General features: G+C 37.1%; 2 protein-coding genes across 2 annotated transcripts; one reads left to right on the forward strand and one right to left on the reverse strand.

The window, feature by feature from the left end:
- The first annotated feature begins 9,355 nt into the window (after positions 1–9,355).
- On the forward strand, positions 9,356–30,415 carry LOC140232099 (cytochrome P450 3A6-like). Its single transcript, XM_072312251.1, has 11 exons — positions 9,356–9,404; positions 11,210–11,306; positions 13,423–13,539; positions 14,404–14,492; positions 16,287–16,435; positions 23,203–23,333; positions 24,490–24,669; positions 25,986–26,206; positions 26,989–27,126; positions 28,036–28,198; positions 30,310–30,415. Exons 1-11 carry the CDS (start codon positions 9,367–9,369, stop codon positions 30,382–30,384), a joined length of 1,398 nt encoding a protein of 465 aa, XP_072168352.1. The 5' UTR covers positions 9,356–9,366; the 3' UTR covers positions 30,385–30,415.
- Positions 30,416–37,817: 7,402 nt separating this feature from the next.
- On the reverse strand, positions 37,818–55,420 carry LOC140232110 (cytochrome P450 3A24-like). The gene is made up of 13 exons (XM_072312261.1): positions 55,350–55,420; positions 51,313–51,406; positions 51,001–51,053; positions 50,197–50,293; positions 48,616–48,732; positions 47,959–48,047; positions 47,516–47,664; positions 45,112–45,242; positions 43,106–43,285; positions 40,699–40,919; positions 39,274–39,411; positions 38,435–38,597; positions 37,818–37,892 (listed from the first exon to the last, which is right to left on the reverse strand). Exons 1-13 carry the CDS (start codon positions 55,418–55,420, stop codon positions 37,818–37,820), a joined length of 1,578 nt encoding a protein of 525 aa, XP_072168362.1.
- Positions 55,421–71,084: the final 15,664 nt, after the last annotated feature.

The raw sequence follows: 71,084 nt of genomic DNA on the forward strand, positions 1-71,084 counted from the left end.
ACTGCATGGTTCCACGAAGTTCCTCAAAATGGACCTGCTTTATCACACATTATACTAATTAAGAGGTTGAAGAAAAAGGAATGCCACTCCGCAAGCGTGTAACTTGCTACCGGGGAAGTTGCCAGAAATTCTCTCCTGTATTTAAACTTTGCGATGAGTGTGTGTATGTGTGTGCATTTTTTAGTTCTTCAGCGTATATATATGCTGCACTACAGCAAACTTGTAGAATTAACAACAAAAATCATGTCCGGAGATTTGGAAAAAGAAATGAAAATTTTGAAAATAGCCACCATTTCTATTCGACAGAACTGCATACTATCGTACTTAATACATACGAGAAGCTCATGTTGCAGCAATACGTGGAAATCGCAATACTGCCCTCACAGCTGTGTTTTCTGATAGTAGGAGAACAAAGGGCTCAAAAATTGAAGGAAAAAGTATTGCAGAACAAAGAGCTCAAAAGATTAACGGGGAAGGATACCTGCATGTATAATTACTATGTGGCTTGAGCTAACGCAGGAAATCAGTATAAAGTTATGAATTTTTGAAGTTTCGGTGCCGTCATCGTTGTTGCAATTTTCGTTAGCGGGACAACGATAAGTAGAAAATATAATGATTAATAATTCCCCTGCTTTCTGAAAGAGGTAAGTCAAATGCTCTTTATTATGTTCGGAAACCGAAAATGTTTAATTCTCTATAAATTTTCTTTATACTGTTGTCGTGCAATGGCGTCTGTAGTCTTCTCGTCCAGTAATGGCGGCACCGAAACTCTTTTCAACAAAATTGCCCGATTTTCCTCAAACTTCAATGATGTGTTTTATAAATTTTGCATGCAGTCAATCGTCAATCAATCCACATATTTGTGTATTATTCCTGTATTACTGATCAAACTTCAGTTTTGTTATGTGTTTTGATACAAGATAATCACCACATTAAGTTCCTTATATTTTAGTAAATATTATGATGGTGGTAGGTACTTTCGGCACCAGGTTTGTGGTATACCTGACAAGGACTAATAGGTTGCTTTTTTTTCTGCTTATTCGTTTTGTTTAGTGCATAATATCATTACCATTCTTACTGAAAATATTTCAAGCATTGGAATTAGGTTAATTCTTAGGTGTTAGTAACATCACCACCACCACTACGCTCACTATTTACCTATCCAGAAATCTTTGCATACATAGCTCAGTGTTGACCGATCCCACTTAGCTCTAAAACATCATTATTCTGCAAAGATCTAACAAAATCTTAAGCTGAAGTGCAACGGATATAATGATTGTAACAGTAGGTGCACTTCTTTCATAGTATTTTCCAATATTTTCTCTAACTTACTAAACATGCATAACTCAATATTTTGTATAGTGTTTGTGTATAGATGTGTAATTTATATCTATACTGATCGTTCTAGTCAAGTTTTGAATTGCTCATGACGCGATCCATTCATAAATATATGGCATTTCAATGATAATTGCATCTGGTCTGCGAAATGAGCTGTACGTAATATATAATGTATTTGTAGGCTATGTATACAGTATAGGCCTATAATTTATGCATTTTGTGAGTTTCAAAATCCAATCCAATCCAACTGAATTAAATCAGATCAAATAAGTATTGTGCGCACTCCTATAATGGAAGGGATTATACATCATCACACATTCTATACTTCGAGTATTTTTCTGTTGTATGTGGCATTCGCTGTTCTGTCTTAACACACAGTCGTGTCAAACCGTTTTGTTATATTTCATTTGTGTTGTCATCTTGGCTAAATGATATTGAAAATACTTGTAGGTTTAATTTGGTTGTTTTCTATCTGTATGTGCTTTGTTCCTTACGGCCTTTTCAGTTCAGGATATACGGGAGAGCTATAGAATACTGCCGTAGCCAAGACCGGTTTAATATCCAAATCAAGCAAATATGTTTATCGATAACGGTCTCCTCCACCTGAATACCTTCAAGACACTATTTGCCATTTGCAAATGAAACAAAAACCCAGCTTTAGTGCTCCATGTTAGTTCTAAAATGTGAGTCAGGGATAGAAACAACCAGTGAAGAAAACTTAATCAGGGTAAAATGTGAATAGCTATAATGCGGTTATTTTAGACTAAACCGTCTACCACGGTTATGGTTTATTGAGAAAAATATTGATATCTCCCTACATTTCAGGTTTTATTGCAATTTTTTTCTATGAAAGGATGTTGAATTGTGCTAAAACTGACCGACACATATGTATCAAAATAATGTGATAACATGAACATTTTTAAAATCACTGCTCTCAATGGTAAACTGTACCTTTAAGATATAGTATTACGATGAAAATGTATACTGTACATGCACGTATGATATTACACACGATGTCTATTTCTTGTAAGCAGTCTTGTTTGTATTTTGGTGCGAAAATTGTTGATTTTGTCATACAGATTTCACTTGTACAGGTGGAGAAGTGAAGTATACTGAAATTGAAAACTTCATAGGCCTATATTCAAAGAAGTTGTCGAATTTCAGAAAACGTCAGAAAATATGAGACGCAATGTGGTATACATTATAATCGCTATGCGCTACGAAGCCCCTTACTTAATATAGGCCTATAACTGCTGCAGTATATCTAAAAAGGAATCTTACATTCCGTTTTCATTTCATCCGATTCATTATATAGAAAACTTGATACAGGGCGGAATTTACTTGTTGTGTATTCATTTTCTGCAGAGGTCATAGCCACGCATATCTAGATTTTATGATTTTATGATATTATTACTACATACAAACACAATAAAACACTTCATAGTTTCCACGCTCGTCTTGATAAGGTGATTATCATCATTCCTTCCTTATTTTTTTTTTCCTGTTTCAATCTTTCCTTTACATTATATGCTGGCATATGTCGCAACCTTACACGTGTATTGTAAGAAAAAAAAAGACCGGGAGACGATGTGTAATGAGGTATCTATTGCTAGATTCGTTCTGTTGGCTGAGAACCGAAATACATCACTACGTCATTGCACGACGATGACGATGACTTCATGAGGATCAAAGGTCGACCAACGCATTTCCAGCGTGGAAGAATTGACGTTGTCGCGATGCGTGGCAAAAGAATAGGAGAGACTGTCAGGGACTGGATTCCTCAACATTGTATCATATTCAATATGAACACATAGGCATATATACATATATACATATATATATATATATATATATATATATATATATATATATATATATATATATATATATATATATATATATATATATATATATATATATATACACACATATATATATATATATATATGTATATATATATATATGTATATATATATATATATATATATTATTATTATTATTATTATTATTATTATTATATATTATTATTTTATATTATTATTTTGTTATTGTTCTCTTAGTATCAACATTTTAGAAAGGGCGGCGAGACGCTCGAAAATTTGTGTGCAAAAATAAACCGTTGGTGAATACAGCATGATCTTTGTTCCAGTTTTGTTACTCTTCTATATAATTATTATATATATATATATATATAAATATGTATAATATATATATATATATATATATATATATATATATATATATATATATATATATATATATGTATATATAAATATATATATACAAAATATATTTCCCCGTATCCTGTCATATTTGTGACAAGGGAATGTTACTGTCACTACTGTCCTTCATTTTAGGGCTGCGGAATATGTAGGGAGGGGGGGGGGGATGCGTCCCCAAGTCCCCATATTATCACTTTTCGAGGGTTCCGCGGAAGGTGTGTGTGTGTGTGTGTGTGTGTGTGTGTGTGTAGGATGGGGGGGGGGGGAAGGGGGGTGGTGGAAGCATTTGACCTTTGATTGCACCATGGACCCTAAAGTAGGTCCATGATCGAACCAACCAGAAGCACTCCCCCCCCCCCCCCCACACACACACACACACATACATTATACACAAAAGACGTTCCGCTGCCCTGGCTACAGCCAGGACGGTGACTCAAGATATTATGTCACTCCAAAACCGACGGGATTTATCACACCTCGAGCATGAGGCGAATTTTCGATTCATTTCGGGATAGACCGGTTTAGAGGTTGTTCCTGATTACAAGAATTTCTGCCTCGCTGCATAGTTAGCAGCCAATGCAGTAACAGATCGATGTAGAAATATTTGAATGTTATTAGTAGGAAACGGTTTCTCGAAAAAAAAAATCATCAAGACGATAAGTAAATTGCATATCATCGGTGAGGAAGAGAATAATAAGTTAGTTTGATACCGACTAATGCATCATCCGCCAATTATCATACAAACTATATTTTCGACTGCAATGACTTAATTCACATCTCTGCTTGAACACAGATAACCGTATGCAATATGACTTGAATCTTAGCAGAACTGGTGACAACAACATTCATTTTTAGCGTTTTATTGATTGGAAAAAAAATGATCGCACCTATTAATGAATATAATGACCTAGATTTCGAAAATGGGGTCTTCATACGCTAAACTGCATGGCAACATTTTCAACAATGTAATGGAATATGGATATTGAATACTAGTACACTCAGAATCAGCTCGCCTTGGTCCTTTACTTTATAGCAGAGAAATATACCTCCTTGGCAATGTATGCCATTGCTATAATAGCTTGACACAATGACGTGTCCGACTTGAAATAGAAACCAACAACAACCTATATACATGCCCCGCCCCCTTCCATGGCTTAACTCCTCCTCCGTGATACCCCACCTCTCTCCTCTCCTCCCCGCCCTCCCAGTTTCCGTATACACTATTATATACGCCGTGTTTGCTTTGCTTTGTCTCTTGCGAACTGTGTTACACACTAGCATGCTAGTGACCCGTGTGATGCAGTTCAGTTATACCGGCGCGGCACCAGGTTTGAATGATCGATAAATTGCCCAGTTCGAAACTTTTCAGACAGTACGTGCAGAAAAACTGCAGACGTTTGCGACGATCCGTTTGCGGCCACTTGTTAGGTCTATCGAGCTCAGCTATATAGTAAAGTCGAATTCAACATGGCGTTTTCCGTCTTTGGTTTCACCGTATCTTGGCCTCTGATTGGTGCATTGGTTGCTCTTTTACTCGGGTAAGTTTCAAGGCTTTTGTTTGGAATATGTTTAAGCTATCTTTCAATTTGTTTGTGAGGGGGTAGATGCGAAGTGGATTCTTGTTATGTGCAGCCAATTCTCACCAAGGAGTTACCTCCTTTTAAGCTTGCTTTGTGCAACGCAGCGTTCGGCTTGTATGGTGGGAACGTTGAAATGCAAATGTGTGATCAGCATTGGACATTGCCTATAAAATAAGAGTTTTGGATTTAACAGTTTTAAGTGTTTTCATTAGCGATATATCACTGTAACTGTGAGTGTATATACAAGTGTAACCACATCATAATTGTTATGCTAATTAATGAGATGAAGATATGATCAGTTCATTCTACCATGGACCCTAGGCTAGGGTCCATGATTCTACATTGTATATTCTACATCCACGTACTATGCATTCAGTAAATACAGTTTTGTACCAGGGAGGTGGGGCATGGATCTCATCCCATACCTCCTAATTGACCGATGGACAAGTATGTCTAATTCCAGGAAAAACTTCTCATTTATGGTAATGACATTTGCTGGGTCAGTTTTTAAGCAATTAAATGTCATTACTATAAATGAGAAGTTTTTCGCAGAATTAGACATACATGTCGGTCAAATACCTCCCTAGTGGAGTTGTATACTATCCTGTAACTGCTTCTTATCAATGTATACTTTAATATTGTATATATTCTGTCTTGGCTATATGAGATGTACTTGCATACATTTGTATGCATTCCTATTTTGTGAACACGCATGAAATCTTGAATAAATAAATAAATAAAATACCTCCCTAGCTCTAGCTGCACCAGGGACCCCAACATGCATGGTTACAGTGCCCTGGGATTACGCACCTCCCTGGTTATACACACTGAGTATATAAAGCAGAATGTGTATCAGCAGGGAGGTGATTTCCCCACTTCCCTGGTATCAGCATACTAGTGAGTGGGCAGGTGTGGTGCAGGCACAGAATATTACAGTGCCATTCCAGGGGTTGCAGAACTGGGGGGACTGTATAGCCTCCCCCCACCCCACTATAGTTATGGCTGTTTAAACAAGAAAGTGGGAAGAGAGAGAGAGAGAAAAAAAAAAGGTTTAACACAAAACCAGAGCCTTTCCTACAGTTCCACCTGGAGATTGTTTTCATCAAGGGGGGGGGGGGGGGGGGGGTGGGGGGTGGGGGGGCAATTGGGGAGGGTGGAAGGGATCAAGGAGAAAATTGCCTCTCCAACCCCACCTTCCATCAGCCTGTCCCCCCCCCCCCTGCACACACACATCATGTACCTTGTACATTTATAGTTTTTGAACATGGAGTTAAATTGTGTGATATATTTTTGTTATGCACTTTCTCTCATTTCATAACCACTCTATAGATAGATCTCTATTAAAACATTCATGTTGGGGAAAATTTTAAGAAGAATGACACATTTTATGTAATTATTTATTTCAACAGAGCAGAAGATTGACAAAAGATAGGGGCCTAAAAGGAAATCACATTGTACTAAGACATTGAGCAAACTTCAGGGAGTCTTCCTGAAGTCGTGATTGCAGTAGGTTTATTTTGAAGATACTGAACAGGAAAGAGAGTGCCTCAGCATCCAGCCCACTTCCTGTAAACAAAAGAAGTTAATAGAGGGATCGAGAGATTTTAGTTGAGAGGCCAGGCTTGTTTCCGTTATAAAGTGCATATTATTGACAATGATTTTACCCAAATAACATTATATTTATATGCAGATGCAAGAGTTGAAAAGTTGTATAATGCTACACCAGTTCCATGGTAGTTGCAGATCTTGTGAGAATTTTTGTTTAATATGGTTGAGATATATCGACATAGGTCCCTCTAATCGTTAATCCAAATTAACAAGTTAATGAGCAAGTATATTCCTGCAGCTGCTTTAGTGTTGACACTGTCAATCAAGTCTAGTCTAGTCTAGTCTCACATGCCTGAACCTGTGTGCCATCAGATCTTACATTTTACATATTATAAGCTTCTAGCTCTTGTAAGTTGTGCCCTGTATGTTATGATGATGCAGTTTATACATGTATAATTATGTAATGTACTTCAAAGCATTCCAAATGTAGGGCTTGATTTTACATTGAATGGTACAAAAACACATACTTTGTCGTCAAAGTGAGTATGATTTAACAGAACGACCAGTCCTCTTATATAAAGGCTAAGTTGAGACTTAATATTTTCAGGGGTCTTTCTCATGCTCACATGCCTGACAAGCTTTGACATACCCTTCACACACACAAAAAAAGACTCCAAAACTTAAAAAAAAAAAAGTGAATTTCCAACCACCAAAATATGTGTAGTCACAATTTTTTGAAAATATGTTATTAGAATAGGCCAAAATATTGTATTCAGTGTGCACCAGATCACACAGTTCACAGCTTAAAGATGCTGAAACTCGTTACTGTGTGTGTGTGTGGGGGGGGGGGGAATAACACCCCCTTCCACATCCTTTCCCCCTCCCCTTTGGACCCTCGCTCCCTTGGGCATCGCAGACAATTACTTTTATGCCTAGATGCTCTCTGATCGTGGAATCTGGGATTTACAGCTGTTTGAAAAGTGGTTGATCCCTTTCTGAACAGTGGGAATCAGTGGGAATGCTGGAGGATGATTGTTCCAATCCTTGTGGGATTCATTTAAGAGTACATTATTTATATCTATTGTTGTGTGGAAGTTATTTGCTTTAGAATGGTCTCATATTCAAGTAATATGCAGTTTAATGTTTCCAGGGTAGCTTGCCTGGTCAGTGACGGGGCATTAATCTACACATTACTTGAATATGAGACCGTTCTGAAGCAAATAATTTTCACACAACAGTAGATATAATGTACTCTTAAATGAATCCCACAAGGAATGGAACAATCATCCCTCAGCATTCCTACTGATTCCCACTGATCGGTTACTAGCCATCCCCTTTAAATTACCGTATATATTGCTTGGGCAAATATATATATATATTTTTAATTATCCTGTACTGATTTGAGGGACCTTGGGAAAAAGAAATACTGACTTTGAAATACATATGTGCAATATTGGTTTGTGGGACATTGTACTGTGAAGTACATTATAGAGTGTAAATAACAAGTCATTTACCTAGGATTTATAAAATCTCAGTTTTACAAGCAATCTGGCAGAAACATTGACATCAGATGGTCATATTGTGACTTAATGAATTTCAATCTGTAGTGGTATGAAAGAGAAATTAGGCTGTACTGCGTGGTGAGTTTTGTCATTTTTTAAAAAGATGCATTATTTTTACAATAATTGCATTGTTAATGCTGACGTGTTCTCATTTCACATGTACACGTATACCTCTTTTCTTTTCCCAGACGAGAGTTATGGAATATGACATACTTCAAGAGAATGGGAATACCCAACCCAACGCCTCTGCCTTTCTTCGGAAATGTATTTGCTTTTTCAAAGGTAAGGTGTCTTAAAATTGTACATGTATTAAAAAAAAAAATCCCTATTTACTTTTCTTTTTTTTTGAATATTCCCCTCCTGCACATTGCATATTTTATCCTTCTTTTTTTTCTTTTGTCACACTGATGTTGCATAAATCATAGATTAAAGAAGAAATCCACCCCCCAAAAAAAAAAAAAAAAAAAAAAAGAACTTCAAAAGAAAGAGATATAATGTTCCATGCAGAATGATGAAAAAATGACAAAAATTAAATAAGATATAGGAAGATATGACATTTTAAGTGTCACATTTTTCAGAAAACATTTCTGAATTGACCAGTCCTCATAAATATTCAGATGGGAAAGTTGATGATGTCATACCCTCATAATTTTTTATTTTTTATGCTACTGTTTATGAAATTTGGATTTTTTTTTTTAGCTAATACAAGTAAAAGCAGGTTCCCATACCAAGATTGTTAACAATTGTTCTGTCGTATTTTGGGTGGTTTTGAGACAAATTGTATATTTATACGGGTGAAATGTGATATTTTTGTCATTTCTGTATATGAAATGAATAAGAAATTTTGAGGGCATGACATTGTCAACTTTGCTGATTTGAATATTCATGAGGACTACATGTATATATAATAAATGAAAGAATAAGAGCTTGGCTTGTTTATCTTGTTACAAAATAGAGTTCAGAGTGAGATACTGGTGTCCCTAAGTTTTCCATGGGGTTGAAAATCTCAATTGATAATGATTTCTTTCTTCTGCTTGTCTTTGTTTATTTTTTGCCATAGTTTTGTTTTACATCCATTTTTCCTTCCCCATTCTTGTACAGGGTGCAAATGCCGCCATGCAGGAATGTTTCAGCAAGTATGGCAAGGTGTTTGGGTATGTTTGCATCATAGACCTTTTGTTGTACCTCACATAATTGGATGTAATTGTACTGTCCCATTTAGGAATCATAAACATGCATTGAAGAATAGCCTTTAGCTTTTGATCTTGTACCTTTCAATTGATAATATTCCTGCTAAATTTCCAACCAGTCCATAAGAGCTAATTCTCAATAACAGATTCATCTACAAACATCAGATTAAGAATAGTTCTTGACTGTAGCAAAAAACAAAACAAAAACAAAAACAAAAACATGTAAAGGAATTAATACCGGTACCTGATCACTGGGATGATCAAAACAGTGAAATCAGTTTTGCATGTCAGGGGCAGATCCAGGAATTCTGTGAAGGGGAGGGTGTCTTTGCAAAATTAAAAGGGGGCACACACACCCCTCCTCCACATAATACAATTTGCATAGATTGATAGGCATAGGTAATGACTGTATGCTGATTTTGAGAAGAGATGAAGATATAGTGCCCTCTGCCATTTGCTTGTCGAATGTAACTGTATAAGTAGCACTCTTTGGCTGAAAGTGTATGATTTATGTAGCAGGCTGTATTGTATCTATTGTTTATTCTAACAAATAAAGACAGAATAAACTGACCAGAAAGAATATAAATTATTAGTGGAAAAGTGAGCAAAGAAAATGGGATTCCATCGGGATTCGAACCCGAGACCTCCGGATTGCTAGACCGGTGCTCTACCGACTGAGCTATAGAAAGCCCTAGTGCAGTGTTCGTCCCAGAAACCCTTAATTCTCAATGCTCGGGTGGTCAGAAGCTATAGCAGTGTGTTTGTGTGTGACACACACGCACACACTTGAACCTGGCATAAACCCGAAGGATAATTCAACTTGGGGATAAATGCGAGGGATCACCGAAGTGATGCAGCTTTTTGAGTTTGTAACAAATAAAGACAGAATAAACTGACCAGAAAGAATATAAATTATTAGTGGAAAAGTGAGCAAAGAAAATGGGATTCCATCGGGATTCGAACCCGAGACCTCCGGATTGCTAGACCGGTGCTCTACCGACTGAGCTATAGAAAGCCCTAGTGCAGTGTTCGTCCCAGAAACCCTTAATTCTCAATGCTCGGGTGGTCAGAAGCTATAGCAGTGTGTTTGTGTGTGACACACACGCACACACTTGAACCTGGCATAAACCCGAAGGATAATTCAACTTGGGGATAAATGCGAGGGATCACCGAAGTGATGCAGCTTTTTGAGTTTGTAACAAATAAAGACAGAATAAACTGACCAGAAAGAATATAAATTATTAGTGGAAAAGTGAGCAAAGAAAATGGGATTCCATCGGGATTCGAACCCGAGACCTCCGGATTGCTAGACCGGTGCTCTACCGACTGAGCTATAGAAAGCCCTAGTGCAGTGTTCGTCCCAGAAACCCTTAATTCTCAATGCTCGGGTGGTCTTGTTTAAAACTAGTGATAAAAGAACCCACACAAACTGTATATTCATTCCAATGAATGCTGCAACTTGCAGCTGCCTCCTAATTAATGTGGAGTTGTTACAAAAGGAACCTTACAATTTTCTAAGCAGTTCCCTCACATTTTTTTTTTCAATATTACTAGTAAGTAAAAACATTAGTCACTGCTGTCATAAATGAAGGCTTTCTTTTTACTTGATATCTTCCATAAATGGAAAATGAATAAGTATATGTGAATATTATGTCTTTGTTCAATACAGAAAAAAAAAATAACAGCAAAGAATCAAAAGTATTTTGTAAGCTAAGATAGTGTACATGTAACTCTTTATGTTTTCCATAATATTTTTTTCTCATATGTAGATTGTACGTATTCCGTCAACCAGTCATTGCTCTCAGTGACCCAGATATGGTTCGAGAAATAGCTGTGAAGAGCTTCAACAACTTCCCCAATCATTTGGTAAATGAGTAGAATTGTTGTTGGCTTTCTATTTTACATGGTATTACGTTGGCTTACACTCTCCATTTAGAATCCCCTGCTGCAGTGACAAGCAACTCTGTTAAATTCATCAGTCATGGTTATACAGAATGGTAAAAAGAGCATCATTTGTGATGTAAAAAGTCATGTAATATTCCCAAAGAGCAACTAATTCAAGATAATATTGCAGAATGTCAGGTGTTAGTAGGGAAAGTCATATGGTGTAGAAATTATGTATGATGTCATCATCAATGTTGCAGTTTGAAGTACAAAGTTACAGTAAATTTTGAATTCTCTGTAGCATTAGAGGCTCTAGTGAGTTAATATAATGGTGCAGGTTTGTCTTAGATCTGTCTAGGAGAAGATGTGGAAAGAGATGAAGTGGACGCACCTCAAAAAAGTAACTGTTTATATATATTGTTATTGTCCTCAGAATAGAGAGACTCAATATGTTAAATCAATATTTAGCAACTAATGACGATCATGTGAGCAGTAGATCTACTTGGTATTTTGTTGATATCACAAACCCAGCAGGCTGATAAGTTATCACCACTGGGCCAGACATTGCCCCATCTGCATACTTGCCAACTAGTAAGATTTTATCAGATTCAGTAAGATTTTTTACGTTAAAAATAGCAAAATCAGATTTTCTGTCAGAGAAATCAGATTTTAAAAAAATATTTAGATATACCTTTCATGTGTATTTTCTGAAGATTTGACCGAAAGTAAGATTTTTAACTTCAGTTTGCATATAAAATAAGATTTTTTGCAATCCATGAGTAAGATATTTCATCTTGAAATGTTAGCAGGTATGCATCTGGTATGAATTTATGATACATTTTTGACTTGGCATCAGGTTAGTTCACATCATCTTCAATTCTGGTAGTATTATTCATATTTGAGTCAACTGTATTACATAATCAAGGGTAAAAAAAACAAATCTAACTTTCATTCTGGCTTGCATCAAATAAAGTGATTTTGGGATTTTCACATTTATGATAATACAGTACAGTTTGCCAATATGAGCTGTATCTCTTTTTAAAGGGAAGATAAACCCCAAGAACAATGTGGATTGAGTGAAAGCAGCAACATTAGTAGAACACATCAGTGAAAGTTTGAAGAAAATCGGACAATCGATGCAAAAGTTATGAATTTTTAAAGTTTTGATGTTGGAACCGCTGGATGAGGAGACTACTAGAGGTTATGACGTATGAGTGGACTACAATATCAAGAAAATACAAAGAAAATACTAAAAAAATCCATTTTTCATGAAAATTACAAATTCCATCAACTTGATATTGACATATGTTAAGGGAAGCAATTATTCCCCCTGCTTTCTGAAAGCGGTTGGTCCACTGCTCTTTCATAATTCTAGAAAAGTGAATTTTTGTAGAATATCCTTTATATTTTCTTTGTATTGTTGTCCACTCATACGTCATATCCTCTAGTAGTCTCCTCATCCAGCGGTTCCAACACCAAAACTTTAAAAATTCATAACTTTTGCATCGATTGTCCGATTTTTCTCAAACTTTCACTGATGTGTTCTACTAATGTTGCTGCTTTCACTCAATCCACATTGCTCTTTGGGTTTACCTTCCCTTTAAGCCTCACCTTTGTAGTTGTTAAACATACATCTGGTAGCATGTAGCAGGTGGTCACTATGTAGCAGTGCCCTTTACAAAATAATTGCTTTGTTGAAGACTAATTGGAAATCACACTTTTCTGCATATTTCCACCAAGTGTTTGTATTTGTTGGAAACAAGCCTTAAGATTAAACTGCAGAAATGGGAGGGAGGAGGGGGGGGGGGGTTCAGGAACAAGATGAAATAGAAAAACAAAGACACATCATTTGCATACACTGAAAACTCTGTTTCACACACACACACACTAATGGAGTGGGCAGATGACAATCAGTTTTTTGACTCTAAAGGGGTGACCACAGAGGCTCCAGGTGTTACAGGGTAAATGTCAAGAGGACCATAGTCTTCACACTTTTACTTTTTCTCTTGATTTGAGGACTTTGTAGCTTTTAATTTCTGGAGGTTTGACAAACGAATTAAGCTTAAATGGCTATTATCCTTTTTTTGGCATTGCACAGAGCTTCGTTCTGAAGAGTCGTCCTTTTGACAAGGGTCTAACAGGCTTGAAAGACCAGCATTGGAAAGATGTGAGGAACGTCATCACTCCAACTTTCAGTGCCGCCAAAATGAAGAAGGTAAATCATCTTTTTTATACTGTTCATTCAATCAAACTTTTGTTGATTATTTCTAAATCATTTTGTATTGTCAGTTGTTATATATGTTTTGTGACCTGAGCAACTGAAATACACCAAATTCACATTATTTTGATTTCCTTTAAACAAAGAAATTGGTATGATATAACCTTCACCCCCATTTTCTATATGATGTGAAAATCTTGCCTTTGTGAGTATGAGTCATTCCCTTGAGATTCTTTCAAGCATTCGTAGCAAACACCTATGAAGTAAATAAATGTATAAATATAGATGATGATTTTCAACAGACCTGAATTTTTTCTTCATTGTAGTAAGAATTGCATCATAACTGTGCTCATTATAATGGGAGTGCACTGTAGCTGTAAGGTACCTACACTCTCATGGCAGATGTCTTTTCACTATCACTAAATGGAGCTTATGTTGTGGTATCCAATGTTTTTCATGACTATTAATATGGTGCTTGAGCATATAATTTTTACATAAGTAATGAAATATTCTTCTGACCAACTATAGTTCATGAGTAGTTCATCTTCATTTTCTCCTTGCCTGTCCTGTCTGTAGTTTATTGTCAGTTTTGGCAATAGTTATTTTGTTAGGGAAAAAAGAGATATGTACAGGGCCACTTTGAATAAGCCCGCAAGCTTTCAGTAGCTATGCCATTCATTATAATGTTTGTACACTGATTGTAATTCTAATAGAGAGTTTTCAAGATTAATTTCTTACCTCATCTGATGTTATACATTGTGAATGTTTCTCAATCTGCCTTCTCTTTGTAAATTGCTGAATATACTTTGATGTCACGCCATGAACTAGTCCAATGAGGAAGTATTGTGATTCTCTGCACAGATGGCTGGTCTGATAAATGAGTGCTGTGACTATCTGGTGAAGAACATAGGAGCCAGGCAGCAGAAAGACGATGAAGTTGATGTCAACAGGTGTGTGCTCAAACATATTAAAGGGACCGTATAGTTTTGGTTGAGAGCCCACTTCAGGTTTTTTACATTTTGGAGTGAAATAGTGGGAAACCTCTTATGAAATATGAAAAAGGCATGTAATTCCAATAGAGATTGAAACGTTTATTTGATGAAAATTAGTTTGTAAATGGCTGAGATAAGCAAAACAGAGCGATCCAAATAAAAGTTGGGACTGGCCACCTTTTATTATGATCGCTTTGTTTTGCATTATTTTTGGATGTCTCGGCCATTCCCAAACCGAATTTTATCAAATAAACTTCGAATTCCTCTTCTAAAGAATGGTATGCTCTTTACAAATGGTTTCTTGGTATCCCTCGAAAAGTTAAAAGCCCAATCCTCATCTCCACTAATACTATACCATCCCATTAAGCCTTCTTACCGGTACTTGAAGAAATGTATTTCAGGACTTCATTAACTCTAAATTAAAAATGAGTTTAGCACTGTTGATATCTCTTTGCCTTCTACAATTTACACGTAAAGGACATTGAGAATTGTATAGCCTGTGCTATTTTTTGGTTTAGTTTTTAGATGTTTTCCTTTCTTACTTCTTAGTCACAGTACATTGTATTTTAAGCACTTTATCATGTCTGCCAATCTTCACATTATCATAAAGGTTTATTGTGTTATTTTAGTTCCTTAAGAACTGATTCAGTTTTTTTAATGTTTTTCTTTATTTCTATTTTTTTAATGTCTTTGTTGGGCCACCTTTGTCCCTGTGTTCACACTTGACCCTGTGTCATGGGGACAGTTAGGAGAGATCACATCTTTTTTACGACTGTAATCCAAATTTCTACAGTATCTTGACTTTCCACAATTAAGTTACAGGAGCAATCGCGGCGTGAGGCAAGCCCCATCACTTGACACGAAACCTTGTGCATGCACATATTTGGTGAATACACCTGGGTGCAATCAGGGCCCCGTTAATTTAAAAAATTGTTATCAGTGACAAGTTGTGATACTCGTTAGAAGCTACTGAAATGATACTAAAAACTTTCACCGGCTGGGGATGACGATAAATTTAAATGTGTGAGCTTCAACCAACCTTTAATTGTAGAGGGCAAGCTTTCGTCCTACTCCTGAGGACTTTCTCAAGCCTTATGCAGTGAGGTGTTGTCTTGCTGCCGTCGCCTGTCTTTGTTGATCACTGGACCATAGATGAAATCTTTGCATCTGATTGGCCAAGAGTAGATTTGTCATAGAAATGTGGCAGAGTTTGTACACGTCACTGATAACAAGTTTTATGAAACGGGGCCCAGGTCACTCTCCCCTCCAAAGTTTGTCCCCGGTCCTGACTATCTTCGCGGGTATGGGGGACAAGTCTCAGTGAGCATCCATACTATAGTTTGGGAGGTGAAAGCTCTGCAGCAGGAGACTTTCCCCTCGATGCGGCGACTAATGTGAATGCCAGGTGTACGAAATTTGATGATTTTAGTGCCCTTAATACAATTGTATGTCACCATAAAAAGAGAGGTTGGTGCAGATCCTTGATGCATGAATGTATACACACATACATATTCTGTATTAATGGAATGAATTAAGTCTATTGTAGCAGGTCTACATTTAGAACAAATAGTTTGACATACTCCCTGTACAGTTGTGAATAGTGCATTCTTGTTATTGTATCACAAGTCAGTAATAGACATATAAGTTGCGATGTTAAGACTTAATGGCAGGTCAAACATAGCATGATGTATAAACAACAAGAAGTTCAGATTAACTATATGTGTATATCAAAATTTTGTCTTTTTATTTCAGTGTATTTGAAGCCTTCACCATGGACGGTATTGCTCGGTGTGCATTTGGTCTGCAGGTGGATTCCCAGAGTAACCCCAATGATCCGTTTGTGACCAATGCCAAAACACTGATGAAGGGAAGTATCTTCAACCCAAGAATAATGTTGGCAGGTAATGTGGAGAATGCCAGTAATTCATGTTTGAAATTGATAATGCGCAGGGCCGACATTGCATTTTGAAAAGTGGATTGGGGGCCCAGTTTATATTATTTGTGCCAATTCTGGGCTTGATCAGTTGACAAGCAAAACAAAACAAAATAAAACAAAACAAAACAAAAGAAAGACAGCCTTCAGTGCAATTCTATTACGTAATACTCGTATAAGTCTTCAGAGGTTAGCATTTCCCAGGTGTTTAAGGCAGTGAAGTCACATAATGAAATTCAAAGTAGGTAAAAATTCCAGGCAGTCCCAGTTGGCTATAAATACCCGTGTCAGTGAGCAGTAAGCATCTTTTTCAAGTGTGACGGCAGTGAATTATACCAGGGAGGTGAGACACCTCCGTGATTATACATCTCAAACTCCAATGTCTAGTGATCAGGAAGACGACGCTACCTCTCAGCCCCCATCCCCGCGGGGAGATCAGGGCATGGAAGGCCGCCTTGAAGCTCAGCTAGAGAGACCGAGATACTCTCCCGCTTCATGGATAGGGCGGCGGCACACCGTGGTAATGACAAACGGCATGCGAGCCATGCCAGCTGGTGCAGGAGAGCTTCTCCTCCCGGCGATTAGTCCGGACATGCGAGCCATGTCCGCGGGGACAGGGGCGCTGCCCCGCCCATCGAAGACTTCAGCGAGCTAGCCATCCCCATCGGCAGCTCAACAGACGACGATATTCTCATGTCAGCCTCCTTCCTGGCAAAACTGATTGCGTTGCCCTGTATGGGTGGCCTTGACTCTGCCCTTGTGGTTATGGTCATTTTGACAACCGAATTGATCCGGATGCCATGTCCCTACAGCCAAACTCTTTCAAAGCCTGGTACCAAATTTGATTTTAACTTAAATTCTGATCTCATTTGGGCCAAATTTAAAAATTGGCTGATTTGCTAATGAAGGCAGTCACACTGCCCATATCAGAAGGTAAGTGCTCTATAAAATCGCGAAGCAAATGCTCAATTGCCATCGAATGCCCAAGCAGTTCTCACACCAAAAATCGAGAGCAAAATTTGGGCGATCCTCCTTCACGAGGCCTTGGGTCTTGTGAGCTCCCAACTTCTACAACAAAATGTAGTGAAGGGACTTCTACCACATAGATAAATCCTTTCTGAAATTCACATATCATGCACGGATAATCATCCATGCAATTGACACAACGAGAATTGTAACAACTCATGTCACCATCGATGGCCTGACACTCCCGGGCTTTGCTTATCGTATGATCCGAGCATGCACCATCGAGGTATCTTAAAACCCCTTCTCAACCCTTCTCAGCAACACTTGCGCAGCAAGTCGATTCCACTTGGTAGAAAGTTGTTCAGAAAGACATCTGAGAGAAATTGACAAGTGTCACATAAGCATACATCGTGTGTCATGAATGTCTCTACGCAAGCCAGCAAAAAAAAAAAAAGAGAAAAAAAAAAAAGGATGAGTACTGTCCAAGACCGCTCAGTGCTGGAAATCTCAAGCTTTCCAAAGATGACTGGTCAAAATAATTCCCGAGCCTTGGATATTGGCCACAATATTTGGCTATGAAGCCAATAATTTCATTTCAACCCCATACCAATAAATTTTTCCTCTACAAAGTGTACATTCTACCGAGGAGGAAAAGGCAACCCATGAAGAATTGTCTCCGAACATTCTCGCAAAGCAAGCTATTAGAGAGATTCCTCACATGGAGTATCAACTCTATTCTAGCGCTACCAAAGACCGGCGGTCTAAGTCCAATCATAAATTTGAAAAACTTGAACAAATTTGTAAGATACGAACACTTCAGAGTGGAACAGTTTCGCTTGATTACGGCCTTAATTTTGCCCCTCCAAAGGGTGCATATTTATCCGTATCCGTTCACCTTGTTCATCAAGCATAGTCTTTCGAATGGAAATACTAAGTAGTATTTTCACTGCATTCCTTCAGTGCCTTCCATCTGGCCTTAATTTGACCCCACAGAATTCCCTTAAAGTTATGAAACCTGTCTTTGCCTCGGTGAGTAGTGGCATTACAACAATCACCTATTCGATGATATCCATATTCTTTCTCACACCAGAGAAGAGTGTCTTGACAAAGCCAATGATCAACTTGTCACCCTTAAAGAGTTTCAGTAAGGATTTCGACAAATCCAGTTTCAACCCAAAGCACGTCGAGACCTTCCTTGGTTCTCATATTAATTCCCAGCAAATGATTTTCAGTTTTTTCCTCAGAACAAACTTGACAAGGTTACTGCCCTTGGAAATTCAATCTTGTATGGCAACGAAACCAAATTTCGGGATTCTAATGCCTTCCACAAAGAAATTTACATTCTCGTCAATTAGGACTAGAAAAAATAAATCAACTAATGCTCTGCGTAAAGCAGAAGATGACATCGACACGAAGTTTGGTGTCGTTATCTAGTCATGCGATACAAAACATTCTTTGGTGGTGGCTGTCTCGCAAGACAAAGAATTACTTTCCACCTTCATTAGCATGATAATTTCAAGCGATGCTTGCATCCCAGTATGGAGAGTAGTTAATTCTGAACAATGACAATTCCTTTGCTCAGAGAGTCTGGAGTGCCAAACAGAATTCCCCGCATAGCAATGTGTGTGAACCTCTTGCAATTCAGAACGATCTTGAAGCCCTGTGTGGCTCGTGTACAAAAAATGTGCTTATTCATAATTCGGTCAGACATTTCTACAGCTAGTAGCATACCTGACCCGAACGAATTCACGGCCAACATTGGAATTGGTGTCTAGCAATTGGATATCAGCTTCACATTCAACAGATGTAGATAATTCTTAAGTTTTCTGCTTGTCTCGCAGAGACATGAACAACTAATTACTATTTTACATGTGTTTCACCACACAATCCACAAACTCTACATATGGATTAGCAACTTTCCTCATGTCAAATGGAAGCTAAGTTTTATTGCCCTGAATTTTGATGCCTTTTTCCTTACCCTAGAACGTTTTCAGTCCTCCACAAGCTTCAACTGAACAAGGTGACCTGAGCAATCCTCACTGCCCCAATGGCGGCGGCAGCCATGGGCCTCATTATCGCTCAAAATGCGAATAGCCCCACCTCTATTACTCCTAGAGAAAATTCTTGCCCCACACCCTCACCCACCGACGAGCCTCCAGCTCACACTAGCCGCCTGCATGGGTGCTCTCTGCTAGCGATGACAAGTGGCAGACACATCGCAGCACATTGCAAAGCTCCTCTCATCGTCATGGCGAGACAATACCAATAAACAAAACAAATGAGGGTGCTTGAAGACAGTAGCAATGTCTGTATTCTGAACAATCTTGTGATCCTTTTTAACCCGTCTACAGAACACGTTGTCAACATCTAAGCCTATAGCATAGCTTTTCAACAAAGCCCACCCCACGATTAACTCATAGACCTGCTCGGTCTTCCATACTACCTGAAACCGAGAGCTATGACATAGGCAAACAGCCCCTATAGTCAGACTTATGAAGGGTGTATCTAACTCCGACCCTCGCAAGCCTAAATACAACAACATTGGGGATGTTTCAATTGTTTTGAATCACTTTTTATCGTTTCAAGATACCTATGAACTATAGACTCCTTCAGTGCCTTGAGCCAAAAACAATTTTCCTAGCTCGTTTCGGCAAAACGTACACAAATGCTGAGACATCTAGTTCTTATGACATTACCGGAAGATGATGCCACGTTTGCACATTAGAGATATGGAAGGTATATCTCTAACCAGGTAATTAAAGTGCCTTCTTTTACCTCCAACCCTAAACTCTGTGTTCCGATCAACTCTTCATGAGTATATTAAATGCACAGAACATCTCCAACGAGCAAGTTCAGAAAGCAAACTCATAATTCCTCCGAAACATCCCAACAAATCGGTGACGACAAGCATCTTGGAGCGGAGGCTGAAAGCCAGTCCCTCGCAGCTGCTTGTATAAACACTTAAAATATAACTAATATACTGTCAATAGCTGTACGTGTACATCCCTGTACACTGTACTGACTGTTGCATACAATTAGGTATGAATGTATTGTTGCTATGGGAACATGTACCGAGTTTGATCTGTCTTCGAGATCAGTATGAAAGGGTACCACAGGACGTATATACCTCGTGCTCATATACATAAGGATTTGGGAGCACAGTCATCCCGCGTTCATCCCAGACTCTGGTCTGGTAAGACATCCACGGATGCTAATATGAAAGTGGTATCACATTCTCAGCTCATAGCTACAGAAGCGCCGCAACTTCTAAACTTTCGCGCATGAAGTATAAAGGTCATAATGAAATCTTGTCCACAACTGACTGGACGAACGCTGGTACATTTTGAACCTTCTACCTTCTAACAATTAGATTGATTCCACATTAGTTCAACAATTCTCAGTTCTACTGAGTTAGAAAGATACATGTAAATTGTGATAGTATGTGTATATACCTGTATATTAGTATCTCAGTTAAGAACAATGTCATAATACGAGTCAGATAAGACACAAGACCATAAATCACGTTACGTTGTGCATTGGAAAATGGCGACACATTATTCGGCCACTCGTTTAGGAGATTCGGTCCACCAAACTGATGAATTTAAACTCTAATATCAACCCAAAATACAATGGACTTGCCTCTAATTATTGCTGCAATATTACTATGCCGAGTATGAACTGGTTAATGTCTAATTCTTCCTTCAAATGTACATGAATATTAAGGAACATGGTTAGGATTATGTCTTGATTGGAAAATCGGTACAAGAGGTCCATTGTATTTGATTAACTTGTCTGTGCGCTATCATGCTTAATCCTGCTCCAGTTAAAGCGCGCAAGGTATCAAAATGATATCATACTCAAAACCTATGCCTTGCACCTTATACTAGTAGGTTCTCAAGCAAACTTTGCTCGAGTTCTTCTCTTGTTTGCGACAATGTGTGCCACCATCGATAGATATTTTCTATGCATGAGGAGTCATGACCAAAGTTTCAACCTTGTTGTGAAAACTGTCCATCATCCTTCTTGTCCTCTTGCCCTCACTCATGCCACTAGACTGACTTCTGTACGGAACTTTGAACATGCTAACCTCTGAAGACTTATACGAGTATTACGTAATAGAATTCCTAAATTATACAAGTAATAAGAAGTATAATTAGAATTCTATTAGTAATAATGAAGTATAAGTCGAAGAGGTTCCCACCCAGCATCTCATTTGATCGATACTCTTCAGTTCTGAACCCTCCCTTTACAACACTGAACAGAAGTCAAAACTGGTGGGCCCTTATACTGTATACTGATGTTTTGCTTAATTGCTTGACTTGAGATGTCCATACGTATAAGAATGCTCCGTGCCTTTGGAACAGCAATGATTGTGCTTTACTTATTGCTTGTCTGTATGATGAGAAGGACCAGTGAGCTAATTGTCTGCATTGCACCCAATACTGCATGGTGTTGCTGGTCTGTCTATTTAAAGCCGTATTCTCTTTGAAAAGATGCTTACTGCTCACTGACACGGGTATTTATAGCCAACTGGGACTGCCTGGAATTTTTACCTACTTTGAATTTCATTATGTGACTTCACTGCCTTAAACACCTGGGAAATGCTAACCTCTTCGACTTATACTTCATTATTACTAATAGAATTCTAATTATACTTCTTATTACTTGTATAATTTAGGAATTTTCTGATGCCACTTGTGGGTGTATGCAGCTTACGTCCTCCCCCCCCCCCCCCACCCCCTGGTTGTGCCAGCTCTGATGCGGTAGCAATCCCAACATTGAATTATCGTAATACCTTTATTAAAGTATAGCATAAAACTTTGAATTTATTGCATTCCACTGAACATAACTTTTAGCTGAGAGATTGTGACTTCAGACTATCAGTATGTACCTGAATGGTGGATTTGTAGTGTTCATTGACAGTAATTTCCAATACACATGGTTCATATGAAAATGTAATTTCTTGCACCTTTGTAGATAGGATTGAGGGGTGTAAGCATCTTAACCCGTTCCTTACAGGAACCTGGTATACCAGGTTCCCATGGCATCGACTGATATACAGGAACATGATGTAACAGGTTCCCAAAATGTAGAAGAGATGTAGAGTGCCTTCATTTATGGCCTAATTCATGTTTATTTGTGTTATGATACCCAGAAAAATGGCTTTGGTAGAAAGACTAGAATTTCATCTATCAATGTCAGTTATCTGTCTGTATGAATTATGAAAACCATGTGTATCACAGATTATTTGCCCTTTTTCCAATGTAGTGCACACATATTATGATGTAAAACTTGTATGAAGATGTACATAGCAATCAAGGCTGTGCTCATTGGAAGTTCGCTTTTGCTGACCACATTCAGGCATCTACTTTGTTTAGAACATAAGAGTATTTGAGCCCATCAGCGCATGCCCTATTCATACCTCACGCCCGATCAACATGTATTGTTCTATGGCACATGTAGTTGACCATGGCAAGGGGATACATGTAGCCCTTGACTGCTTTCACACAGGCCGATTAACAACCTTCTCTGTTGACCTGCAAAAAGATATATCATTTTGGGACATTGAAGGCTCTTGCAGAATTGTGGGAGGAACGTGTTAATTGTTGTTGTTGTTGTTGGGGGGGGGGTTATCATGTGACCCTTATGTCAAGTATAGGCAACGCCTTCCAAGAGAAAAGAACAAGAGTAGATAAGGCCTATTTACACAGTACATTTGTATGGATCTTTTAAAAATGTGCACACAAGCCCTTCTCTCTGTCTCTCCAGGTATCTTTCCACCCATTGCTCATCTTATGAACTTCCTGGATATTGGAGCATTCCCTAAGACGTTGACAAACTTCTTCTGCGATGTCGTTGAGAAAACAATCGCATTGAGAGAATCTAACCCTGGAGGCGAGGTTAGTGAATGATGATCAACATAGCTCACTTTTATTAGCACTGTGTGATCACTGATATCAGAATGAATTGTGTCATGGAAGATTGATGCTAACAAGTGAAAACAAAGTACCTTCATATCATGAGGAAAGGGTGCCTTCCTAATTTCAACATATGCTAATGGAACTCATGGCATGAGATAGCAAGTGAGATCACAAATCTGCATAGATGCATGTGAGACATCATGTATGCCAACAGACTTCCAACAGTTGTAAATGACTCAAGCTGGCATGCCTGTGTACCAGGTACATTCTCAGACTAAATCAAACCATGGATTTGACTTAAAGGTCCTATTTACCTTTGGGAGCAGTGATTTCAAAACTGTTCAAGATATCACATGTGATGCATAATTATGTGTACTTCAGTTGTGTCACAAAATGCCCTTTTAATTAAAATGTTCACACTGAGCTTTAAATATAAGGAGATATAAGTATTTTTCTCATTAGACCATAACTGTAGATGGTTTGGTCTGGAAACATTTTTGTTATAGCTATTGTTCATATTTTGTGTATTTCAGAACACTTAATGTAGATTGTATGGATTCAAATTTTTACAGTGGTTGTTTCTATCCGTAACTCACATTTTAGAACTATTTTATAGCACTAATGCTTGGTTTTTGTTTCATCTGCAGATGGTAAATTATGACTTTGAACTATCTTTGTCAATAAAGACTGTAGGGATTTATTTCTAGTGAGCATTTCGCATGTGTATGTGTGTGAAGACATGTGTATGAAGACAGAGGATGCAATAAGCATCATGCTCATTGGATGAAATGAAAGGGATGAAGCATAGTGAATGTAGAAGCCACTATAGGCATATAGTACAGCAAAAATTCAAATTTTACACCAAGTTTTTTCCCCTTTGCATTTTTGGCAGCCAATCTTTCCAAGACAAGGAACTTTATGGCACTGTGTTCTTATGATTGGTGGAAATGAGACACATTTCATTATTAAAGCTTCATGTGATGATCATCTATATTTGTGATGCCTGAATCAGTGATGAGTACTGATTAAGTATTCACTGTTGGCTTGTCATGTGGCCATCATTAACTTGATGAATAGTCTCTGACAAAAGGCTGGTTGAGTTACCAGTATTATCTAATGTTCACCCCTGTGACAGGAGAAAAAAGACTTCCTTCAGCTGATGATGAATGCCCATCAGGAAAGTGAAAAAGTCCCTGAAGGAAAGGTGGCAGAAGATGACGTACACAGTCACTTGGATGATCACCATGGCTACGAAATAATTGCGGCAAAGAAAAACAAAGATTTCAAGTTGACTTCAGAGGAGATTCTGGCTCAGGTAGGTGAAAGGTTTTCACTGAAACTCTGAATTATTTTTTAGATCATCTTAGCTAAGAGCTGAAGTAAGCTACTGTGATTGGTTTTATGCATCTGTCACATAGGTGGACTCAAATCATGAAACAATCACACTTTTGCCATTCACCATTGATAAATGTACAGTTGGTAAAAAGGGCATTCAAGACAATTTTCATAATTTGACATCATGTAGTGCAGAAATGAACAGCTCCATGTATAGATTCATGAAATTCCGGCCCTTGAGCAGAGAATTCAATACTTTGAAAAACCTTAACAAGTAATTCTCACTCATTTGCATATTCATATCCGCTGTACAAGAACTGTTTTACAGAAAATAGCAAAACTTCAAAATGTCCTAACTTCCTCATATGACATATGATTTCAGTCAAATTTTTGCCGTTGAATGCGCCCCCCTCCGGTTTTAGCATAGCCAATAAAGCATAATAAAGCCCGGCCTGATAAGGGTTAAGCAAACTGTGTGGGAATCAGTCACAATGCCAGGGACACAAGGTCTTTGAATATCACAAGTGGCCACAAAAGGGGTCTAGGACATGGTGTCCAAGGGTTAGAAGTAGATCAGTTTTAATCATCAGCTTCTCAAAGTTAAGGTTTTATTCTAGAGGTAAGAATGTAGGTTTGTCAGGACTATGGCAGTGTTGGGCAAGGTAGGTCATGAAATGGTGGTGTTTTAGAAGGTGACAAGTTTGTACAAATATTATATTAATCTTTTAAAAGACTAAGTAATCGCTGTTCCTGAAAGGTGTTGGAAACAAAGTTCATCAAGCTTTGTTCTTTATTTGGGGTCATAAAGCAAAGGCCCTCAAGATCCATAGCTCGGCGATGATGACATCTTCTATTTATCAACTAGTCTTCTGTAATGGTATTGTTTGTAGACACCAACAAAAGAGGAATATAAAATGTAATTCCAAGGGTGGCAGGTGGAGGCCCTTTTGAAAAATGCAACTCTATATTACTTTTCTTAAAGTTTCTTTATCACATCCCTAGGGATTAAGAAAGCAGAGTTTTTCAAATGGGACAGTTTGTCTCTACAGAGGTTAAGCTCAATCCTGAGCACATAACAATTAGAAAATACAAGATTTCTTTTTTGTTTTCTTTCTTTCTTTTTTTAAAGAAACGCTTCTAGTGATAATGCAGCTTATAAAAATCTATATTTCACAAAGTGTGAGACCTTAGGCAGAATGATTGATATGGTTTCCATTAGTGTTGTGTTTTAAAGAAAGAACAGAGAGAAAAAAATGGGGCCCTAAATTGATCCATTAATATTTCTTTTCGTGCTAGGCCCTCTTCTTCTTCCTTGCTGGCTATGAGACTACAAACACCACTCTGGGCTTCATAGCCTACTCTCTGGCCACCAACCCTGAGGTTCAGGACAAACTCATCCAGGAAGTGGATGCAGTGACCCCAGACAGGGACTCTGTGAACTACAGCTCCATTGCCAAGATGACCTACCTTGATGGAGTGGTTTGTGAGACACTGCGCCTGTACCCACCTGCTGGCGTGTAAGGAGTTTATTCAATTAACATCCTTCCTGTGTTTTAACAACAAAAAATTTGTAGCAGATAAGTTTAAATCAAATGCAAGCAGCAAAGAGAAGTGGTGACATTTTAGTCAAGGCTTCATTATGTGACGGATACCACACCAGTCACTGCCGGTGGAACATTTTGACAATTGGGGGGGCTACTTCCAGGGTTTCATGAGCTAACAAGCAAAAAAAAAAAAAAAAAAAAAAAAAAAGGCCTTCAGCACACTTTTGGTGCCACTTCCGGGTTTCTTCAGCTGACAAGCATAAAAAAAAAAGGTCACACTTCTCCTATCTATTTCTTTCTTCTGGGATAAAAGAAGTGGGGGCCCAAAGTGGTGACACCTTCTGTATTCCTTTGTATGGTGCAAAAAAGTGTGGGGGGGGGGGGGGTCCGTCCGCCCTGCCTGTTGATGCTCATATGGTCACTCATATGCATCACTTGGAATTAGTTTTTATCTGTCATGAGCTGGCAGACATTGAGTGTCAACAAAAAGTTGGCAAATAGTCACAATTTCTCAAATTGTTAGGAAATTCTTTCTTCACCAAAAGTACTACAAAGCTGGATGATATTACTTCATTGCCATGTTCCACTGTAGGAACCATTTGAACAGTGTTTACATCAAAATTTTGTTTTGAAAATGATCATTTCTTAGCTACAAAATGTGAAACGTAATAGGAGGAGATTGTGCTGACTTCTCATATTCAATGAGAAAAAAAAAGATGGTATTCATCACCTATCTACTCTTTACCTTCCAACAGAACGGATCGTTACTGTAAGGAGACGTTTGTACACAATGGCCTGACCATCCCTAAGGGTTTTCAAGTCCTCCTCGCTGTCTACAACATTCACCATAACCCAGAGTACTGGCCAAACCCTGAGGTCTTTGATCCAGAGAGGTAACATCTTACTAGGTCTTAGTGTAGAGAACGAAGTACTCTATGCGCCGAATATTTCACGAATTTCGTGAGTCGGATGCTAATCGCGAAATTAAAAACACGCGAAAATATTGACTCTGTGCACGTCTACATTTCTCCGCTCAAGCAGGACTCCACGATCGCGAATTTGACCACTCGGGAAATCGCCGGGAATTCCCGATTCGCGAAAATTTAGACTCACGAAATATATGGTGCATGTATACAGTATGTCTTTTGAGAAGCCACACACGCACACACACACCTAGGTTCAGTAGTTTGGTGTGGCAAAATCTTTTAGGGGATACTTTGTGGAATGGAGCAATAGTTTATTTCAGTTTTAATTGGTGACAGTTCAAAAGCCAGATGCAGCTTGGCTCCTAGAATGTGCGTGGAGACTCCTAATTGATTGTTTTGTTGTCTTAAATCATAATCTACAATGTATATCTTCACCAGAGCCACTTAGCTTAGAAATTAAATAAATGTAGAAAATCCTTTTTTCCACTTTGATTCACATCAAAAAGTATAAACTTTGTGGAAGGCTTAATTCATTGGCCTGTGCAGAAGGAAATTTAAACGTGTGACAACCATGACTGGTTCGTATTAGTGACATGGTCACTTTTAGCTAAAAAGACAGACACACAAACACATACAGGTAGGGGCTATGGAACACTACTCCTCACACCACGCCCGCCCCACACTAAAATTGAAAAAAAAAAAAAAATCTGCAGCCCCTGACATAAATATACATTATACATATATTTCTATGTGTGACGTGTGTGTGTGTGTGTGTGTTTGCTTGTACTTGCAGTGACGATGTAACTGATAGTACATGTACAGTGTATGTGATAATTTTATGAACATATGCACTGTATATTATTCTTACCTTCCAAGATTCAGCAGAGAAAACCGTGAGGGGCGTCACCCCTTTGCCTGGATTCCATTTGGTGCTGGTCCTCGTAACTGTGTTGGGATGCGGTTCGCTCTCATGGAAGTCAAGATGGCCACTGTACGGATTCTCCAGAAGTACCGCATTGAAACTGGACCGAACAGCCAGGTAATGACCATCCCAATGTCATTAGAGTTGTGGGGCAGTGTGGGATAGCACTGAAAAGCAGATGTAGGTGTGGGTTTGACCCCCTCCCCGTAGCACCTATGTCTCCCGGTATGAAATCAGTCTCTGTTCTGCTCTACTCTACTCAGGGGGAAATATTTGCTGTCTATGCATATAGTTTAAACATGATTTACAAGTAGTGTCATCCTGTAAAAAAAAAAGGACTTTGAATACATGTATTATATTTTGATTAATACTTGGTCAGTCCCGTAGACAGTTCATTAAAAAATAATTGTTAATGCGTAACCTTATTGTAATTATTGTGATCTCAGTAATCATTATCAGTTGAAATGATATAAAGCCGATTGCTGGAGCAGAATAATCACTGTAACCATCATCATAACCAATAATAAAAAGTGTGATATGAGTCCTAACCAAATGATTGGCGGAGAGCCATCACATGACCAGTCTCTTATTTTATTCAGAGGCCTGAGCTATTTTTCATTAGTTGTTAGTGTACTAATCACTGGTACTAATGACCCCTCTTCTGCGTTCATTACCATTTCCTGTGTATTATAAAATTAAAGGCATAATTTACCATTTGCAGATGAAACAAAAATCCAGCATTACTGCTTTAAAATACATGTAGTTCTAAAATGTGAGTTAGGGATAGAAACAACCACTGTAAAAATTTGAATTGGTAAAATTGATGATGAATGTTGTTAAATATACAAAATGTGAACAATAGTTATAATAAAAATGTTTCCAGTTTAAACTGTCTACAGTTAGAGTTTATTGAGAAAAATACAGATATCTCCTTATATTTTGGGCTTTATTGTTAAAATTTTATATGATAAGATGTCTTGTGGTACAACAGATCTACACATATGCATTTAATGTCATATCTTGAAATGTTTTTAAATCACTGTTCCCAAAGGTAATTTGGACCTTTAACCCTATTCTAACTGGGGGGGGGGGGGGGGTCAAATTGACCCCCCCCCCCTCGACGTTTCGCGCCACAATTTCGCAACGCGCAAAGATTTTGCCGCGTCGTTTCACGACTTTTTTCATTGAAGTCTCCCGCATATTTTGAGACCAAATTTGCGACGTCCGGGTACACCGTTTTGAAGTTACATAATGTTTTGCATATGCATGTCAACCAAAAAACAGCTCAAATTCATGATATCGTGTGCAAATCCAATGCAAATTGTGTTTTTTGGTTAAATTGATATAAATTAGATTATTTCAACTTTTAACCATTGAAATTAATCAATTCTAGTGTAGATAAGCCTGAAAAAGTGCCTGCAACAAATTTTGGCAAAAAAACAATAGAAAACAAAAGGTCGAAAAAACAACAAAATACATAAGAAATTAACAAAACAATAAAAAACAAAAGAAATTGATTTCGATTGTGCTAATTGTTTACAAGAAAATTGTTTGATGTGTCTTGAGGAATTCTGACACAAAAATTTAGCAATCCTCCAGTCTTTTTAATGGAGTTATAGGTGAAAATATGATTTCATGCACAAATTTGCATAATTAATTTATTAAAAATAGAAAGGCAATATTTTTCTACTGTATGACCATGTTATCTTGTAGTTGACATCCAGCTCTATCTTCAGGCAAAATTTCGCGGCGATCGCACGATCGGTGGTCGAGATCTGAAGGGGGGGGGGGGTCAAATTGACCCCCCCCTCAGTAAAAACTTGGTCTCAAATAGCCCAGTTAGAATAGGGTTAATGCATTACATTTTGTACAGTGTTTTGTGTTTGCAGTTAAGTTAGATTGGAGCTGATGCTGGCCTGGGAATCTTGTGAAAATGGCTGCAACACAGACTTTAAATGATGTCAGGATTTTATAAAACAAATAATGCACATTACTCATTTGACATTAGTGAAATTATCCACCCCATGTAACTTTTGATCAGTCCAAGTTTACTATTGGATGGATTATTCTTGGTAATGGTTGTTTGATAGGCATTATTTACATTATTTTTATCACCTTGTCATGAATTTCTTTGTTAAATGTTAATGATATTATATATTTGGACTGTTTATCGACATTTCATATTCTCACTTTTTTTTCTATTGGGTTGTTGTTTGTCTTACTTGCAGGTGCCAATCAAACTTGGAAGGAGAAATGTGAAACCAGAGGAAGGAATCATCCTATCTTTTGTTGAGAGGGCCTAGACTGGAGAGATAATAGATCACAAGACTGCTATCAGATTCTCCTTAGCGTTAACACTTGTCTTCATGGAACAACAGGGAAATTTTCCACTCTGGTTTTCTTGTTTTCCTGCATAGCCCTTTTTTTTCATTTGTGTTGAAAGATGGCTCAAACCAGCTAAATATTTTCAAACAATCATTTCATTTATTCTTGATTACACAAACATAGAGAATACCCACAATGTTCCAAACCACTTGCCTTACTATACAGGGATTGCAATCTTTTTTTTCCTCCATTTAATTACAAATGAGTGTTATATCTGCACTGTTATTGATTGAAAGTCTTGTTCACAACTACAATTGTATAAGTGTTTGGTTTAATGATTACTCAAATATCAATTTCCCCATTCCAATCTCACACTTGGAACATATGAGGCAGCCTTAGGTTATCATTTTCTACACTTTGTTTATTGTATTTTTGGTATTCATTTGATCTTTTTTATTTTAGGTTTTACAAATGTTCAAATTTATCACAAAAGGTATTTGTTATAAGAAGAGTAGGTACATGTATTAGGAAATAGGTGTCAGCAAATGCATATTGACACACATCCACACAGTCAGTGTTGAATAACAAAGGCTAAAGGGATGATATAGTATTGGTTGAGGTAAGAACTCGGCTTTTATCTTTTTGTGAGACATTTAGAAACCACCTTATGAAATGCTAAAAAGCATACAATTCTAACTAGAATTCACAGATTATTTGATGAAAATCGATTTTGAAATGGCTGAGCTATCAAAAAAATAAAGTAAAACAAAGCGATCCTAATAAAAGGTGGGTCCTACCTTTTATTGGTATAATGTATTGCTTTGTTTTTGGATATCTCAGCCATTTTAAAACCAAATTTTATCAAATAAACTTAAATTTCCTCTTTGAATTATATGCTCTTTCATATTTTACGTGAGGTTTGTCATTAGGGGGGGTTCACACGTACACCAATTAGCGGGATACAAATATCGAGATGTGCATCGCGATCGGTATCTAGAGTTTTTTGCACGTGTGGACAGAAAATCCGAAAATTAGCGCAATAAGTATCGCGATGCTAATCCCAAGAAATCTTGCGCTAATTCCTCAATTAGCGGGATAATTTGCCCCGCGCCGGTAGTGTGAACGGTCGGGTTTAGAATCTTGAGTTTTTATATCCCATCACACAATGTATGTGCACATCACAACAGCGAGGCCTCTGCGAAGAGGTCCTTAACCTCTTTGGCGCACCACAATAACAGTGCGCGAACCACACCACTGACGCACAAAAAACAATGGGCAAAGAGAAGCGCGCGCGCAGGCAGTGATAAGAGAAGGGCGCTGTGTGACCCAGTTTGCAGGCTTTGCTGTTATCTCGATCAGATAGTTCTGTACGTGTGAACGGTTGCAAAAAACTTGAGAATTCCAAGCGCGATCGCTATCCCGCTAATTTGGAGAGTGTGAACGGTTGCAAAAAAATCTCAAGATATGGAGCGCGATCGTCATCCCACTATTTTGTACGTGTAAACCCGGCTGTTATCTAAAAAAAATAATCATCAAAAAACGCTGGAAATCTCAAACCCATCTTAACCAAAACTGTAGGCCTAACATCCCTTTGATGTGTGAATAAAATCATCCTCGATTTACACTGTATTTTATAGTTGTGATAACATTTTTATTGCCTGAGAATACTAGTAAGCATGTCATATAACCTTTTAAATTCATCAAATTACTGTGTCAGAAGTGCCTAGTATAGCCTAACCTAATGGTGCAGTACTGACTTTCATCAAGGTGTGTATATATTGTACAATGTAATAGAAATTGTTTCATTCCTGATGGTAATACATGTACAAAGTGTCATAAAGTTTAGCTTTGACTGCAATCATACTACATTTTTGTATTTTGCAACTGATTCTCCTCAATAGCTGAGGAACTTCGTCTCTTGCAATTTTTTTTTTTGTCAAATATCTTTAAAAAATAGCCCAAAGAAAGTGCTTTTTCACTCCATTATGTAAATGTGTAGTGGATATTTGCCTACTCTTAGCCAATTACTGAATAATCCACAGATAGAAGGTTTTACATCTTCTATCTGCAGTATTTAGAATTGTAACTGGTCATCTCTTGAATGCAATGTGTGCTTCACTCACTTAAATCAATGTATTAGATATACTTTTGTATCCTATTTCATGGCTACTGATCATTTTTGTTTAATTCTGCTGTCAACACAATCAAACTGATATGAAGCAGATTTCTAGAAAGCACAAATTAGTCTTTATAGTGAGATAGGATGTATCATTTGTAGGTTTCAATATGTCTTCGCTTCATTTGTCTTCATGAGTCTATCTTACTAGTAACTATTTGTAGTTAGGAATCAGAGTGTCTTGCCATTTTGTAGCTTTCATTGTCTCTATTTTCCTTTGTCGAGATATGAATCCTCCTACATTCTGATATTGCTTCTAGAGCATTGGTGCATAGTGAAGTCAATATCAAGGTAAATGATGTCGATGCAGTTATTTTCACTGAGTGATATGTTACACTCACTGAGTGATATGTTACACTCACTGAGTGATATGTTACACTCATGGAAATCATGTTGAAATGACAGTGGCGGATCCAGTGGGGAGTGTGCACCAGGTGCGCACCCCCTCTTTATTTTTGTTAAAACAAACAAAATAAAAAGAACAAAGTGGGGGAGGGGTGCGTGCGCCCCCACCCCTTTAATTTTGTAAAGGCGCCCCTCTTTACATAATTCCTGGATCCGCTCCTGAATGATGTCCCATTGGTTATTACATGTATATCACAGTCAGAATGAAATAAGAGGGTTGTTGAACGCATTCTCCTCCCCTACTCTTTAACAAATAAGAATTAAAGGACATTGGGCAATGTGTTAGTAACAAATGAACTCTACATGTATTGCTGACTTTATAGATGTCACAGAATATAATCAAAGCAGTTTCAGATAGTAATACCTTAAATCAGATGAAACCTTGGTGCTCAAGTACATGCTCCCTCATCCATGTAATGTGATTGGATAATCTGAATCTCTGTACTGTTGATGATACATGTATGCTTAATGCGTACGTGTATTTACATATTTCAATAACATAGAATTGTTTAGTTCTTTAGATTTCCATTATCTCTAGTTTGTGTGAGCTTTGCCAACATGTCTTGGGTAGGCCCTATTTTCACTAGTTTGTGTGAACTTTGCAAACATATCTTGGGTAGGCCCTATTATCACTAGTTTGTGTGAACTTTGCCAACATGTCTTGGGTAGGCCCTATTATCACTAGTTTGTGTGAACTTTGCCAACATGTCTTGGGTAGGCCCTATTATATGTTGATTGTATTGTCTCTCATTTTTTTTTTCTGTGGTGGTAATTACAGATTGGTTGTAGCAAAATCTGATTTGCCATGATTCGTTTCAGACCTCTGTGACATTTATGTCAGTATACATTTTAGTTCAGTTGATTGCTTTTGTTTGATTTTTTTTTTTAATTGGTGCATCATTGTTTTGTTGTCATGAAGTTGTGTTCTTGTTGTGTACTTGTTTTGTATATGACATTACAGTATACTCACTGATACTAGTAGTCTACACACAAAAAACAACAACAACAACAAAATAAGAGCAGCTGCCTATTGTAGTCATACCTTGCTTCATTTGGCTGTTTGTACATTTGTATTTACAGTACATTCATTTTCTACCCATTGTTGATATGATCTTGATATTACATGTAATGCGATTTGGAAATAAAACATGCTGCATGTTGGGTGTGATTGACATTTTTTGTGTTTGTTTGCTAGTTTGTTCTTCATAGTGTGGGTGGGTTAGGGTAAATTTGTGTGTTAGCACAATGTTATTGTTCTATAGTTACGAACATCCACTGTCAAGGCAGTTGGGCAAATATCTCATCTCTCAACTATTTAGGCTTGCATTCTCATTTTGATTCCCTTTTGTGTTCACTTCTGCTTTTGTGGTACAGGATTCAGACATTTTCTCTCCTGTCATATTTTCTAGTACAATGTATATCAGGCGATTTTTGATAAGTTACATGTATGACAAGAGAAAAGTTTTGCCATGCTACAGTATTGGTACAATGTACTGAATTTTGATAGATGCTTTCATAAGTTAGGAAGAAAGAAAAATCTGAAGGGCGTTTCCTTAAAAAAAAAGATTTTATTTTTCACTGGATATATATATATATATATATATATATATATATATATATATATATATATACATGTATATATATATATAAAGCTTCCTACTAGTCTTCATTAGAACAAGCCTAACGGTTTGATGTAAAATATATTTTTAGACATCCTCTATATCAAATCAAGCACACATACGAGTGGAGACCCACAGACACGCACACCTGAACTAAAATATAAATACAGTCGTGTACATGTAACACGTATGAGAAGGGAGCAAAGGAAAGTTACTGATAACTTATTCATTATTCCAACAATTTATTGAATCAAAATAACATGATTATCGCAATGTAGTACAAACCGCTCTGCATCAAGTCATGGTTGTGATGTAACTTATTACAAAAATATTGTTCATTAAAACTGGCATAATTACTTTATACATTGTACTCTGATAAAAATCTAACTCTGCCATGAAATATCTTGATAAAATATTGTAAAGATATTACACAAACATTACAAAGATACTTGGTAAAAACAGAATAAACTTTCCACAAAGGCAAAATACACTATACCCTGTAAGAAATCCAAAGAATTGATGATTTGGTGTTTACACCAAGATGTGATGAACAACGATCATAATTATCTGATATTGGCTAAAAGTGAAAATGTGTGTAACAATGTCCAAACTAAGAAACGAGTAAATAAACAAAAAGTCCCTACAGGTCCAGACACAGAACATGAAGATGTGGATGAGAATAAATCATATCAAGAACAAGCAGCAAATTATCAAGACATGAAGCTTGTATACAACTCGCCTCTGTGACAAAGAATATTGCTACTGAACTATTAAATTTGACAATTTTATGCAAATTTCAATAATGCTTGGTCCCAAAAGGCTGATTCTGAAATGGCCTTGATGTGCAGACTTCTTATCACTGATAATTCACATTCATGCAACTGGGCCCTGGAAGATGTAGAGTAATAACCATTGTAATACATTGCTCCATTGTATCACATATTCATCACTATACACAGGAGACTTTCATCTAACATTTTATGATTATCACAGCAGCATGACAAGTATGATGATGAAAACTATAGGATAAGAAGATACGGTATTTCAAAAATCCATGCCAGGCATACTATGGATTAATTGGCCAGTCTAGCTTTAGTACTGACAATTTATATAAGAAGAGCTGTCTAAATTTTCAAACTACAGCTGTACCTGCAAAAATGACAAATCTCGCATATCGAGTTTTGTTTTGTTTTTGTTGCTTTTTTTTGTGTGTAATCAACCATCTATAAGTACCAGTGCCGTATATAAAGAGAGTCTGGCCAACTGCTAATTTGGACGCCATGTCGTTACCGCGCGTATTACGCGTTACAGGGTTAGCTTTTATGCTCAGACGTAACAAAATAACCAAGCCAAATAAGGGGTAGTTAACAATGGGCACTGCGTATGAGCGCACTTCAGTAACGACATGGCGCCTGTAGATCACGGGACCAGCTTTTGACCAATCACAGGCGTCAAAACACATAAGCCAAAAACCGAGTTGGCCAGACTCTCTTTATATACGGCACTGATAAGTACCACCTCCAGTTTGTTGTTTGTTTGTTGTGGTTTTTTTTCTGGCAGGTACACTATTTTACATTACAAATACTGTGTCATCATGACATCATGAAGAAAGCACAATATCATACCAATTGAACTCTTGGTCTTCCAGTTATATTACCAGACTATGAGCAATATATTCAGCAAGAATTTCTCTGAAGGTATACACATGTCCAAATCATCACATTCCAGTTCAGGTTTAGTTATGACAGGACAGAGTCTCTGTGCAGAAGTTTTCTAGAACTCGCGCTTTTTGAGCTTTAACACAAAATTCTGATACATCACAATTCCCAGTGTTATGTGTTTCAAACCGTACATCATTCTCCTTTGAAATGCAACAAATCATAATGACCTATTTTTCTCCACTCACATATCATACACAAAGAAAGACAACAGAGATTAGATACATTAAAGATATAAGCAATCTGTCATACAACCTACACGAAAAAGTCTTCTTGATGAATATGATTGTTTTGTGCTTCTGGTTGTTTTGTTTTGTGTTGTTGTTTTTTTCACTCTCGTTTTACTGTATACTTTGTATGTAAAATGTTAGTGTAATCAACGACATGCACAATGTCAGGTTATCTATGATACATGCATCTTTTTACCTTGCCAATGGCAAATGTTTCAGTGAAAACATCTGGTATCACAATCCTGGGTGTGGGCACAGTGACTGTAATGATGTGGCAGTTTATGTCAACAAAGAAAATAGCATCAACTGTCACTGATCGCACATGAAAATATTGTTGGTTTCTTTTTCCCCCCTGTTCTTCGACAATATACAGCTGTAAATAAGCCTCTTTAAAAGAGGCCACATTTGAATAAAACAAAGGTGTATCATGTGTAAAAAATCAGAACTAATTCATACTGTTTGTACGTTACTGATTGTATAGTAAGTGTAATGATTATAGTACATTGCATCTATGCATTAAACATGGAGGTTTCTTAAAATATATGTTTTCTGAATAATATAATGCAATATAACATCACTGATATCTACACGTACCTAAGAAATACTTCTGTTGTCTTACTGGGGTATTGTCATTAGTACATGGAGTTCTCAAAACTTTAAAGACTACATTTTTTTTTTTTTTTTTTTAATTACACATAATGCTCAAAACTTTCTTCTAGTAAACTCTGGGGGATGTAAACAATGACTACTGCTGAGGTGTTTATAGAAAAAGAAAAGGCTAACATGGATCTCGTGGAATTTAGAAGTGTCCTCTCATCTGTTCTTAAAAACAATGCTTTAATGAAGGAATGGTCATCAGCAGTTTAATAAAGATGGAAACACTGCCAGTGATACAGCAATATTTTCTTTTTAGAGCCAAAGTAATCATCAGAAATGGTCTCATTTCTTGAAGTGACAAACAAAATTCAAGAGCAAAATGTACATAGGTCTTAACATATTAGCTGATGCATATGTTAACACAATGTTAACATACTAAGTTATTGGGTATTGACTGATTCATCTACTAACACAATGTTAACATATTGAACATAATCTGAAAAATTGACTCATAGGATATTGTTTTCATATGATAGTCAATTATCTAGATGACACTGAATGAGGTACTAAGAGAGAATGCACCTTCAAGACAAGTTGGTACTTGAGCTTTGCATAGGCACTTTCAATGAATGTGTGCAATCTTTTGGTGAACCACACTAGATGGATTTATTCTCTCTCTACGACAGATAGGATGATACCACTCTCCGGCTTCACACTCCTCTTGCCAAGTTTGACTGGTACCTGAAAAAATGGCAGAATATATCCAATAGAAAGCAGGAAAATAAAGTACATGTTGATAAGTGTTTCTAACAAAAGATAAACATTTTGAACATGCCTAGCTGTGATTATATCAACTTACAAATGACATTTATCACAATAAAAATGTTTGTGATAATCAGGATGGTGATGAAGATCACAAAATTGGTTAAGATATCAATAGTTATCTTTAAACTTCTCCTAGCAAGGTTTGTAAACATGCTGTAGAGATTTATGGTCACAGCATCTCCCAAGACCTATTGTCTCCTCTCAACACTTGTACCTGAAGACACAATGGCTACAATAATGTACACTATCTCCCTATGAGCGCCAACTTGGCCCCTTGACAAACACCCCAACTCATGATATTTAGTGTAAAGAGACAGGAAAGGTGGAGAGAATGTAGCATCAAGAGACTAATGCCATGTCAGATGTTTGAACACAAAGCCACAGAATCACATGTCCAGGTTTTCCTTGGAAGGTAAACATTAACTCTAATAATCGAAGGATATTGAGAGAGGGAATACCTGACTGTTTCGGCTGGTTTCAAAGCGGTACTTCTGCAACACACGCACTATCGCCATCTTAATTTCCATGAGAGCAAACCGCATCCCGACACAGATGCGAGGACCAGCACCAAATGGCATCCAGGCAAAGGGGTGACGCCCCTCACGGTTCTCCTTAGTGAATCTAAGGTTAAAAATGATATCTATGGTTAAACCTATGGTTAAAAATTATAAGCATTTATCATTATCATGATCACATAAATATTAGTGGGTGACTGTGAAAAGGATTATGATAGACAACTTTGAATTCTTGCACGCTTTCTGCTATATTGTAGATATTTTCACTGAAATTAGTGCAAGCTTTCAGTAATTGACATTTCATTACATTTTAGATGGAATGCTTCAAGTCCCTTTGTTCAAGAGTTCATTCTCTTTTTATTTTGAGTGACAAATGCATTCAATATCTTGGCTTGTCATCCACCAACACTCTTGATTGCATAGGAAATAGATTTGAGATATGACAAAAACAATCAGATAAACATGTTATGTCCAGAATGAGCTAGTTAAATCAATATTAATGTCACTGTTTCAAAGCACAGAATTAACAGAAGCACTATCAATGGGATTTCTTCTTTTTCTATAATCTCTTCTCAGGGGGACTACATGTGTAGGTTACTATGCCAAAGTTATCGGTACATTGATTTTCATGCATGGAAGTACATAGATAACAAATATCTGTCCTTCATGTGAATTGATAGCAAGTGTACAAGTCATTGCGCAGAGCAAATCTAAAACCCTGCGAATATAATTTTGAGCCACTCGATGGAAAATAATGCCAGTTAGAGTAGTGAGATCCTTACCTCTCTGGATCAAAGACCTCAGGATTTGGCCAGTACTCGGGGTCACGATGGAGGGAGAAGATAGAGAAGAAAACTTGATATCCTTTTGGGATGCTGAGACTCTTATTGCTGTAATCTTGACTGCATTCCCGATCTGTTCTAAAATCACACAGGGGAGCATTCCAAGAATGAAATTCTGAATTTCTTTCTCAACTTTTCCAAATTTCACAGGCTATAAAAGATCAATAGATAACATATGAAAGTATTTCTCAAGTTCCTTTTATTCTTGTCCTGTCAATAATAAATTGTTAAAGGCATAATTTACCATTTGCAGATGAAACAAAAACCCAGCATTAGTGCTTGAAACTTGTTCTAAAATGTGAGTTAGGGATAGAAACAACCACTGTGAAAATTTGAATCAGTAAAATTGATGTTAAGTATTGTTGAATATACAAAATCTGAACAATAGCTATAATAAAAATGTTTCCAGACTAAACTGTCTACAGCTACGGTTTATTGAGAAAAATACTGACATCTCCTTATATTTTAGGCTTTATTGCAAACAATTTATATGGGAGGGTGTTTTGTGGTACAACAGACCTACACATATGCGTGAAAGGCCATATCTTAAACATTTTTCAAATCACTGGTCCCAAAGGTAAACTGGACCTTTAAGTTGTCTTATAAAATAAATATTTCACGTTAATGTTGTAGTGTGACTATATGTATAGTACTTTGTTAATTCTCATCTTGTGGCCATTTTTAGCCAGAACGTCCTTGAATCTGTAACAGCGATTTCATACATTGCTTATAGAATATGATAGCTACCACCCTCTAAGAAAATAAGTTCATTATGATCTGAATCTTGAGAACCATTTGCTGAAAGACATATTTTATGTGAACATTGTTTAGCTATATTTGTAATTTACAGCTAATACATACATGCATAAATACTGGAAGGGGCATCCAATTTGCTGAAGCTTGATAGAAAACTGACACAATCCTTCAGGTGTTTTGTCAGGGATTTTTATCAATAAATTTGTCCTCAGCCAATCAGTTTGGAGGATTTTAGTAGCTTATAACAGTTGCCAGTGACTGACAAGTTTCATATTTCACAACCAAGGCTACATTGAACACAGGAAACTGAATGACAATCACACTCCTTTCGGATCCTCCAACCCACAACACCTCTTACACAGGAGAATCTCCTGTCTGGACCCCCTACTGGCAATTCTGAAAGTGCAAACATGCGCAAAATATTACATGCACATAATGTGCACAGTCCTTTGTTCAGAAATTGTACATACTGCAAAATTCATTCAAGCTAAAAATGGTACAGGTAAATTACTACAGTTGTGCAAAAATTCAATGAAGAATAAGCATTTTTTTTTTTTGCGAATGTCTTTATCATTTTCTTTGAATACAAAAAGTGATCTGAGTGCTTACATAGAAGCTGCTGGGTACATGCGCAGTGTCTCGCACACCACTCCATCCAGGTAGGTCATCTTGGCAATGGAGCTGTAGTTCACAGAGTCCCTGTCTGGTGCCATCTCATCTACTTCCTGAATGAGTTTGTCCTGGATTTCAGGGTTGGTGGCCAGAGAGTAGGCTATGAAGCCCAGCGTAACATTTGTGGTCTCATATCCAGCAATGAAGAAAAACACCGCCTGACATAAGAGAGAGGGAGGTAAACAATAATAATTATCATATCATTTGAGTAAAAAAAATAACATATAAAAATCATACACTTAAAATAGGCTGTTATGCATGTGATTAACAATGACATACAGTTGAACCTCTCGTATCCGGACAAGTCGGGACCGGGGCTCATCTGGATAAGGAATTTGGCCGGATACGGGAGACTCAATGCTTTATACATGTACATATACATACACATGTACTGATGTAGCCCATTGTAGTACCACATGTAGTAATGTGTATACTGCAACCTTTTCATTGTTACATTTGGGGATGTTTGGGGATGTTAAAATGTCTGAGGGTAAGCAATATGGAAGGAAATTTGATGTAATGTATGTTAATCATGTTGGAAGTAATATGTAATTCATGTGTGTTTGTGTAGGAGTTCTCAAGCAGTTGGGAATCCCCCTTTCCTCACGTAATTATTAAAAAAAAAAAAATCACGGTGAGATTGCGTCCGTATAATAGAGAGATCCGGATAAAGGAAGGCCGGATAATAGAGGTTCAACTGTACATAGCAAAATTGCATTTATAACTCTACATTCAAATGTAACTTTAACAAAGCAAAAAGCTACTCATAATTCATGATAAAATAAATCAAGAAATCTTCAAAAATATTGAAATGTGCTACACTTCACTTTAAACACACTGTCTGTATAATACATGGGGGGTTACAAGGTTTTACTTTCATTTAAAATTTCATCTTAATTTGTGAGTTGACTGATGTTCATAAAATAAATATCTCGCAAGAATACTGCCTCCAGCACTGCAAATGCACAATACTGGTATATCATCTCCAAGGTGGGACATCCATAACTTTCTCCTGAAAGAGAATATTTTCTCAGTTTTACGTCAATTCTCATTGGTCCATGGTGTAGTAAATAGTTTCATCTATACAGTACTGTCCAGCAGTCAGCTAGTTTGTTTGTTTTTTCCCCCAAAATGCGCGCTCAAGATGTACACGTAGCTCATTGTGAACAGGATGCGTATCTATACTTGCGCACTGTGAAATGATACTTTACGTAATTCTGTCCTCTCTGACCAGCAACTTCATGACAACTTCATTTTAATGCCCTACTTTAACACAAACATTTTAAAATCTTAAAATTAAGTGGGATGCTGTATAAAACAAATATTGACTGCTTTCTTTCACGTCATGGTTAAAACTATTTGCCCTCTGTGATTTCTCAACGAGAGAAATCACCTCAGGATAAATAGTTTCAACCATTTCCCTCAAAGGAGTCAATATTTGTATATCATGTCACCCTGGTTCTAATTGAAATTGTCTCCCTCTCAGGATTTATCTGTGTTATACTGTAAGTCCTATTAAATGCAAATACTACGATTATGAAATATATTGCGCATACAGTATTTCAGCTTGACCAATTTAATAGCACCAAATATGCATTAACTTTGCTAGTCATCCCAGGCAGGTGTTAGAAACGAAGTGGAATGTGTTCATAATATATGCACACGTTTTAGATGGTTCTTAAGAATTACAGTGGGATGTCTAACATTCCTCTGTTTTGACATCATGCTAGTTGCCACTCTATCTCCAAAACAAAATTTGGAGACGAAGAAAAACTTTCATATTTCATCAAATTACAAGCTGGTTTTCAATGTAAAATTTTGAATGAAAGACTAAAATTTGTTCAGAACATTTCAGGGAAGAATTAAATGTCATACATGCACTTCTGTTGTGATTGTAACTTGCAAATCAAAATGACATGAAAATCAGGTCCTCTTTTACCATCACTATTTTTCCATGACATGTACATTTGTGCTCATAAGTTTTCTATTTTTTACCTGCCTTATTTGACCTTTCAAAGTGGTAGTCTGCTAATTCATGTTTGAGCACATTTTCCTACTCTTTGCTATCAAGAGTAATTTTAATACAGTTTGATTCCCTCCTCAAATTCAAAGCACACACATTCACTATTGCCACCACATTGAGACAGCATAGTGCTTGTCCCGATTACTGATGTACTCTTTTGTCAAAGCACCAGGGTGTAACTTGTATCTTAGCGCATAGCTTCTTGGCAGTGTTGCACAAAGGCGAGTATTACAAATAGTTCCTTCTCTATCTATCACACCTCTTATCTAGGTTGACACACAGGACAAAATTCTGTTATCACTGAAAACATTAATAGCCTACCTGGGCAACAATCTCCTCAGTAGTCAACTTGGCATGATTGGTTTTCTTGGATTCAAGAAGTCCATTACCATGGTGATCATCCAGGTGACTGTGTACGTCATCTTCTGCCACCTTTCCTTCAGGGACTTTTTCACTTTCCTTATGGGCATTCATCATCAGCTGAAGGAAGTCTTTTTTCTCCTGGAAATGAAATCAATGCAGATTAAAAAAGAAAACACACACAGAGACACACACATAAACCTGTCTCAGCTGTTTGTACACACCATGACAGTAAAAACTACTCAGGACATGCATAGCCAAAACCGTGCATTTATCTCCTAGGACATGTAGGCATGTTGAGTCTCATATATTGCAGTGTTGTCATGGCTTGTAAATTAATGTTAAAAACGCAGTTGGGCTTCGAGTAGAGCTATAGATGCATCACTCCACATATTACTCATACTTTCGAATGTATCATGGGCTTAGAGCAATTGGGAATGGGTGTGGGGGGGGGGGGCATGGAATGTACTATTTGGAATAAATTCTCATAATTCACTTTGCAGTATTACTAGCAAAACCGGTTGTGTAACAAATACATGTAGTTCTAAGAAGCAAAATGCATCTTCCATCATCTGGATATGCTTGAGTATATAGAAAAGGTCTATCACATAACTTTTCTGGCTGATGTGATTTGCCAGGATGATGAGATGTTTCTTGAGAACTTTGAGATCAACATTGTAAATAGATTTGATCATAGTACACAACTTGCACTCCAGAAGCGCCCCTTCCGCTTTTTAGACAGTTGGTAGGGCTAGATAGAATTTTGAAGTGTTGATCGATTGTGCCCTTGCAGTAGTATTTCCTGACAAGCTGCATGCAAATCTTGAGCAGGAGATCAGTGAATACTCCTATGGACTGATTTGTAATTGATCATAAAACATATTGTAGTAGCCATGATCGGGTATAGTGCTGAGATTGCAATATGTGACCTTGCACCTCAAAACGAACATAAAGTCGCACACACTGATTTTGCGCGAGGACTGAAAATAAGTGAAATGGGTCAACCTACAAACTTGACGTTTTCATATTTTTTGAAAGAGCAGGTCTTCTTTTACATTATGCTAAAATTTGGTATCATAAAACGGGCAGGAAAGTGTGTTTTTTTAGCAGTTTATCTCGAACATTTTTGGTAGAATAGAGTGATTAGGTGTGTCTTTAGAATCCCTTTTTCATTTCTGAAAAACCTTGTCCACACTCTTCACTTTCAACTCTAATAACTTTTGGAAGGATAGTGCTACTGCTTTGAAAGTTGGCATTAATTATGAACAGAATGTGTTAATGAGGCATGCTTAATTTCAATTTAATCTAATAATCCCTTCATTGTTGTTACTCTGGTGGTTTACTTCCTGTTTTTTTGTCCCATTCAGTGCACAGCCAGCATGGGTTGGTAAAGATTAAACGCTTGAATAGACACTGTACTTCAGATCAAGAGCCTCTTTTCTCAGTTCACACTTTTCCTGAGTTTGTGCTTTCTCTCCAATATTTAGATAGGTTAGGAGAGTCCATTTGATTTGAGTTAAACATCATTTTAAAGCTTAAAGTCTGTTCTTTCAGAATATGGTCTTAACTAAAAATTCATGTCTGGCGACTTTTTGTTTGTTTTGAGGCACAGGGTCACATATCATGGGAGAACCTTCAAAGCGAATACTTTACATCTTAGTTTATAATTCTTTATTACAGCACTATATCACACATTTCTTATGCACATGTGTCCGTTTTATAGCCAAATCAACAGTTTTTGCAGGCATATGGACACCGATGCTTGTAGTATACCTTGCATTAGTATCAAAAATATCCATTTGACAATTTTACTGATCATGTTTAATAACATCTGGGGTAAATGGAAAGACAGTCAGCAAAGCCCCAAATCTAAGACTTCTGGCATTCATTCAAGGAAAGAGATATCAAATATGACCACAAATTTTGCCAAGAAGAATTAAAATGCAATGTGATGAATTTCAACAAACCTCGTTGCCTTGGATTGTCTCCCTCAGCTTCATGGCTTTCCCTACCACATCGGTGAAGAACTGAGTCACCCCCGGTGGGAACATTCCAACGTCAAAATAATTCATGACATGGGCAACGGGTGGCAAGATACCTATAAACAACCAGAACACAGAGAAGAAGTGAAGTTTTGGAGAGAATTTATAATGTGGTGTGAAGAAACCCCATTACACAAGCATTTCTTTGATCTTGATTTTAGGTCACGTCTTGTGTGATTAGACACTCTAAACATAGCTCAAATGATCAGCCTGTATTCATCATCGAGGATATGTTCTGTGGAGACTACATCTGGTTTCATAGAATCCCCTCCTATACAGACTGAAGACTTTTATTCCCGATGTTGTGTGATGGATGCTGGAGCATGAAAACCAATTCGCTGGCAATTAGTTATCACTAAAGAGCGTACACAAAGAAGTGCACGCAGTGCATGCACTTCTATACCCTTTGGTTATCACCATGTGTTAGCCATGTGTCACTTGTGTATCGATGAGCTGGTATCGGTGTCTTTTCCATGAAAATTCCATCCACATTTTTCATACTTCAAAGAGCTGGTGAGTGCACTTTAATATGAGATATTTATTCTATTTAAAGTTTAAATTTGTTGATCTACACTAGAACTGTGAATTAGACATTATCAAAGCAGGTGAGGTTAGTTCGTCACCCAAATGTCCATAGGGACAGTGGTTAAGCATTCTTCCACAGCAATGCCTATGAGAAGCTTTCATCTGCCTTGGAGGAGAACCATCAAAGTCAAAAACTGTTATAAAATAGGTTCAAGAATGTAGCCAATAGGAAGCGCTGAAATGAGTCACGTGGGCGTTGTTTACTTTAGTACCATTGCACTGCAGTACCAGTGTGCACTCAATCAGTTGTTACAAGTGCGTTGCGCGCTACTATACGCGCTGTCAATCCTGTACGCTAACAACTTCCCGTGTGCATAACATAATGTGGCGTACGTATACAGTACTCTTATACGTACAGTACTTATATGTGCGGAATTTCCGAGTGCGACGTGCTTGACTCTCTCGAGCGAGTGCTACAGTACATGTAGCTGACTGGTATTGACCCACAAAGGTACATGAAAAATACTGTTAGTTTTCGACCCATTTTATAAAACAAATGATGCACAGGATTATTTCGTGGCGTTAGTGGAGATGTAGCGCACTCGAGGGTATTTACAATTGTGAAACATGCACACGCACTCTATCCTGTGCATCACTTGTATATTATAACATTCATTCCAAACAGACAGTTTTTTCTATCTATACTCTGACTCTTAGATGACTGGAAAAACAACAACAGACAAACCCAAAGCAAATGACTTAAGTCAAATTAACACAACCAGATGAGGATGATGTACCACACAATTTTAATCAGTGATTTTTGATGTTTCATTTGAAAGTTTAGCATGTTGAATGGAGGATCCTGAAATGACACAAAATGAATTTTACTGTTGTACAAAAGGAACAAGGTATTAGCCTTACTGCCCAAACCTCATTCATATTTTGTGACAATTTTAGACAACACAGACATCAAACTTATCTTTGGACATTCCCACTATCCCAAGGCAGTGCATTCATCAACACAGGGAAACTTGTTACTTACAAGGTCACCCAGTCTGTCTACAACGTAGTTCACTTCGATGCCCCATTATGTGGCCGAATAAAATGCTATCATGTGCATAACATGGTAAAAGTTACATGCAAATGCATTATACCATTAAACCCGCCTGTAGTTGAATCTTTATACCAGTTTTACATGCCATATTGATGTTCTCTCATGAAAAAAAAAAAAATCAAGCTTAAATCTCTCGCAGAAAATAAAGGGATGGTATAGTATTGGTGGAGACGAGGATTGGGCTTTTAAATTTTGTGCGATACCAAGAAATCACTTGTGAAATAGTATTGAGCATACCATTCTATGAGAAATTAAAAGTTAATATGATGAAAATTGGTTTTGGAATGGCTGATACATCTAAAAACAAAGTAAAACAAAGCGATTGTAATAAAAGGTGGGTCCCACCTTTAATTAGAATTGTTCTGTTTTGGATATCTCAGCCATTTCAAAACCAATTTTCATCAAATAAACGTTGAATTCCTCTTGGAATTACATGCTCTCTCACATTTCATTACAGGTTTCTCCTTATCTCACCTAAAAATGTTAGAAACTGAAGTTAGGTCTCAACCAAAACTATACAATCCCTTTAATATGTAATTATGAACCTCTACATGAACCTCTTTTTAAACTGCAAAGGCCTATTGTTTCATCAATTAAGTAATACTACTACTCACGAAAGAAAAAAACAACATAAAATGTATGCCCTTGTGTAATTATTTTTTACCAGTATTAAGAGAAGAAGTGTCTTACCAGCCAGTATAAGTTTGGGATTGATGAGACTTCCTCCCACGATTTCTTTGGCATTGGTGACAAACGGATCATCGGGGTTATTCTGGGAATCCACCTCCAGACCAAATGCACACCGAGCAATACCATCCATGGTGAAGGACTCAAAAATACTGAAGTGGAATTCGGGACATTTAACACTGACTTGTTATTATTGTCTTTCTTATTCATTTCAATTCTTAAAACTACAAAGTATACTTTTGAATTTTGAATTGTCTACTTTGCACTGTGATTGATACTCTTGATTTCTATTTGTTCACTTGTAAAGTTAAAATAAGGCATAAAACTGCAAACTTTGAGCATCTGATCATAGCACTTCTCGGCAGCTGGTCTTGGCTTTCAGTAAAGTAAACTATTAGGAAACAAGAGAGGCACATACAAGAAGAAATACATGTGGGACTACACACCTGTTGACATTAATCTCAGTGTCTTTTTGCTGTTTCACTCTGATGTTTCTCACCAGTTGGTCACAACACTCGTTTATCAAACCAGACATCTGTGGAGATAATAAGATCAATCCTTCATTCAACTATCGGACCGATTAAAGAATAAGAAGATAAAAACATGACTGACAGAGAAAATAGATCTACCAAAGTCTGTGACATTGTATCATAGAAGCTCAAAAATAAAAACACCAACAATTATACATGCAAATACACAAAGACACTGTTGTCTAAGATATTCAAATGATGTATCTCCTGTAAAAGACCCTGGAATTGATCTGATTGGCACTCAAACGTGTATTCTCAAAGACAGCATACGTGTATAAAGACTGAAAAAAAAAATTGCTTCGTCATCCCTAACCTGTCGTTTAAACAACACTCAACTTTCACCTGGATGTAAAGACTCGGAAAGAGAAAGCAACTACATTTTCTTCCTTTCCCCCTTTTTCAATTGGGATAGCAGTATAAAGGCTTCATAGCATAATTTGCCAATATCACAGCCAATTATAACAGCAGATATCACAAAGTATTAACAAAAATAGCAAAACTTTAACAACAGTGAGCTGGGCACAATAGCTATGACTTATGAGCAACTCACTTTCACTTGATGGCATATTTTACCTTCTTCATTTTGGCTGCACTGAAAGTTGGAGTGATGACGTTCCTCACATCTTTCCAATGCTGGTCTTGCAAGACTGTCAGACCCTTGTCAAATGGTTTATTCTTGAGGACAAACTCCTGGTAGTCATGAGAGAAAAGACACACTATTAACTAATGCCCTTATATGGCAAGTCAGATGCACAGTCATGTATATGTCCTATTACTTTCTCACCAGCTTTACAGTTTATAACCTCAGGCAGGTGTCTATGAGAAATGTGCGTTTGTGCAAAATCGGCATGTCCTCAAACAGTGTAACAGCTTTGCACTTTGTGCAATGTAGTGAAAAGGATCCATTTCTTCTTCTTTTTTTCTGCCAATGCACTGATATTAGAAAGTAAAAATTTAAAAGATGTGAAATAGAACTCTGGAATATCATTGATTTATCCACTTTTCCATTAGATCAGTATAATTTTGTACATAGCATTCGGAATAATGCATTCTATCAGTGGCGGATTCAGAGGGGGGTGCACCAGGCATACACCCCTCTTACTTTTTTTCTTTTTAAACAAAAGAAATAAAAAAAAAATTGGGGCATGCACCCCTTTCAATTCTGTAAAGGCCAGAGCTACCAAGTCTCACGCATTGTGAGTGAGACTCAAGCATTTAGGGTCTGTCTCACGATCTCAAACATGACATCCATATGTGACTCACTACAACAAAAGGGTCCGAAAGTCGGGGGAGGACAATGATAGACAAAACATTAGACTACAAAATTGTGCCAAAAACAGAAATCTGATTGTTTTGACCAACTTTGATGATGCGACTTCAAACTCGATTTTCTCGGCTCAGCCGTCAGCGACTTTTTGTTGTAACCAGGATCCTTTTGTTGTAGCGGGTCACATATTTCTCACGCATTGGGAGCATAGCTTAAAGGATTAAAGAGAGAGTTGCAATTGAAGGCATATTTCCCTTTTGTCTTTCAAAATAAGTAAAAAATAGTCACTGAAGTATGCACCAGCTTACACCATTAAGAGCTAAAAATGAAAAAGCTCCCTACCATGGGGGGGCGGACACCCCCCTCCCACACCCTCCCCTCGCTCAGTCGCTTCACTCCCTCGCTCACGCACATGCACGTGCGCCGAGATGCTGAGTCATGAAAATCTCACTCATAAAAATTTTTTGAACTTGGCATCTATGAAAGGCACCTCCCCTTTACGGAATTACCAGATCTGTCCCTGTCTATTCTACAAGGATTCCAGCAAGTTTTTGAGTAGTGTTGTCTTGAGTTGCTAGCTCACACAAAGACATAAATTACACATATGTGTTTTTTGAGTATCTCATTTTAACAGGTTCTTGATTGAAATATCATCTGATAAGATGGTAATTTACAATTATGAACAACAACAACAAAAAGCCCAGTACATCTCCCTATAATTACTTATGCTAATTATTCTCTCAGTAGTTTAGCGGCAGAAGAAAAAAAAAAAGGGCAAAATTGCAATCTGCAAATTAAATGACCAAATTAAACAACACCTCATGTCAAATCTCACACTCATACGTGGTGCTTGGTGAAACACCACGCGCCAAATCTCATACTCTCACCTGATGATTGGTGAAGCTGCTGAAGCTTTTTACAGCCATGTCCTGAATTATGTCTGGGTCAGAGACGACATAAACAGGTTGGCTGAACATGTAGATTCTATATAGAGAACAAAAAAAAAAAATGCATACAGTATGACTACAAAGTGAAGCCATGTCAGGTAACTTTATTACATTCACAGTTATCACTTTTTTTTTCTTTTCTTTTTTTAATCTGGTCATACCTCCTCTCATTTCCCATTAGACAGTCACATACACCCTGGGGTAAATTATCCCTCCTATCTGTCCTTTACAATATTGCACCAGACAAAAATTGTCTGAAACAAGAGTGGTAGGTATGTTTAAGGTTTCAGCACACTTTGATCCTATGTACAAATAATAACCAGGGCTGAATGAAGAAACTGTCATAGGATTGCATTGGGTTTGCAAATCTGTGCACACACACAGCACGACTTGTGATGTTTGCCCAGCTTCCTACCTTATGGGTGGACTACGGTTAGACCAAAAGCAGTGTCAACGGTGCAGTGTAGAGTCTTCTTCTAAATGTCACGTGTGTACAATTACATAATCAAGTTTGCAGAAGTTACTTCATCCCTTAATGCAGTGTGTGAGAATTGGCTTACACTGCCTTTAATACTGTTTTATAGAATCCTACTAACCTGTGAATCCATACCAGATATGTAGGTAAGTCTTATCTGCACAGAATTCCTTTGATGAGAACAAATTAAAACACAGCTTTAGTCTTCATTTTGCAGACAGGCTACATACAATTATTTATTCTATTTTTTGTATCTCTAAGGCACTCACCCAAAAACCTTGCCATATGTCTTCGTATATCTCAGCATGGCGATATGAATGCCCTGGAAGACAAGAAAACAGTAGGAAATCATCACTGAGAATAGGCTACATTGTACTAGAAAACAACACAAATATCAAACAATCAAGTCAAAATAATACAAAGGTAGAAAAGGTATTCAGTCAAACATGAAAAATAATGAATCAAATATGGGAGTTCTTAATTTGATTTATTCAATAATGGGAGAATTCAAGATTCTAAATAAATGTAATGTGCCATACAACCCTTACTGATATCCCTTCAAAAATAAGACTGTAGCTTACCTCTGCAAAGCTCATGAAATTTCCTAGAAAAGGAAGAGGCGTTGGAGAGGGTAGTCCCTTTCTCTTGAAGTATGTCAACCTCCATATCTCTCGTCTAGAAAAGAAAAGTAAAGACAGAAAATACAAAGAATGCAGGCAATTCTCCTGAAGAACTACATGTATCTCATATAAATGTTAACACTTTGTTGCAAGAGGTTGGGTCAGTACCGGTATACTGGCCATCACGACACACTAAAGAGCAAATGAATGCGGTGTATGCGCAACATGCAGAGGTCAAGTAGGGTCACACTTTGGGTTTTTACTTGTGCACTTCTGGTACAGGTAAAGATATAAATCAGTTGATGAGAAGCAGTCAACTTACTTTTACTGAATACTATCTAGAGTACATAGGCCTATATGTTAAAATTAAATTTTGTGAAATAAATGTCCACTTGATCTGGTAGTGGTGGCCATTATACAGCCAACCGGTCAACAGAAACCATACATTCTACTCTAGATATCTAGTAGATTAACTTGAGAGGTGATAAAACTATCAAGGATATGGATTCCCATTGACCTTTTGAAAGAGTTTACTACTGTACTGTACACTAGAAGAGCTAACTATTGGGAATTGAAATTCTTGGGTGTTGTGATTTTATAGGAATTATAGTTAATTAATACGAGCCAAAAGTGTGTATACGGGCAGGAGGGTGCAGCCCAACCCTCCCCCTCACACTTTTGTCTCATTACGGGAGTTGTGATTCTTTAATTCCTGTTTGTTTTTTTTTTTTTTTAATTCCTAATCCTATGAGCCCAAAGTGTGTGTGTGGGGGGGGGGGGGGGAGGGTTGCAGCCCCCCCCCCCCCCACACACACACACACACACTCTTGGCTCGTATTATGGGTGTTGTGATTCTTTCCTTTTTTTTTCCCCATTTTTGAATAGATCTATGGGCCAAAAGGCCCCCCCCCCCCACCATACACACACTTTGTAAACTCTGGCTCATATTTACGTTATGGGTGTTGTGATTCTTTCCTGTTTTGTTTAAGGGTAAAGATCTATATATATCTGGGGTGGTATTCTGAAAATCTTCCTATAAGACCTATGAGACCTGACAACGCTGGTTACGCACGCCCTGTCTACACATGGGCCCGTTGCATAAAAGTTTTATACAATTATGGTAACTTTGCCATCCAATGCAATGGTAACTTCATTGGAATTCTTGATTTTGATTGGCTGTAGTGTACTTGAGTATTGTTGCCATGGGCATGGTAGTTACCATTGGATGGCAAAGTTACCATAATTGTAACTTTTAAGCAACGGGCCCCATTGGTCTAACGTTAGAACTACAATTGTACATGTAGGCAACTGTGAAAAAAAGTGCATGTAACAACTATTTAGGGGCCTACCCGAATGTTGGTTGGCTGTAGCAGCCACAGCTACAGGGAGCCACCTCCTGTGGTCCTGGCTGTTTATACAAGTTTCAAGTTTCAAGTTTTATTCAAAGTTTCCACAATACAAAAATTTACATAAAAACAATAATATGTAACAAGGAATACATTGTTGAATATATGCAATTAAAACAATTTGCAGAATATTTGAATATAAATTGACAATGCATGTAGATGCATTATAGATGTAAAGTGGAGGGGTCTTAGAAAAGCAAGCTTGTATAATAAGACCCCTGAAAGGCAAGTTAAGACATGTGATATAACAACTCACAAATATATACAAACATATTAAAGCCACAGAATAATTTTAGTGGAATCCCTCAAGAAGCGCAGCAACCACACCCCAGAGACCAAACAAATTGACACCAAATTTATTGCACCCCCCACCCCCTCGAGTCAATTTAAAAATTTATTTTATCGGTTAGTGATATATGACCACAAGAGGGAGCAGTAATTTTTTTTTTTTTTTTTTTCTTTAACTTTGTGGTATGGTCTCAGAACCCTCACTTCTCCACAGGTAAGGACCCTTTCAAAAGGAGAGTTTCTAATTTTTACCATAAACCAGAATTATGCAGTGGCTTTAACATACATGGATGGATTCTAAGTGCACACACACACACACACACACACACACTACCTATGGAATTTTAAAGCAAAACATAATTGGCATTTAGACTATGTTACTCAAATGGAAAGCGATGAGATGAAGTCATGTATCTAGAATTCAAAAGGAGCAGCATCAATGAGACTGAGACTGAGAATATTGCAATACTGTAACCACTGTAGCTGTAACCACTGTAACCACCGGGGTTAACTGTAGTCAGTAGGGGCCTCCTTGATTTAGCAGTGAATAAGTTAGGCCTAACAGGTTAAGAATTCGGTAATCATGTAGAAATGCACACCTACCGTTCGCTTCGCTGTTTGTCAATCAAATTTTATTTCCATGAAAACTCTCTGATATGGTTCAATTTAGCATCTCCAATAGCTGCACAAAATTTGATTGACAAACAGCGAAGCGAACGGTAGGTGTGCATTTCTACACGATTACCCCTTTTTCTTCCACTTTTCCTTCAACCACATTCTATTTCCTTCAAAACTGTTCAAATTAAATAATTTAATCTAAATTATTATCAACTTTTTTCATGATAAAATCAATACTTGCCACAATTTTTACAGAAAGGATCGATGTCTTAATCCTGGTATGAACTATTTGAATAGTGGTAATCATGATAGTGGCAATGAAAACAAAGAACTATCACAATAGCTCACTTGAGCCTTCGATCACGGAGGTGGTCCCACGCCTCCCTGCTTCGACTCGGGTGAGCTAACAATAAGAAAAAAAAAATACGAAAAAGAAAGTAGGGCCTTGGGGCTTGCACGAGTCGAGTTCGATATTGTTAGTAAGCGGCTAATTAGAGACTACCAGAATCGATTATAATCGTTGACATCGTTCTCTGCGAAATCGGTGCGCTAGTTACGTCGGAGACTACTAGTATGTTCGCGACCGACGTACCTTTCAACTCCGATTTCTCATTTTTCTTACCTTTTCGGCTTTCTAATTCCATGAAAACTCTCTGATATGGTTCAATTTAGCATCTCCAATAGCTGCACAAAATTTGATTGACAAACAGCGAAGCGAACGGTAGGTGTGCATTTCTACATGATTACCAAAGGGGTAATTTAGCAGTGAATAAGTTAGGCCTAACAGGTTAAGAATTCGGTAATCATGTAGAAATGCACACCTACCGTTCGCTTCGCTGTTTGTCAATCAAATTTTATTTCCATGAAAACTCTCTGATATGGTTCAATTTAGCATCTCCAATAGCTGCACAAAATTTGATTGACAAACAGCGAAGCGAACGGTAGGTGTGCATTTCTACACGATTACCCCTTTTTCTTCCACTTTTCCTTCAACCACATTCTATTTCCTTCAAAACTGTTCAAATTAAATAATTTAATCTAAATTATTATCAACTTTTTTCATGATAAAATCAATACTTGCCACAATTTTTACAGAAAGGATCGATGTCTTAATCCTGGTATGAACTATTTGAATAGTGGTAATCATGATAGTGGCAATGAAAACAAAGAACTATCACAATAGCTCACTTGAGCCTTCGATCACGGAGGTGGTCCCACGCCTCCCTGCTTCGACTCGGGTGAGCTAACAATAAGAAAAAAAAAATACGAAAAAGAAAGTAGGGCCTTGGGGCTTGCACGAGTCGAGTTCGATATTGTTAGTAAGCGGCTAATTAGAGACTACCAGAATCGATTATAATCGTTGACATCGTTCTCTGCGAAATCGGTGCGCTAGTTACGTCGGAGACTACTAGTATGTTCGCGACCGACGTACCTTTCAACTCCGATTTCTCATTTTTCTTACCTTTTCGGCTTTCTAATTCCATGAAAACTCTCTGATATGGTTCAATTTAGCATCTCCAATAGCTGCACAAAATTTGATTGACAAACAGCGAAGCGAACGGTAGGTGTGCATTTCTACATGATTACCCAAGAAGTTTTCATTGACAAATTAAGGAAGGAAATGGTAGGTGTGCATGGTGTGCATTTCTACATGATTACTTCAATTTACAATTGCCCTGTACTTACCCCACTATAATTCCGACCAAGGCTCCAACAAGTGGCCAAGATACCGTGAATCCAAACAGGGAAAATGCCATGATTGACTGTGATAGATTTACTAGTAGCCTACTCTTGGTTGATGAGCTCCGCCCTAATGCGCCAGCTAAAATACAGGAACACTGTCAGCTGCTGCAGGCTTTCAAGAATCGAGTCTAAGGATAGTAAACACCCCTTGTTTCTCACCAGAAAATGAGCAGTGGGTATGTAGCAAAGGTGAAGAGTAGCTTCTATACTCTTTGGTGGGTAGATTGTGATTTTGCAAGGGAGATAGCGTTGATCGCGGCGTAACGATTACGTCAAGATACCGTATAGATGGATGTTGTCGCGAGGGCTCTGCTGATTCGAAGAACGAACGTGGTAGAATAGGCGAGTATGACGTGGAAGCTTTACGTAATGTGCCTTTATGCATTGTCACTGTCAGGAAAGTGGAAGAGAGCCCTTCCACCTGTTACTGCGGTGGGGTCCATGGTAAAATATCATCAGGGGCGGATCCAGGAATTCCGTAAAGAAGGGGTGCCTAACATATCAGATACGCGACCAAAGGTAGTATCTTAGAGAACAAAATGATTGGATAGTGGATAGGAGACAAGCAGGAAGGCACAGCCTTGTAATATTTAAGCCTGTCTCCAAAAAGTACATACATGTATGTATATATTATAATGAATCATGTCATGGAAAATATTTTTGATAAATACAAAAAGTTACAGCAAATTAAAACATAATTATACACACCTATATCAAACACACTTGTATACACACACACACACACACACACACACACACACACGCACGCACACATACTCTCACCTACACACAAACAACCTAACAATCAGAAATTTCATTGCATTGATTTAAAAGGTATAACTTATATCTCCCTTGGAATAATCGTAATGATGTGCTGCTTCGAATATCAGTAGGAATTCCGTTCCATATTTTAGGTCCATTGACAAATATCGATTTTTGAGACGGCAATTATGTTCGGGCAAAAGGGACAGCATATATTAGCATTTCTCATATTATATCTACAATTAATATATAACTTAAAATAATCAATAAACTTTTAGGAACCAAATACATAAATATTGCACACTGATAATATGAATATCTTGAAACCTCAAAAGTTTCAATTGGGAAAATATTGGAGTAGTATGGGCATAATAATCACTGTGATTAATCGAACGAATAAGTTTCTTTGAAGCAATAATATTCTATTTACATTTGACATACATGTACTAGAATTGGGCCATATTACCGACCACTAATTCAAATGCAGGAGAACTAATGTGTTGTAAAATGTAATCAAAATATTTTGGGGTAAGAATTTCAATCTGGTAAAAACTCCAATATTTCTGGCTAGTTTGTTGCAGAACACACGAGTGTGTCTATTCCAGTTCACTTTATTATCAATTGTGACACCGAGAAATTTTATAAAATTAACTTGTTTTCTCATATAACATCTAATCTGTATATCACATATATTTGTCTGTTTATTGGCAAACACCATATAATCTGTTTTCTTTACATTAATCACAAGCCTATTACAATCAAAACAATCAACAAGAGGGGTTTGCTAAATTCCCTTTTGAAATTACAGTTGTACTTTGAAGTACATGAGATCATTGTTGGACATAAACGGGACGATAACTCGACATCTCTTCTTTATCTCCACCTTTGAGAATCAGGAATAACTTTCGCAATTTTCATTTGATCAGGAACAGTGCCTGTAGTAAATGATAAGTTGATTATTGCACATAAAATATTGGGATAGACAAAATATGAATAACTTTCTTTACAATACCTGCATCAACACTATCAAAACTAGGACTCTTCCATCTTTTAATTTACACACAATATCAATGATTTCTTTTGTAGTGCATGGCAAGAAAAAGGCACTTGTTGGGTTTTTATGAACATATTGCATACATTTATTATATTCTATATCATCACATTGGCTTGCCACACTTTCTCCAATATTGATGAAATAATTCATTAAATGCATTACTAATTAGTTCCCAGTAAATTTTTTATCATTCCAATGAACAGTGCGTGGGTAGCACATATGTCATTTATTATGTTCTATGTGCTTCTTATATTGCCGGAGGCCTTTTTGAATTTCTTTTTAAATCTTCTTACATTTTTTTTCTTAAGTTACACGATTTCGTAATAGTTTATATTCATCATATCTCTCTGTTGAATACGTTTTCTCAAATATTTTTTTAATACATTATACACTTTTTTATGACATAACTTTCTTAAATCCATATAAAACCATGGCTTGTTTCAGAACGTTTTCTCACTAATCTTTTTCAAAGGACAACACAAATTATAAATATACTGAAATTTCTTCAGAAATTCATCATTGGCTACCTTAACATCGCTAGTATTTACATTCCAATTTACAACATTTACCTCTTTCACAAAATGTTTAATTTACAAACTTTATCATCATTTATTACATGCTTATATACTGGATCAGAATTATGAAAAATCTAATTCTAAATGAGAAAAAGAAGATATTGGAAAATGGTCACTTATATCTGCCACTAATACACCAGTTAACATATCCTCTAAGTCATTAGTAAGTATGTTATCCAGTAAAGAGACTATATACTATTTGTCATGAGAGTTGGGCTATGAATAAGTGGGTATGTGCAATTTACCATAGAGACATCTGAAAGATCAGCTACTTTTTGACAAACAGAAATACTCAATAAGTTAATGTTAAAATCTCCTAAAAAAAAATACTTATTTTCTTTATTAACAATCATCAAAATTTCAATAAAAATTATTTCTGTAAAAGATTGCACACCTTTAAAAAAAAATAAACAAATAATCTCAGTAAATAGACTCAAAACATGAAACATTCACATTTAAGCCATATCTTCACATAAAATCTAATTTGCTGTTTACATAATGCAACTCCAGCATCCCTCCTGTTTTCTATACCATTACACAGAAAATTATACCCACTTATGTCAAAATATGAATCTTTACATCTTAACCACATTTCAGAAATACCATATGACTGAAAATTGTACATCAAGAACATTAAGTAATGACATCATATTGTCAAAATTTTTATTCATGCTTCTACAATTCACATGCAGGCAAGAAAATCATTTTTCAGACATTAATTTATTTTTGTTAAATTCATCAGGAGTATAAAAGGCAGACGAGGGTTCAAAGTCTTCATCATCATTGTCATTAATTGGAGGAGATAAATATTGAGATACTGCTTTCATATCCTATTGTTTCAGTGATTGTAAGAATTAATTTTTTTTGTTAGGCACCATCACAACACACATAATACACACTTAAAGTTATACGTTACACACACACACACACACACACACACCTAATGAAAACTTATTAAGCACAATATTATTCAAAACATATAAAGAATACTTTAGAGAGAATGATAGAAAGACAATCTGTTACACCTGGAGATTTCGATATTTTTCATTAAAATGTTGTGAACAGAATAACTTTGAGAATGCAAGATTAAAGTAGTTGTTTTTTCAGGTTTTACAGCATATCTATGTCTCTTCTGGAATGGATCACTTTCTTAGTGGAATGTCCGCCTGCAGACTTCAACGCAACATACACCCGCCCGTCCATGGTCCATGCGTGTTGTATCTTGCTGTTTGGCGTCTTCATGTGCTGAAATGCTTCCCATATGAAGAGCTCTCCTTGCAGCGATAAGATCCTTGTACAAGCTGATGCCCTTGTTTTCCCTCTGGCTTCCTTTAGCTTTCTTTTGTTGCTGAACAGAGGTTGGCAGTACTTGTATTACGTGAATTTGACAATGATTGGTCTTGGTTTCTTGGCAGCACCTTCAGGAGGGGGATTCATCCGCCGGATACGGTGACTTCTGTCTATCACAGACGGGGGAAGGTCAACACCCATTGTCTCCCAAGCAACGCGCATGATGGTCTCGTCGGTATCTTCGGGTTTACCCTCTGCCTCAGGAATACCGAAAAAATCCAGTTTTCTTTTGAGAGAAGCTGACTCTTTTTCGGTGCGATTCATTTTCTTTCCACTACATCTGCCATTATCACAGAAAGAACTTCATTGTCTTGCAGAATTTCTTTCACAAGCGCTTTTTGTGTGTGTGTGTTTCGGGTTGCTGTCATGGGCAAGAATTTGGCTTCAGAGCAGGCGACAGATACTGGGGCAAGAAAGAGTCACCACCAAAAGACACACGAAAATATCCAAGTGAGACTGAAGTAGTAAGAGGAAGTCAGAATTGTGAACACTTACTAGCAAGAGTGTGGGCTTCAATTCAGATAAAAAATTATGATATCCAACCACTCCATTGCTTCTTTGGACTCTCCAGGAAAAGGAAAATGTCACGTTTGTTGTAAAACATTGCTTGGGCGCTTGTAGTGGTGGTCAAAAGTGAGGAAAAAACTGGCACAAACTGCGACTGTCAGTTAGCCCCTGACATCAAGGTATGGAGTAAAATAAATTTTGGAAAGAAACAAAAACGGTGAGTGGTGACGTATCTGATGCATCAGACGTTCCGTTAGCATACAAATTAAAACCCAACACCAATCATGCCAATACATTGACCTTGTGCATCACAACATGACTATTTTCGTTAAAACACCGCACTTATAAACATAAAGAATGTTCTCGTCATAGTTAGAAATAGAACTCTTCAATAAACTTTGAGATGTACGTGAAATACGAGAACCAAACAAGCACATAATTATCCACAAGGCCTATACCTTTTCTTTTTTTTTTTTGGATACAGTTTCGAAATTTTGTAAATGGCACGGAAGACAATAAAAATGAAGTAGGAAAAGATTTATGCAAATGATACACATGAATTCAATATTCCTTTGTTCGTGTCTGTTATAGATTTAGTCTCAAGAATCAATAAACGATTGTAACGTATCTAACAAAGTATTTTTGTTCATTGGCACAATAAACAGGTGCACGTCATGAGACCGACACCAACGACTCATACAGCCCACGACATTATACAGCTCATAAGTCATACAGCCCATGAGTTATACAGCTCACGAGTCATACAGACCTGTTTTCAATGTCGAATTCGTGGGCTGTATGACTCATAGGTGTCTGTCTATAGTGGGATAACCCCAAATAAACTACCGAATTACATTTAACCCCGATCACTCCGACATGTGTCATTAAAACCTGATTTGTAACGTATATCTCAGGCTCTTGTAAATTCCATATTCTAAGAGATAGTACAGTTCTGATTAGCTGAGATTTATAGGTTTGAACCTTTTTGCAAGATAAGTTGACTTTGTTTAACACATACTTACACGGCTAAGCGGCATTACTTTGATCTTTTCTCAAGACTCTGAAAAAGGGCAACGTACCTGACTGCGATTTGGCGACATGATACAAATGATCTCTTAGAGAAATATCAAAACATCGTTGTTATTTAATTTGTCATTCAGGCACTTGAGTGGCAGTGGAATGAAGTACAAATTGAACAAAATAATTATTATTTTGTTCTGAGAGGTTTGATTTGAATGCTATGCAATGGAAAGTGATTGCTGGTGGGGAATTTGTCTTTACACAACGTTTTGTAAGTGTATACAGAATGTAAATGTGCAGCACATTTTACACCTACTTATCAAGTAAGTCGTAATGTGCAAAGATATACCGGTATTCAAAAATGAGTGGAGATGTGAATGTAATTAAGTCATGAGACACGGTTGTACTATGAAGTCATACACTTTTGGACGCACACTTACTTGCATGTAGAATGTGCTTGTTCAGACGACCTGTTTACGTCATCGCTGACCCAGACATAATTCAAGATATAACCGTCAAAAGCTTTGGGAGCTTCACCAATCACCAAGCAGTAAGCAGGGAGGTGAGTCTCACCTCCCTACAGTAAGTCAGAGACAGTGGCGTATCTAGGGAAAACGGCGCCCAGGGCAAGCGCGAAAATTGCGCCCCTAATTTCTGAAAAAGTGTTCAACCCCAAACCCATCCCGGTAGGGACTTTAAAAAAGTCCACATTACATGCTTTTTCAAGCACTTAAAAGGGGTCTTTTGAGGGTGATTTAAATGTGATAAATTTTGGCGAGTGGGCGCAGCGAGCGAGGCGAATGTTGTATTTTTTTTATTTTTATTTTTTTGCTTATTAAATCTTACAATTCTAATCAAGATATAGTGACGATTTATGCCAACAAAGTGAGGACTTGACAAACACTCTAAATTAGTACGAGCGAGTGAGCCGAAATTTGTATATTTCCGCGTCATCATTTTGAGGGTTTTTTTGCGCCCCCCCCCCCCCCATAATACTATGTTCGAAACATTTGGCGCCCTCTTTTGATCCAAACATCGATCGCTTCAGAACGAAAGAAATTGCAGTGAACACATTAAACATTGTCATTTTGTTCACGTCATCATCACGTTTTGTTCTTATCTTCTTTTTAGAATAAATTTTGGCGAGCGAGCGCAGCGAGAGAGCCGAAAATTTTTGTATTTCAGCTTACAAAACCTGGAATTCTTGTGCGAACACAATGAACATTGTCATTTTGTCCGCGTCATCCTCTTGTTTTGTTTTTATCTTGTTTGATTTGGTTTTCTGCCCCCCTCTCCCGTCCGGGCGAGATTTTTTTCCTTCTTCTTCTTGTTTTTTTTTTCTTGGTTTTTTTTTTTCGTTTTTTCGTTTTTTTTTTTGGGCGCCCCCAAGGAGTGGCGCCCGGGGCACGTACCCCCCTTGCCCTCCCCCCCCCCCCCTCCTATACGCCACTGGCAGTGGCGTAACTAGGGATAACGGCGTCCGGGGCAAGCGCGAAAATTGCGCCCCTAATTTCTTAAAAAGTGTTCAACCCCAACCCCATATCGGTAAGGACTTTAAAACAAAAAGTCCACATGATATGCTTTTTCAAAGTCTTAAAAGGGGTCTTTTGAGGGTGATTTAAATGTTATAAATGTAGATAAATTTTTGCGAGCAAGCGCAGCGAGCGAGCGGAAATTTTTTTTATAATTCAACCTGCAAAACATGGAATTCTTGTCATATTTTGGTTATCAAATCTTACAATTCTAATCAAGATACAGTGATGGCCTTTTAGATAACGATTGATACCAACAAACTGAGGACTTGAAAAAAATACATGTACTCTAAATTAGCACGAGCGAATGAACCGAAATTTGTATGTTTTTGTGTAGGAAACATTGCACTTATTTCACACTTCGTTGTACTTGTAAATCATACAATGCTGGCACACTGTGTTGTGGTGGCTTGCCCTGTATATAAAAAACAGATCATGCGACAATTGAATCCAAAAGCTCGCTAAAACTTACAAATCAGTATGAGCATTTTCTGAACATGTTCGTATATATGGGAACTACGGGATTTTCTTCAATATATAACTATGGTTTATAATTTTGATGGCTGGTCCGGCTGGATTTATGAATGGTGATATATACTGACAAACTGAAAAAAAAAAAAAACACAAAGCATAAGAGTTAATGCAAGCGAGCGCAGCTAGTGAGCTCCTTTTATTTTTCACTTAGGTTGGCAAAAAGTTATATCGTATAATTCTCAATAATGATATGGTGGCGAATTGATAAAAGACATAAGATGGAGAGAGGCATATATAGGCTGTAGAGAGTCAAAATTCTTGTATTGTTGCAAAGGAAACGCTGGAGCTTTCTTCATCCTGCACTTTCTTTCGTTCTGAAGCGACCGCTGATTGGATCAAAAGAGGGCGCCAACGGTTTCGAACATGGGGGGGGGGGGGGGGCTCAGAAAATAAACTCAAACAAGAGAAGAACGAAACATGATGATGACGCGGACGAAAATGACAGATGTTCACACATTTATTGTTGCTCACACTCACACACACACAAAAAAAAAAACAACCCAAACAAACCCTCGCCCGGACGTCATTTGCAGCCGCTGCACCGTGTAACATTTTGCCTGCTAAATATAAAATAACATGTGTGAACACAATAGACATTATCGTTTTGTCCGGGTCATCATCACGTTTTGTTCTTATCTTGTATGATTCGGTAATGATATGCGCTATATATATATATATATAAGCACTGTGTTATCATTCAATTATTTTCAAAATATGCCACAAAATGTGTCCATCTGAATGTTTTAAGTGCAATCATAAAAAAGGGAGAATCCTCCCAGTGCAGGAGGGGGAATAGGGCTTAAATCCTCTCCAACAGCCTCCTGCTTTGTCTCCTTCTACATGGTACACTTCTGTGACTGACAAATTTCCAGATATTCCAACAAAAGTGTGCGCCAGATCGTTGAATTCCAGTTCTAAAAATGAAAAGCTCCCTCGAATATTGGAGAGGTATCTTACCATCTTCCCGTTGTTTGGTCCCCTCTATAGACTTAGTACACTTTGGGGAATGACAGTTTCCAAATTTTCCACAAAAAGTGTGCTTCAGATCGCTTTATTTCAATTCTAAAAACGCAAAAGCTCTGTCGAGCAGGAGGGGGCAACCCTCTCCAACACCCTCCACCTCTACCCCATTATAGACATTGTACATACACGCGGAATAAGGGCTAAATTCTGTGATTTAGCTACAAGCACTTCCCTGAAAAAAGGAAAACCGCCTTATCTATTTAACTATTAATTCGTTTATATCTTTTTTTTTCTGAAAAAGTTCTTTATTTTACCAAAAGTTTACACCAGCTTCCTGAATTTCAGGTATGAAAATGCAAAAAATTCCTTTTCCTACACCCTCGTTTCCGTGCTTTCTTTGTGTGATTGCATAACAGATAGCTTTTATGATATTAATCGTTTAATACAAGAAATTTATTGAAAATGATAGCTTTTTATAAGCAAATTGTTCAATGATACTCTACATCAAAATACTGCTACCTTTTGAACCAGTTGGACTATTTCAAGTCGATGGACTTGCAAAAATATGCATCAAATTGCACCATTTACAACATGAAACTGCAAAAGGCTCCCATTGCGCTTCGAAACATTACATTTTTATTTTATCAGACAACTAAACGTTGTTTTATTTTTGTTTTTTCGGTTGTTTTTTTTTTTGACAGGACGAGAATAAAAGGAACCTGAGAAATGCCTTTAAAGTATTTATTCATCTTTCATAGCCCGTGAATGTTTTTGGGAAAATGAAAAGGGAATTGAAAATTACATGCATGGATGGTTCCCTTGAATAAAGCAACAGTACGAAAAACAAACAACGCAAAATCAAACGCAAGGACTAAAATAAATTTGGATGTAACTATTCAGTGATTATCCATTGTGCTGCCTGATTACAGTACGAATCGGAAATGCAGTCAGGATTACACAAGGAAGAATCTGAACGTCCAAAAAGGATATCAAGTTATGATCTCCATTATCTCTGTCCATCGTGACCCCGAATACTGGCCAAACCCTGAGGTCTTTGATCCAGAGAGGTAAGGATCTCACTACTGTAAATATTGCTATTTTTGTGTGATGAAGCTTTTGCGTTAAGTGGCTCAAAATATTTGCAGGTTTTCACAGTTGCACAATACTTGTATAATTATGTTTGCTACCGTTTAACATATAGGACAGAATTTGATCAGATATTATTTTTCACATGCACGAAAATCGTTGTACTTCAGTACTAGGCATATTGATGTGTATGAAACATGCCTCGCGTTACGAAATTACACATTACACAAGCGCACATTTGATTACAGTACTAGTATACTGAATACAGAAACAATCCATTCAAATTTACAGCATGCGAAAAAAAGTACTAGTATGGTATTGGTTACACACGTGTTGTAGTAGGCCCCTAGTATACTATCAGCAGATGAAATCCACAATTTAACCCATTGAAAAAACGTTACAAAATCTCGAATAAATTTTAGCTGGTTTCAGAATTCCTACGAACCAAAAAGATCAAAGATTTGCAAAAAGTCATGTATCACAAATAAGTTTGGGTCAGACAGCCCAAGAGTTATACAGCTCACGAGTAATACAGCCCATTAATTCGACAGTAAGCTAACAAGGCCCACGAGACCGACACATTGAGCTCCGTGTTATATCTGTCGAACTCGTGGGCTGTTTTTACCTAGTGTCGGACTCATGGGCTTTATTTGCTTCGTGTCGAACTCATGGGCTGTATGACTCGTGAGCTGTATGACTCATGAACCTATTTTCAATGTCGAACTCGTGGGCTGTATGACTCTTGGGTGTCGGTCTAGTGGGATGACCCCATATTTTTACCCGTACAGTATCTCAGTTTTCTGCTCTACATGTTTGTTTTGTTTGCTTGTTAGGTGATCCGAGTATCCTCTCGGATCACCTTCTGTATCTGTACGGATTCTTTCTTCTTCTTTCTTTATTTCTCCCCAAAAGTTGTGCAGAGGTTAGCTCAGAAAGTGCTATGCCTATTAAGTTCAAACTTACACCATGTATGTATCGTGTCCCAAAGATGACAGATCTAGTAAAATCATAGTGATCAGTCGACCGTGACGTCACTATGACGTCATTATATGAAAACACATTCTCAATCATATCTCATTAATGGAATGGAATTTTTCAATGAAATGTACGTCACATATATTTCAAGTTATGCGCATTCTACTCATATTCTCAAAATTCATCTATACCTTAAAACGTGCGCGTACGCGCGCGTTGAAGTATTTGTAGGCTCCAATCGAGCTCAAAATTTTTTTGCACACGTTTCAGACCATTTGGAGCATTTTTTGAAAAACTGAAAAAATCGGACGGACGCGTACGCGCGCGCGCATATACGCATGCGCATTTCATATGCAATAGAAATTTCCCGTTTTTTTTTACTTTGATCGGATGTCTGAAATGTCAAGGAATATTTCTACCAAGTTTCAAGTCAATCCGACTCAATATGACGTCATACGGGCCCGTCAAACTTGAAATTCCGCGCGCGCGTCAATGGCGATAGACAGTGCAACTATGCCAAAAAACTGCCAATTTTAAATCCGATTTTACTCGTCAGGATGGACGGTGACCCCCAATTTTCTTTACATATTCTAAAAGCTGATGAGTTATACATGTCATTTCATGGGTTGGCGATGCTGAAAAAATGATTAAAAGATATCAAATTGCTTAATAAAGTAAAAAAAAGTAAATATTCAAAATGACGTCATCAAATTTCAAGTTCATTCGAGCGTATCTCACTAATCCTTTGTCAATTTTCACCGAGATTTCAGTATGTTGTAGCTTATTTAATGTTCTTTCAAAAACTTTTTACAAACTTTTGATTGGATGACGTCATCACCTCGTAAAAATGGATTAAAAGTCATCTTGTCAAATTTGACCAGTTTACGTGTTATCTCTATGGGAGTGCAGTTTTTCTGGAAATGAAAATTGACATGACTGTCTTTATCGAGCATTAGCTCACTTATGCTTCGATGAATTTCTCCCAGATTTTAATATGTTGTAGCTAAGACTTTGGGCGATCGTAACTGGGCCCTCCGTCAAAAACTTGGTTAAAATTAAAGCTTATCTTCGATGTATTGAAATATTTCTTTCTTTCTGCAACTTTCTTTGCAATAACTCAAGAAAAACATACCCTATCACCACCATATTTTGCACATGTTTAGTTCATGTCACGTACATTATTTCAAAAAATAACAACTACTTGATCAGACACCATCTTGGGTATGTAAATTAGGGTCAAAGGTCAATCTTCTCAATCTTAAACTCGTTTTTAACCGGGACCTACGCTCAACAAGCTCGCTTTTTAAGTAGGTTCCTTCATATTTCTTTAGCATTCATTCACAGATTCCAAACTGAACAGATCGACCACTATTATGTTTTACATATTTGCAATATTCCATGTATGTCATGTATTTCATTTAATTTTGTTATATTTGATGTAATTTTTCATCGAGAAATATGAAAATAAATTGAAATTGAAATTGAAAAATGTTTCATCCTGTATCTTAGTGAATACATGTCCTATCTTTCCCATATTTCGCACACGCAAAGACCATGTAACAAGAATCATTTCACAAAATAAAGGCTTTTTTCTCAGATGCCATCTTGTCTGTGCAAAGTGGGGTCAAAGGTCATATGTACTTCTTTCTTTATCTTCGTTATGACGTGTTATCTCTATTGGAGTGAATTTTTTTAGATGTGAAAATTGACATGACTGTCTTTATCGAGCACTAGCTCACTTACCTTTCGGTGAATTTCTCCCAGATTTTAATATGTTGTAGCTGAGACTTTGCACTATCGTCAACTGCCCTTCGTTTTTTCATACGACGTCGAAATCACATCGAAAAACTTGGTTGAAATTAAAGCTTATCTTCGATGTATTGAGATATTTCTTTCTTTCCGCAACTTTCTCTGCAATAAATCAAGAAAAACAGCCCCTATCACCCCCATACTTAGCACATGTTTAGTTCATGTCACGTACATTATTTCATAAAATAACAACTGCTTGATCGGACAACATCTTGGGTATGTAAATTAGGGTCAAAGGTCATAAATGTTTCATCTTGTATCTTGGCGAATACCTGTCCTATCTTTCCCATATATTGCACACGTATAGGCGATGTCGCAAGAATCATTTCACAAAATAACCACTTTTTCCTCAGATACCATCTTGGGATTGTAAAGGTGGGTCAAAGGTCATATATATTTGTTGCTGTATCTTTGTTATCTAGTGTATACAGAATTTGGTACCAAAGATGGCAGATATGACTCCCTTTTCTAAATGAGAATCCAAACGTCACACGGCCAGTGTCTCTAAACACAGATGAAACCTGTATGGTCATGCCTATTGCGATCAGGAGTCGAATCATTGATTAAAAAAAATCGGATCACCTTAGTTTGTCAGTAATGACAAATTACAATCTCTAGTTTTATTTATTTCAATACGATTTAAAATGTTCCATTCACCATGGCAACATACTTGTAAAACATTGAGGTCTCCGATTTAGAATGATATGGGTTTAATGAGATAAATAAGATCAACTTATATTTGAAAACTCTCTCATATTTTGAAGGCATTTGTACATGTGCCTTCTCGTGTATGGACCAAACACTGTAGGAAGAACATTTTGACATTATAGGAACTTCACTTTTTGTTCAAAATACCAGAAATAGAATTTTATTCAATGATGTGCTTATTGTGTTGATAGGGAAAGCAAACTGTGACCTGTTTAAACTTTAGTATAGTAATCTATTCGTATATATGTTGTTCCCTGATAAGGAAGTGGAGCAAAAGAAGAAATCCCAAGAATAATGATGGTGTTAATTCTATACTTTGACAGCAGTGATATGAATACTTTTCATTGATTCAAAATAGGCTTAAACCTGGACATTTCTGATAACAATCTGATATATATATTTTTTTCATAATCGATCCAGGAATATGACTAGAATAACACACTAAAAGTCTCCATAAATACTCCTTGAGCATTTTTCCATAATCCAAGCTGGCGCCCAAAATGGCCTCCATTTCCTGAAATTCTGTGAACTGTTTAAACTTTAGTATAGTAATCTATTCGTATACATGTTGTTCCCTGATAAGGAAGTGGAGCAAAAGAAGAAATCCTAAGAATGATGATGGTGTTAATTCTATTTGACAACAGTGATATGAATACTTATAGGTCAAATGCATTGAATCAAAATAGGCTTAAACCTGGACATTTCTGATGACAATCTGATTTTTTTTTCCATGATAGGTCCAGGAATATGACTAGAATAACACACTAAATTGAGATCCTCCTTGAGCATTTTCCATAATTCAAGATGGCGCACAAAATGGCCTCCATTTTCTGAAATTCTGTATAATTTTCACCAGGTAACCCAAATAAAAAATCTCAATGCCTAAATATATGTTTTGACGCATAAGGAACACAACAAGATTCAAAGAGTTGTTGAAGCATGTAAGTATATCGACTTCCCTGTAGTAATAAGTAATGGGGTGGATGTATCAATTAGACTTGTGCAAATTTGTGATATTTTGAATAACCATTTTTCTTAATTGGGGAAAGCCTGGCAAGTAATATCCTCCCTCCACAAAACATTTTTCCGATTTTTGGGTCCCCCAAATTCTAGTTCAATATTTTTTAATCCAACATACACTCAGGAGATAATTAATATTGTCTCTGATTTCAGTTCCAAAAAAAGTGCTGGACACGATGACATCAGCAATTTTCTTTTAAAGGGGGTAATATCGTCAATTGCGGATCCCTTAGCTCATATATTTAATCTATCCCTTTTTAATGGCACCTTCCCCGAAAGTATGAAAATAGCAAAGTCATCCCCTTGTTTAAAAAAGGTGACAAATTAGATGTAATAATTACCGACCAATTCTTTGTTAAGTGCATTGTCAAAAATTCTTGAAAAAATATTTATAAAAGAACTAATTTCTTTACATTTAATATATATTTACGAATTCTCAGTTTGGATTTAGGGGAGAAACATAGCACCACACATGCATTATTGAGTTTTATAGAAAAAGTGGCACATGCTATCGATAAATCTTCTCATTGATAGGTTTGTTCCTGGACTTCTCCAAGGCCTTCGACACCATCAATCATGATATTTTACTTAACAAATTACACCATTATGGAGTGCGTGGAGGCCTTGGAGTGGTTCAGGAGCTACCTCATGAACAGGGAAACAATATGTTTCTTTAAATGGTTGTAATTCACAAATATTAAATATTAAATGTGGGGTGCCACAGGGAGTTTATTAGGTCCACAGTTGTTTACTGTTTACATAAATGATTTTTGTAGATCATCAGATGTTCTTTCTTTTATTCTTTTTGCAGACGACTCAAATCTATTTTTTTCACACAATAATCTTTTTACCCTTGTTAATACAATAAATTTAGAATTAGAAAATGTTGCCCAGTGGATAAAAGCAAATAAGTTATCTCTTAATCTTCAAAAAACTAAATATATGCTTTTTAGCAATTCTACTGAGGCATTACCTGTTGATATTGTTTTAGATGGTACTCCACTCGAAAATGTTTCCCATATAAATGTCTTGGAGTAACAGTTGACAATAAGCTGTCCTGGAAATTTCATATTGACAGTATATGTAAAATTATTTCACGTAATATTGGTATAATTAATAAGCTTAAGTTTTGTTTTCCTTTGTCGTCCCTGCTCGTATTATATTCATCCTTAATATTGCCATATTTAAGTTACGGTATTCTCGCGTGGGGAAATACATATAAAACATTCTTAGATAAATTACTTTTATTGCAAAAGAAATCACTCCGTGTTATATGTCATACTGCATTTTTGTCCATACTGACCCACTATTTTATGAGCATAAATATTGAATAATGATTTGTATTTGTTTAATCTAGGACAATTTATGTATAATTATAATAAAAATAATCTCCCAAATATATTTGAAACAATGTTTCAAAGAAATCAATCCATTCATAATTATCCAACACGGCGATCAAATGATTTCCATTTGCCATTTCTGAGAACTTTGTTGGCTCAAAACACATTTATTTACGACGGGCCAAAGTACTGGAATTCACTTCCAGTAACATTACTACAGCTCAATCTCTGAATTCCTTTAAGAATAAATTAAAATCATTTTTATTGAAACTTTATAACATCCAACAGAGTTAGTTTCCCTTTATCATCTCAGTCAAGTCATCATTCTTTTTTACATAAGTCCTTCTATTAAACTATGTCCCTGTTTGTGTTCTAAATATAAACGATGTGTTTTTCTTTTCTCCTGCATTCTTACCAACATAACTACGTATATAAAATGTTTT

This window comes from Diadema setosum, chromosome 1 (assembly GCF_964275005.1).
Source record: "Diadema setosum chromosome 1, eeDiaSeto1, whole genome shotgun sequence".
Lineage (NCBI taxonomy): Eukaryota > Metazoa > Echinodermata > Echinoidea > Diadematoida > Diadematidae > Diadema > Diadema setosum.

Bases quoted from the DNA above. Each gene is read 5' to 3' on its own strand.
- LOC140232099 (XM_072312251.1), top strand. From the start codon at position 9,367: ATGCAGGAATGTTTCAGCAAGTATGGCAAGGTGTTTGG. The intron at 11,307-13,422 runs GTAAATGAGTAG...GGCATTGCACAG, and splicing joins ACAACTTCCCCAATCATTTG to AGCTTCGTTCTGAAGAGTCG. The intron at 26,207-26,988 runs GTAAGGAGTTTA...ACCTTCCAACAG, and splicing joins CTGTACCCACCTGCTGGCGT to AACGGATCGTTACTGTAAGG.
- LOC140232110 (XM_072312261.1), bottom strand. From the start codon at position 55,420: ATGGCATTTTCCCTGTTTGGATTCACGGTATCTTGGCCACTTGTTGGA. The intron at 43,286-45,111 runs GTTTGTTGAAAT...TTTCATTTCCAG, and splicing joins AGACAATCCAAGGCAACGAG to GAGAAAAAAGACTTCCTTCA. The intron at 38,598-39,273 runs GTAAGGATCTCA...TTTTAACCTTAG, and splicing joins GAGGTCTTTGATCCAGAGAG to ATTCACTAAGGAGAACCGTG.